The 72,089-nt window shown below is 41.8% G+C and overlaps 1 pseudogene; it reads right to left on the reverse strand.

Moving 5' to 3' along the window:
- Positions 1-39,952: 39,952 nt before the first annotated feature.
- LOC109457458 (small ribosomal subunit protein eS26 pseudogene) lies at positions 39,953-40,399 on the reverse strand (annotated as a pseudogene).
- Between the last annotated feature and the right edge of the window lie 31,690 nt (positions 40,400-72,089).

The raw sequence follows: 72,089 nt of genomic DNA on the forward strand, positions 1-72,089 counted from the left end.
GCTCTCTGGTAATCCCAATAGGTCTTTTAGTTCTTTGAGGCCATGATTTCAGCCTGGCATAGTCTCCTTGCTTTCACTCCATTCCAAGATTGCTACTTCTTATTGCTTCATCAGGGAGTTTCCCAGCCTGCCACATTGCTAGGAAGCTGAACAAAGAGAGAAAATTGCCTAGACAAGGTATGCATGCCTAATTGTCCTCCTAGCCAGGATATATTTAATTTTATTTTTCTAATTTCCCAAACATTCAGGAAGTAGCAGCTGTGGCTGCTCGTGCCTCCAGTCCACGATTCTGTGTGATGAACAAAAGCACTCTTTAATTTAGACGTAGACTTCTAAAATTACCATCAAGTGTTGATCAAAACTTCTTGCATGCCAACACATAAAACAGCTGGTAAGGATCTCCTCTTTTCTTCCCTCCTATCCATTTTAGGAGCCGTGCAGTCACTGCTTCTGTGCATTGTTATTTTTGTCTGTAATTTTGGGGAAAGGGAGGTATCAGCCATTGAAGGATGACTTGGGGAGAGACATTTTTATTGCTTAAATGATTCTTTTCAGAGAGACAACTGAAGCCAAAAAGGGATCATTGCAAACCTAAAGGAGCTTGAGAAAATTTACACTCTCTGAGGTATTTTAAGCCTTCAGAGCTATTTTGAGTGAAGATACTTACTTTAGGCTTGTGGAGAGTCCTGTTTCATAATAGAGGAGCTAGACTGCAGCCAGCTGCTATGGTGGTTGGGAGTGCTGGCTCTAGAACCACACTGTCTGGGTTCAAATCCTGCCTCTACCAGCTGGCAGGTGACTTGCTATCTTGGGCCTCAATTCCTTAGCTCACAAACTGGGGAACCATACCTGCTAATAATCCCTACCTCGTGGTGTTGTTGTGAGGATTAAATGAGGTACATTTATGTACTTCTATTGCTGAGGACTTCTTCAGTTGGAAGTGACCAAAACCTGACCTGAACCAGCATAAGCCAAAAGGCAATTTATTGCTCACCAAAATGAAAGTCCAGGTGAAAGGCTGGATGCACGGCTCCACCCGTGTTCTCAGAGCCTTGCATCTCTTCAGCAGGATGGCCACAGTAGCTGCAACCCCTGTATTCTTTCAGGGAAAAAGTCATACGTCATTGGCTCTGACTGGTCATCACGTCCATCTCTGAGCCGGTGCTGAGGCCAGGAGCAGGTCATACATGATGCTCCAACTGGGGTCAGCTCACCTGAGGAGCTGGGGTTGCCTTCAGCGGTGAGAGAACCACGTGGCCTGAAAGTGTGCGTGTCATTACCCTGAGGGGAATTGTGGTTGGTCGCCAAATTGGGTGACCAGAGCACAGCATCACCAGCAGTGCTGAGCACCCACATAGCCTCCCCTAAAGCTGCCCAGAGAACGGGAGCTGGCGCTATTGTTGTTAGTGGAAGGGGCCCCGAAGCAAGTATCTCTGTGATACTTCATTAGTGCCCACATCCCATACTGGGAATTAAGAGATTCATATCTCACCCCAACCAGCTGTTTATCACCCCTCTGCCCACATGCTTTTGCCTCGCTGTGTGTTCAATACCATGTCACCCCCTTCACTTTCTTGTTCATTATTATAATACAACCTACCCTTCTACCCGAATGATGAATCTTACCTGTTGTCTCCAGCCCTTTATAATCTCCCTCATCTCAGAAGTGCTACATTTCTCAGTCTATACATAAAGCATTCCAAGTGTGATATGTCTTTGACAATTATAAAGTGTTATAAAACACTGTATCTTCCATTCAGTATGTGACTCTAAAATATTCTTTATTATGCAATCACTCTAGGCTAGATGGTGGTTTAAAATCTGGAGTTTTGAGATCAGACCTGTCTTCTTCACTAACTTAATGTTGGAACTTGGTGCATGTCATAGAACTTTCTGAGCCTCAGTTTCTTCATCAGTAAAGGGAGGACAATACGACCCACTCCATGAAATAATGCACGTAAAATGTGGACCTAGTATGCACTGCACACACACACATCCCTCGTCTTCTTGTAAGCAGCTTGAAAGTAGGGGATATTTACCCACCCCACCATCTTTGCATCCGTAAACTTTAGCTATTTATGTTATTATTTAAGCTGTAACAAGAAGAATTACCGACTATAAATATAACATTCAAACTTTATAGCTAAATCAAAGGTTTGAGGGTTGTTTTCTTTTAATGCCAACGTTCTATGCCTTTTTTAAAGTTTCAAGGTGTCTTCTAGATCCAAGATTCTATGAAACACCAGACTGGGAAGTTTCTGCCACATTTGTTCAGTTTTTCTCCCTGGCGCTTCCCTCCCTTTCCTGCCTCTGCGAATGGTATACCCTGCACCTGGGAGGTGGGCGAGGGAAAGGTGGTGACAAATGGCTGAGCCAGTTGTCCAGCCTGTGCTGTGGAGCAAAAAGAAGAGTGATACATTACAAGAGCCTCAAATGTTCTTTGCCTGGAAATGACATAAATATTAGATTTTGCTGAAAAATGGCATATGTGCATTGGAGCCATTAAGAGTTCTCACAAAAGCAGGGAAGCAAAGAGGCCTAAGATCCTCTTAATAAAGTCTGGTTTCTGCTGACAGGACCCAAAATAAATGCACTTCGATGGACGCTCACCACTTATTGACAGGTTTCGGGAAGCAGCCAGCTGTCTGTTCAGGAGATGCGGAAGCCTTTCCTCTTCCAGGTTAAGTGAAGGCAGGGTGTGGAGGACAGGGAGCCAGGACGGCAGTCCACAGGGCACGCCACTTAACATAGTCATGTGTTAGTTAGCGATTTTAAGTTGGGGTGGACACAAACCCACCCAAACCAGCTGTTTTCAAAAGAGCAAGACAGGCTATTGAATTTCTTTTTTTGCGAGGTAAAATTCACGTGACATAAAATTCACCATTCTAACCATTTAAAAGTGTGCAATGCAGCGGCTTCCAGTATGTTCACTGAGTTGTGCAGCCATCATCACTCTCTGGTTTCAGAACTTTTTCATCATGCCCTCCGCCGACAAAAAAAATCCACCTCTGCCCATTAAGCGGTCACTTCCCATCCCTCCCTCCCTCTCCCCAGCCCCTGGCAAATACGAATCTGCTTTCCGTCTCTATGGATTTGCTTATTCTGGGCATTTTGTATAAATGGAATTATATCATATGAGGCTTTTGTGTGTGGCTTGTTTCATTTGACACAATGTTGAGGTTCACCCATGCTGTAGCAGGTATCACTACTCCATCCCTTTTCATGGCTGACTAATATTCCATCATATGAATGTATCACATTTTGTTTATCCAGCCATCAGCTGAGGAACATTTGGGTTGTTTCCATGCTTTGGCTATTATGCATAGACTACTGCTTTTGCTCTTCGTGAATGTGGGGAAACAGCTGTTTAGGTGGCTCTGCATAACCTCTCAGTCCAGGTAGCCCATGGAGGGTAAAAAACGTGTCTGATCTCAGTTCCAGGTTCGTAGGGAAGGGGCTCTGCTAGGTGTGGTCACATGGCAGCTGGCCTCCTGGGTAGAGACCCTGTGATGGGGGAGGGGCAGCTCCTCTAACAGGGAGTGGGAGGCCAGAGCAAGCATGCCGGCCATCTCTATGACCAAGTAATTTTGCTTGGCTGTCGCCTATCTAATGCCTTGTCTGTGCCTCATGAGGTAGGTAGCTTTATGCCCATTGTATAAACGCGTACCTGGATGCTTGGGTTTCTTTCTTCAATGACGAAATGTGTATCCTACTGGATCTAATCAATATTTATGAGACTTGAATAGATGGCTCATGAGAAGCTCTTGGAAGTTGTAAAGAGCATGGAACATGGATGTCCTGTGTTTACTGGATGGCTATCCCTCCCAGGAACATTAATTCTTTCTTTCTCCAGGCCCCATATTTTGTTTACATCTTGATTACCGCCCTGCAAACTCTGCCTTCTCTGTAGTTTATTTCGTTGGCTGGTGTGCAGGCTCCCGGATGTAAGGAGGGTAGGAATCATCTGAGGTCTGACAATTAAGTTTGTGAACTCATCCTAGAAAAAGTGCTCCATACCTCATTGCTTTGAAGTACTCCCCTTGGGAAGCTATGCACTGATGCCAGCACCTAGTCCACCCTTCAAAGCAATTTTGGAACTCTTTTTCTGGAATGGCCATCAGGGCTGTTGTTGTATTACCCTTGATGTCCTGAATGTCATCAAAATGTCTTCCTTTCAATATTTCATTTATTTTAGGGTAAAGAAAGAAGTCATTGGGGGCTAGATCAGGTGAGTAGGGAGGGTGTCCCAACACAGTTATTTGCTTACTGGCTAAAAACTCCCTCACAGACAGTGCCTTGTGAGCTGGTGCATTGTCGTGATGCAAGAGCCATGAATTGTTGGCGAAAAGTCCAGGTCGTCTCACTTTTCCATGCAGCCTTTTCAGCACTTCCAAATAGTAAACTTGGTTAACTGTTTGTCCAGTTGGTACAAATTCATAATGAATAATCCCTCTGATATCAAAAAAGGTTAGCAACATTGTTGCAACAAGTTTGTGAACTTAATCTTCTGTCCTCGTGTCTCTGAATGCCCAGGACCCAGCCGGAGCACCTGGCACATAGTAGTTGCTTATTGAATAGGAAGCCAGTAAATGTTTGAAGAGCTCTTGATTCCTTCCACAGTGATGGACAAATACCCCATGGACTTACAATTTCATTTCTCCGTCCAAGGAGTGATGCCACACCATCCAGGCAGAAGTGCCTGATGGTTTTTTCCCAGCCCCTGCTTTGTTTCCCTGTTTCTCCCATAGGTAGTCTTCCCTTCTATGTGCTTTGGAAACCAAATTAATGGACCGAAAAGCATTCTTCCTCAGTAGATAGCAGCGGGGTCCAGGAGATATTACAAAGAGCAGCAAGCAGGAGGCTGCCTGCTCCCGGCTTTCCAGCCCTGGCTGCTGCTGGGCAATGAGCCTGGCCTTTCCTTGTGCCTGTGCAGAAACCTGCCTTGCACCTCACAGGAGCTGTGAATAGGCCTACGTAATGGCTACCTGGGGCTTCGAGCCTACCAAATGTGGTTATAGCGTATTTATGCGTGATGTTTATCAGATTATCTAATGGGACGGCTCTGAAGTCACTGGGTAGCTGTCGCCTCTTCTAAGGGCTCTCTAGGCACCAGTCTTTTTGCAATTCCATAGTCTGCTTGTTTTGGCAAAGAAATGGATATGGAGTCAGCTGACTTCTGTCAGGGCTGTGTGTGAAGGATCAAGTGTGTGTCTCTGCAAAGCTGAATAGGACGGTGTACTCCTAAAAGCTGGTGCTCAGAGGCCAGCGTGCCTGCAGCTTTGCAAACAGCACGTTTGGGCCGTTCCCACACTGGAGCCCCTATTGTTCAGACATTGTTTTCACCCTGCTCCAGCACGTCTTGGCTGCAGGGTCCCTTTCCCATAGGTTCTTCTCCCCCACAGCCTAGCAAGGACGTGAAATCTAAAACGAGCCAAAGTGAGCAGAAACAAGTAGCCACAGACACTGGGTTTGGATTTAGAGGTTCTGGAAGCTGTGTGAAGGAGGCCACTGGAAGGTAAAACGGATCGATGGGAATTTTCTTTTGTTGTGAGATCTGAGGATGAGGGCCCAGGGTCTAAAGGGATATTGGAGGAGGTATAATTGAGGGCTATGCTGTCCGATATAACAGCCACTGGCCACACGTGGCTACTGAGAACTTGAAGGGAGGCTAGTCTCAACTGAGATGGGCTAGAAGTGTAAGATACACATCAGATTTCCCGGACTCGGTACTAGAAAAACAGTAACAAACATCAATTTGTATTGATTTAATTTTAAAGTTAACATTCACATGTGGAAATGATAATATATACATATATTTTAAATTTATTGGGGTGACAATTATTAGTAAAATTACATAGATTTCAGGTGTACAATTCTGTATGACATCATCTATAAATCCCATTGTGTGTTCACCACCCAGAGTCAATTCTCCTTCCATCACCATATATTTGATCCCCCTTACCCTCATCTCCCACCCCCCGCCCTCCTTTTTTTCTTGACATATTGGGTTACATAAAATATTATTAAAATTAATTTTTAAATGTGGCCTTCTCACTTTTGAAATGTGGCTACTAGAAAACATTAAATTACATATGTGGTTTATTTTATATTTCTATTGGACAGCTCTGGTTTAGAGGTTAAGAGTATGAGCTCTGGAGACAGACTGTGGATTTGAACCCTGACTCCACAAATCACTAACTGTGGGACCTCAGGCAAGTCACTTAACCCAGTGGCTTTCAAACCTTCTGCAGAGACCCACGGCAATCATTTTATTTTATAATACTACTCATTGTACACACACAAACACATACACATACTGAAATAAAACTGGTGAAATACCACATGGTTTGCATGCTAATCCGTTGTGCTGTTTCTTTCCCCTTTCTTCCTCTCTATTCATTTAAAACAAAGCTTGTCATGCCCGTCTAAATTAATGTCACAACCCACTAATGGGGTTGCAAACTTTAGTTTGAAAATCCAGGCTTCACCTCTCGGTGCCTCAGCTCTCTCATCTGTAAAATGGAACACATACTACTATAGTCTCTTACAGTCGTTTTGAGAATATACATAAAGTATTGTAGGTAAAGCCCTTAGCTCAGTGCCGGGAGTGTTTGATACATGGAAGAAAATATTATTATTCCAAACGGATCTTTAATTTTCTATATAAACATGTAGCAGTGTCTGGTACATAGGAAAAACTCCACGAGACGTTAGCTGCTCTTGTTATTGATACTATTTTCAATGGGCCGCTAAGTTTCATACTGAATGTTTTCCCCAAAGAAAAGTCATCTGGTGTGAGGGTATGTGGCATTTTCAGAGTGAGAAAGGTGACTTCCAGCCCACTTTCACTGCTCTCAGGCCAGCCCTCCTTAGATGTTGCTTGATTAGAGCTCTGAAGTTACTGTTCCCTGTGTGTGTTCTCTCTTCCCCAAATAGGTTGTAAATTCTTAGAGCACAGGTACCATGCCATCTGTCGTCTCTGTTCCTCCTCCATCACACCCAGGACGCAGGACACCTGCAGTACAGACTTTCAAGCCACGAAATCTGGGGTTCAGACCCTGGCTCTGCTCACGTGACTCCTTGAGCTGACTGCGTCCTCATCTGTGACATGGGAGTAAAGGTGCCCTGCTCTCAGCTCTGCCGTGAGGATTGGGTGGCATGCGGTACCTGAGGAGCCTGCCACAGGGCTGGGCATGGGTCGAGGAGAGCGTGGTTGGTGTTGAATCATTTTTGCGGCTCGTGCTTGCTAAGTGCTGAGTGGACCCCTAATTCCCCGCATCACCCCTGGCACACAATCAGGGCACCTTCGATTCAAAGCACTGCCATCCTGATGCTTGTGCACATTGGCTGGCCCTCGTAGAATGTACTCTGTTCAACTTCTGGTGTGACTGGAACACACACGAAGGCCGTGTACCCTGAACAGGGCTTCTGAGAATGGTCTTCCCGTGGCATCAGGCCCAGCTTCTCACATTTGCTCTTGCTCAAGCAGAAAGGGAAGGTGACCTGAAACTCCCCAGGGCCACTCCCTCCAGGCACTGTGCCCCTGAGCTGGGAGTGTGGTTGGTCCAGCAGGGTGGCCCACACCACACATGGCTCTGTCCCCAGGGTCCTGTTCACCCAGCAAGGCCAGCCCCATGTTCTCCATGTCCCTCTGCTCTAGGCTGGTAGTGAGCATGCAGGGCAAGTCATGTCAACTCTCATGCCTCAGTTTCTCCATTTGTCAAAAAAAAAAAAAAGCTTCAGAGGGTTGTTGTGAGGTTTTGATTTAATCCCATGTGTCTTTAATACCATGCGCTGGGCCCCTGGCAGGCTGTAGAGAGGACAGTGAGGTGGACAGCTGTCTCCTGTCATGGATCTTGTCATCTAGGGTATTTTCATGCGCTCCTCTTCTCCCTGGTGGTGAGGGAAGGATTCCTACCCTAGGGTTATGGGGGTGACTGAACACATGGTACCTGCCACTGCACAGATGAGCCCCACAGCAGCATATTAGTTCCATAGACTCACAGCGTGGGGGAGCAAGATGCTGCCCACCACGCAGGTCCAGGTGGGTGTTGCACTTATTCTGTGGGTTGGTAAGGAACTGAAACCACTGCTCAAGGATGAGCAGGAACTGAATGGTCCTCTGGACATCGGGGACCTTATTTGCGGGTGGGGAACTTGTAGTTTGAACATCCAAAGCCCTCCCTGCTTCCTATGTGAAGGCGGCACATAAAATGGGACCTTAATTTTAGGCCTTACATCTCATAGTAGGGGAGATATACATGATATGTGCCTTTGGAATGCAGTGCGATGCTGGTTCTGTAGGGGGCACATACCTTTCAGAGTGCATATAACTCAAGGTTCAGGAGGAGTTTGGGGAGAAGATTCCTAGAGCTCATGACATCCCACTTGGGATGAAATGAAATGACATAGTAAAGGGTTGAGCACAGTGTCTGGCAATTAGTAAGTGCCCAGTACATATTAGTGACTATGATTGATCTTCGAGGAGATGAAGAATGCCGTCTTCATCACCTGTTAGCTCTGAGCCCTGAGAAAGTCACAGTTTTGGTGCATCAGGTTCCTCATCCGTGAAAAGGGAATAATAACAGTATCAAATTAAAAGAATTGTTTGAAGGGATTAATGAGTGCTGGCATGAAGGAAGTTCACATAAGGTCAATGATTACTAGTATAATCCAGTCTTCCAGGAAAACTTCTTCTTGGTTCCCTACCATGTTTCACTTGGAAAGTGTGCATGGAGGCAGAAAGAAATTGGGTGCCACTAGCCCCAAACAGTGAGCTACCCCCTGCTTTGGGGAAAGACTTCCGGGCCATTCATTCTTGTCTTTCCTCTTCCCTCCTTATTTGGTGTCTCTGTGTCTCTATAGAGGTCACAATTGCTGGGTCAGTCACAATCTCGGCTTACATTTTTAGGCAATAATTTTGTTGGATCTTAATCAGGGGAGAAGAATCTTTGTAGCTCACTGCTCTCCTCCTCTCATCCCACCCTGTTTCCTCTGGGCACCCGGAGCTTACGGGAGTTCATGCATTTTAATTAGAAAAGAAATCCACTGATAAGGGGGAAACATGTGTCTACCTCAGGCAAACCAGAGGTGCTTCAGGCCCCCAGATACCTTGACTCAGTGAGGGGGAGGCCTCATCGACCCATCTGTAAGCTGTCTTTTTCTCCAGAGCAGTGATTTTAACATCGTTGTCCTGCAACTCTGGGGCTGAATATGTAGTCTACCGTTATTCAGGCCTCAGGTTTCTTTCTGCATGCTTACTTTGTCATCATCTTACTACCATTAATATTGGTTTTTGTTTGTTTGTTTATTTTTATTAGCCACTCCTTCAAGAAGGAAAGTGAAGGTGGCTCTTATTTACTGAATCCCCTACTATGTACCAAGCTGTCTGCCAGGTGCTTGACATATGCTACTTCCCTTAGTCTTTACCCAATGTAAGAGATGGGTGGTGGTGTAATGTCCATTTTGCAGGTGGAAAGATTGAGGCCCAAAGAGGGTGCAGAGAACAGGGCAGTGCTCTTGGCAAATTATGCAGAAGGCGGTATTTTTCTGATCTGTGCTTCCCTCTCTGAGCCTGATGTCTCCAGATTTCCAGTGTTCTGCCTCATATGGGTGCTCAGGTAGGCCAGTGAGACCCCCACTTCCCCAGGACAGCTCTCCCCAGCAGAGGGACATATTTCAGTTCTTTTCTAACTTTTATTTTCATTAAAACTTGCATGTTCTTGGTTCCATTCATTCAGCATCATGTCTTTTTCAAAGCTAATCTAATAAATGAATTCCAGGTAGAGTGCCGATGGCTTAATGTGAATTATCTCATACAAAATTATTTTTTTGTCCTGAATGCTCTGTGCTGTGGCTTTTAAGATCCAGAGTTGAAGTGATGGGCTTGGTGCCACTTGGCCAGCGTGTGGCAGAATGGGGACATAATCCTTGCTCTCCGGCTTAGAGTACGGTGGTTTTACTCTATACACGTGAGCACTGTCAGTCTGGCGTATTGTGGTTCACACTCCAGGAATGGGGCTTTCAGGTAGGCAGGGAGGAGAGGTGGTTGGGGGGATGGGTGTCATAACACCTGTGTGGCTAACTCTGACATATGAGCTGCTTGTCCCCGTCTGTGTGCTTTCCTTGTCTAGTATGAGAATGTGGTGATGCCTTTATGCTGCCTTGGTTTTCGATAAAATGGGTGACATGGTACTTCTCCTGCCAGGACACCCCATGGTGAGCATACAGGCAGCCCTTCCCAGTGATGCCCCACTGCCTGGACTTGTTGGAAACTAACCTTACTGGTGCAGCTCATTGTCAAATCCCTGTCTCCCACCCACGTCCCTAACATGCCACAGCCCTTTGAGTCCTGCCTTCATGTACCGCTGTCATTCGGCACAGTCGATGGTGGCTTCTTCCAAGGATAGGGGTTCCTGGCTTCCCAGTATCCCTTTGTCATGGTCGCTTCTTGCAGCTGTATTGCTAGTAAGTGCAGCTTACCTGACACCTGCCTCGTTTGCTAACCACTAATTACAGCGTAACCAGAATATTGCAGAGCTGTACTGCTCCCCGAGCTGAGGGCACAGGCTTAAATCCTCTTTCTGTTGTAATTTCAGTGGTGCGTGCCGTGGATTTTACGAAGGCATTTTGTTTAAGTATCACGTCCCAGGCCGGGCCCTAGTGCTGTTTCCACCCTCAGCATCTTCAGCATGCTGAGTCCTAGAAGGGGTCTGACAGGTGAGAATTGCTTCTGAGGGTGGAATCCTGATTCAGCTGCAGCTTGGGAGGAGCAGTGACAGGCTTAAGGTCGCACGAGAGCAAACAGCAGAGTTCCTTCCCCGTCTGTACGCGGTCGGCTCGTCGGCCCCTGGATTAATCACCACCTCCTCAGGGAGCGTCTCCATCACCGTCTGTCTGCCCACCAGTGGCTCCCTGCCTGTCATTCTCGTGCAACCCCAGTGGATTTCCTTCCTAGTACTTTGCAAATCACAATCACTTATCATTTCCTCTCCCTGCCTGCCCTGCCCCTGCATGGTTCCCCCCTCTGTTTATTCAGTCAACAAGTATGTGGGGAGCGTGTACTCTGGGCCAGGCGCCATTCTTGGAGCGGGGGATATGAAAGTGAACAAACTAGAGAAGGTCCTTCCCTTCATTGAGCTTACAGTACAGCAGGGATGGGGGAAGAAAAGAAATAAAAATAGCATGTGAGGGAATGGAGAAAAATGAAACAGGTAAGGGGACAGGGTGCAACAAGCATGCGGGCTGCCCTGTTGGATAGGGGTTCAGTCAGGGAAGCTTCTTTGGTGAGGGGACATGTGAGTACAGATCTAAATAAAGCCAGAACAAAGACCATTTGATTTTCTTTGCTCGCCGGTACCCCCCGGTCCTAGACCAGTGCCTGGCACAGAAAAGGGGCTCCATAAATATTTGTGAACTGAACAAATGAAGGAATAACAGAAAGCATGGAAGACAATGGAGTCTCAATCTGTAGCTTTTCTTCTTGTGTTGTTCTAGCATCCCCAGGGTGGGCATCAGGCCAGTTTACTCTGAGAAGGTCCTTTGGCTCAGCTGATGCCCGGGTAACATTCTGAGAAGGGAGACTCATGGGAAATGGAGCTTCGGTTTCATGGCTGAATGACCTGAGTTTTGTTTCCAGAGTGATTTACCAAACCTTTGCCTAGTGTTTTCATCAATGAAATGGAGGTACTAGTTCTACTAAATTTGTGTAGCACGGATATGGAAGAAATAACAAATGAATACATTAACATACACATGCACAGACATGGAAATAAAGACTAGCTAAAGAGTTGGGACCTTACGTTGTGTTATCATGTAGTTCTTATAACAACTTGACAATATTAGAACCATTAGAAGTTTTATTTTACAGATGAGAAAAGGGTAGCTCTGAACAGTTAAGGAACTTACTCAGGGTAACAAATGAGTCAATGGAAAGGCCAGGATTCAAACTCAGTCCTCTCTGGTTCTGGAGCTTCTAGCCTCCTCCAAGTCTCACCCCCATCCCTGGAAATGTCTCTTTGCTGCCTTACTCTCGGTAGCTCATTCTCTGTAGCTCAAATAGAAAGATTCTCTTTAAGTAGCATTCATCAGTAGTGGCAATTAATAATTTACTAATAACATTAACGAAGTGAAAGAACGCTGGCATGATTTTTCTCTTGGCATCATGCCTAAGTGCTTCTCAGCTTATTTGATTTACTAACATAAGTATTTATGGGATGGAAAAGGCTTCCCAGGACACATTCAGGAAGTACAGCGAGCAGATGCCTTATCTTTATGCTGCTTGAAGACTGCTGTTCAGAAGGACAAAGAGCATGGAACCTGTTCTCTCACCCCCGTGGCCAACCCTTCTACTCAGTCTCCGATGAAGGAACACCATCTGCCAGCCCTTCTTTTGCTTAAATGCGAAGACTTAGTGAATGCCCAGTTCCCATTTAATCATTATTCACGTGCATTCAATATTTAGGCAGTATTTTGTAACCAATTTAGGAGCCAGGTCTCAACTCACATTGTCATCCAAGAGGAAGACAGATTTAACCTCCATTTGAAGAAGAGAAAACCGAGATTGGTGGCGTCTTAGAAGAGTGTTTCTTGAAGAGTGGTCTGTGGACCTCTCATGGTTGAATTGATTGAATAGCTGATTAAAATAAAAAGCCTTGGGCATCACTGCACACCCATGGAATCAGGGTCCCCCAAGGTGCATTATAAACAAACTTCCTGGGTGATTTTAATGTTCAGTGAAGTTTAAGAATTTCATTTCATAATTTATACCAATACACACTCCCCCAGTTTTTGACAGATGACCCTGAGTGCTGATTCCAGAGCACATCTAGGAAGAAGGACCAGGGCTGGGAGAGGGGCTCATGACTCAAGTGTTTGGGCATCAATTTAAGGAATTTGTAGTGTTTACCCTGGAGATAAGAAGATGTGGCTTCTTTAAATCTTTGAAGGGCTGTCATATGGGCAGGGTTCACTCTGTGTAGCTGCAGGGAACAGAGGTAGGGCCAGTGAGTATGTCAAGCAAATTTCGCTCATCATAAGCGGGAACGTGCTAATACTCAGAGTAGCCCAAGAATAAAAAGGCTGTTTCTGGAGGTGGCGCGTTCCCCATCAGTCACTGCAGATGCGCAAGTTGGACATGACGTACTGGATTGGGTACAGAAAATATTCATGCATAGAAGAAGGTTAGCCTTTAGCAGTTTACTTTCTAAGGCTGACATTTTATTGTTTTGCAGCTCCTTTCCTCTCTCTTTAAAAGTTATAAGAGCTGTGTGTGTGTGTGTGTGTGTGTGTGTGTAAGAATATGTACATGCTTGTGGGTATACTTTAAGGGGAATTATGATTTGCTTTGGGAAAAACTAGAAGTTAATTTATTCAGTATACAATAAATCCTTTTTCGAGTGCCTCCTATATGCCAATTTCTGTGCCAGGCGTCGGTGCTTCAGAATTGCCCAAGACACATTTCTCGCTTAGAAGGAAGTTTTAGTCTAGTGGGGGAGACAGACTAATAAACAGAAAGTTATAATGATCTGTGGTAAATGCAATGAGAGCAGAGGCACGAGGCCTTTGGGGCTGCCAAGAAGGGGACCTTACTCAGCTTGTGGATGTGTGGGGTGGAGAAGAGGGGTTAGGGTAGGATTCCTGGGGGGAGGTGAGTATGATTTTGACCACTGAGGGGGTCTGGGGAGGCCAAGCAGAAGGAAGAGAATGAGCAAAGGCATTGGAGCAAGAACCATTGGGAGATGAGTGAAAATGCTGAGAACGTCTGTGCTTCTGGAGAGAAAAGCATGAGGCTGCACCGGTGTGAGATGAAGCTGAGTGTAGAGGTCCCAGATCCCCAACAACTCTGTTCCATACTAAGAAATATGCAATCTAGCCTGTAGGAGACGGGGGTTCCTCGGAAACTGTAAAGCAGTGGAAGGATAGGGACTAATTTTCTCAATGTGAGATCACTCTGGTGACATGTTTGGGGTTGTCTTATCAGTGTTACCAGATGTGGAGCAGATATTAGAATGGCATTTGTGATCTCATTGGCTGCTAATCATGAACACCATGGAGCAACATCAAAAAAGGCTTGTGACACTCGGAAGCCACAGATACTGACTACCTGCTTCACAATGTCAGCCTGACTCTCTGCCATGCTTCCCCATCACTACCACTTATGATCTAGTGTCTCCTTAAAGGAGGCCATTTAGTAAACTTGGATGCAGACCTAAACAGACAGGAAACATACATATCCTCAGTATGTTTTCCCCCCCCCAATTCCAAGCACTTTATTGGTCTCCATCAGATACACCGGTGCCCAGAATACACGTGAACCTTTTTGCTTTGGTATTCTGTACCTCCCTGCCAAGGCACAGGAAGAACATGCTTTAGAGTGTATTCAAAATATTTTCTCCTTTTTAAGTCTCTAGTATTTCACAGGGATATTGTGTGACTGAAAAATTAACCGAAGGATTTAGAAATATTGCAAATTTGCTGGACTCCATTTGTGTACATGAGTTCTATCGGTTTCCTATTTGTACAAACATCTCTGTCAACGCCAGCAGAGGAAACATAGGTGTGGTGGCAATTCTCTCTTTATTTTGTTTATCAGTACGTTACACACTTGTTGCAAAAAAATAAGTAAGTCAAAAGACCCATTCTTTCCTGCTTCTTTTTGCTTGTGGAGGTGTTTTGTCTTGTTGCTAAGTTACCACTGCTGAAGGATTCTACTTCGGGGAATGGAAGTTATTTTAAAACATCTAATGAACATCCTACCAGAGACCTTCTTCACAGTTTGGTAAAGGTTTGCAGTGGGGTGAAGAAGGTGGATGATTGAAGGAAAAACCCAAAGGGTCCCTGAGACAAATTCCACAGAAACATAAGAAGCATTCACAATAGATAGTTAAACATTGGCGTGCATCACCAAGCAAAAGAGTGAAGTTAACAAGTTGGAGTAGTTAACCAATAAATTGTCAGATGGCTTCTTGAAAATCTCCTAGGATAGACTAGAATAGAGGGAAGGAATGGTACTCCTTCTCAAAGAGCAGATGGTGATACGTGCTTGCTGGGCCCCTTGCCTCTTCTCTGCTAGACCTCTTCCTGCTGAGGTGTTCAGGATTCCTAGAGATTTATTCACTCATCTACCAAATAATTATCAAGCTGGACTAAGGCTGATACAGCAAGAACAAGACAGATGTGGCCCATACCCTCATGGGGTACACTTTCTGTTTCTGCTAGAGCTTCTCTTCTATGTATCAGGATTCGGTCTCTGCAAGTGACTGAAACCTACGTTATACTGGTGTAAGTTATAAGAGAATAAATTTGTTCTAAAAACTGGGAAGTCCAAGGATGGAAGGTGGATTCAGGCATGGCTGGATTCAGTGGCTCAGATGACGTTAGGGAGGCTGCCTTTCTCCCTTCACCTCTTGCCTTTGTTTTCCTCTGTGAGGTCATTCCATCATTCCACAGACAGGATTCTTCCAGATAGCCGCGGAAGATGGTTACTAGCAGATCCATGTTTACCTGGTCCCCATTTAGGACCCCCGCAACAAAAGAAGTCTCCTTTTAATGCCTCCGTATTAACCACATAGAAGGACTCTGATTGGCTCTGCTCAGATCATGTGTTCTTCCCTGAACCCATCAAAGCAAGCTGTGATTGGCCAGGCCTATTACTTGGGATGGGAAATAATGGGTGGCAGGAGCAGCTGGTTCTGTGCAAGATGTGGAAGCTGGAGAGAGAACTGTATTGAGCCACCAACAATAAAAGTTTTTACTCCTGGTCAGCTGAACTAGTCAACGTAGAAACCTTGTGAATTGTATTCTCGTAAGGCCCGAATGAACAGCTACCAGACACAGCCTCCCTATTTTCTCTTCCCTTGGTTGCACTCAAGTGAAAGTGACTTCCTGGCTCATCAGGGGAAGAAAATTAGGACCTTTTCATTCTCCCCACTAGATGTTCCAGCCTAGATACAATGGGTGGAAACATACAATGGGTGGCACACTGCTCTCATTATGTTTCTGTGACTTATAACAGGTCTAATACAAGCTACTAAAAGTATCGCAAGTTTAGCAAGACACAAACACAAATGGCGTCTCCTTCAAGTGATCCATACTCCTTAAACTGCAATTTGTATCGTGAGCCAGCATAGATAGCAGGGAACAGTGAGCTTACATTCCATTTAAAGAGGGAAGATTCACACACAAGTCGAACAATGAACTCTAAAACATAAGAAATGCATTTGTGAACATTCAATGACAAAAATGTACTGAATTATTATCATCATCATAGAATAGAACAGTAAAGAATATGGGGACAGTTGAGACTATTTCCAAGCGTTTCCATGGCCTTCTTTGGCTGGAGTTATTCCTATGGTCATTAAGGAAGGCTGTCTGGACAAGATGGAACTTAAAGTGGGTCTTACAAGGATGAACAAGAGCTTATGTGCAAAGGATAGAATTCCTCCCTTGTACTGGCCATGGTTTGCTTAGCTTCCTCCCATAAAAGCTTAATGATATCATGCTACTGCCTCTTACTATTAAGAAAGGCCACTGGGGAGACGTGAAAGAGCCTTGTCTCTTTTGCATGTGAGAAAGTTTACAAATATTGCCGACTAGAGGGGTATTTGAAACACTTAGCATAAATGTGTGCTCTCCAAACATAAATATTATTAAAGGAAACTGTGATCTTTTGGGGGCCATTCCTGGCCTTTCAGGTTGATATTAAGTAGATAATGATTTCCTTCCAAACTTGTAGAATCAGGGTTGCCATAGCTACTTCCTACAAGAATGACAACCAATATAAACATTGCAGTTGACCACTTATGAAACACCAGGCTGTCTCCCTATAACCGCAAACTATCCTAAGGGTAAATAGCCCAGTGGAAAAATGGGGTTTATATAGAAATTATCTGAAGGACAATAGCTATCTTTCAGGCTTATTTTTTTCCTCAAAGAGCCTACATCCTTCAAATCAGATTTTCATAATCTCTAAATTTTATCACACCCTCTGAAATGGGGTTAGGGCTATGCTGAGAAAGCCTGCTTCCTTGAGCTGTTCCAGAGTGGTGCCTGTGATTGGCGGAGCCAATGCTAGGGGTGGATGTCGGTGGCTGGGGTAAACAAGAGCTGCCAGACAGTGACCCAGCTCTTAGGTGATGCCACAGCACCCCAGGCTTGCTCCTCCAGTCTCGTGGAAGATTCTCTAGTCTCACGGGAGAACACCATTTCTGTTGGATTCTGAATCAATGCTGAACCTCTTGGAAAGAGGCTTCTTTCCTTCGGAAGGGTGTCAGAAGAGAGTCTTGAAATGAAGGCTCCCTTCCTTTGTTTCAGAAAGATGACTTGTAAATAAATCTGAGAGAAACACCAGAGACAAGGCCAGAGAAGAGACATGCTAGTCTGGACACCATCTTGAAGTAGATGTAAAACCTGGCTCTGCCAGTAATGAGCTGTGTCCTTGGGCAAATAAATGGCTTTACCTCTTTGAGTCTTGGTTTCTTCAAGTGTAAATGGGATTAATAGTATTCATTTCACCAGTTTAGATGAGGTAATTAGAATGATAATCAAAATTGTTAATATCTATTGAGTTTTCTTTGCACCATATATTGCCCTAGAGGTTTTAATCCTGTAACTCTTCTGTGCATGGAGTTATATTATTGTGGCCATTTTATACACAAGGAAACAGATTCAGAAGACTTAAGCAATTTGTTCAAAATCACATGCTGCTTTCCGGTCAGGGCAGTTTCACCCCAAGAGTAGCGCTCTTAACCACCGCCCAATACTCCAAGCACCTGGCACTCCATGAGTGACAGCAGTGAGCAGTATTTGGGATAAAGGCTGTGAAGAGAGAGACTGGTTGGTCATGGAAAAGAGAGGCATTGGGCGGGCTTTGGTACTGGGGTATGAGACCCCTGCCTGCCTTCCTACCTCAGGCAGACCCCCAGTGGCTGTGATAGGTTCACACCCACGGTCAAAGGCTGCCTTTTCTAAAGGTTTTGGATCACTCTACAGCTTTGTTTGGCTGAGATGAATGTGGGGGCTTTCTGTAGAGGAACCCGCCAGAGGAGAGTTGGTTTCTGAGGAATTAATTGTAATTCCCTTAGCATTCTCCTGGCATCAGCCTGAACAGTGTTCATCCCCAGTAGATTATCATTAATCGGGTGAGCAGGGAGACAGAAACAGGCTCTGATAGCTAATTTATGGGAGTAGGCTGAGGTGCCTGGATTTATTTTGAAGGATTTGGAGCAGAAAGGCCGGTGGAGTATGGTACCATGACCCCGATCTAAATAGATTAAACAACTGCTGGTCTCAACAAGGGTTAAGAAGAGAGTTTTCCGAGGCCTGTAATTTTTATTCACTTTTCTTCTATTCAGCTCTGGGTTTTTCTTCATCTCTTCTCACAAATCCTCTCCCATAACAAAATCTCCTAAATTTGTGTTTGTAATCTTCCAATTAGTGTGTTTTGGGGACGCTGGTTTTCCAGTAGCCAGGAGCCATTGTTTTCCAGTAGGAGATGTGACTTCTGAAACTTCATGCTCTTCTGTATTCTCTTCCATCCCTACTCTATTACCCATCCTTGTTGTTTGACATGGTCTCCAGCTTCAGGCTGCCAGGAGAGAGTTTTGATTCCTAACAGGATGATTACAAGCTTTGGAGCTGGCAGAGTTAGATGTGAATGCCAGCCCAGCTGTGTGGCCATAAACAAGTTACCTGCTCTGAGTCTTGATGTCCTCATTGGTCAATGGGGATAATCCTACCTGCTGCTCAGGGCGGCCACACAGATTCAATGTGATCTTGTGTGTCATGTCTGGAGCGTAGCAGGTACTTCATAGATGCTTCTGTCTTCTCCAGTTTTTCCCTGGAAAAGCAAAGGAGGTGCTCTCATGCCCTGCTGTGAGTGGGACTCTGCCCTGCAACCCGGTGTTAACATGGAGCTTAGGGAGTGGACACGAGCTGACACTTCCAGATGCCTCTCTGTGCAGGCACACTTCTAGGCTGGTCTAGAAGAGCCTGCTGGCTTCCACTCTGGTTAATGGGCTCCGAGTGTTAAGAAATCTTCTCACAGCAGAATCATCAAAACCCTTTGAAGCTAACATACCCGGCATGGTTTGTACAAATGTGGGCCGCTGGTCTCTCTTCCCTCAGCTTCCTTGCCCACTTTACCTCACTCCACAGACACCTCTCTCCTGGGGTCCAGGTGACTCATGGATGAATCCTCCTCGAAAACCTCTTTTCTATTCCTTTGTTCTATTCCACTTGCCCGCTGTGCGCTAAAGATAACAGGCTTGCGTTTGAGTGATGGGCTCCAAAGTTAGACTCTTGGGTTTGACATAGGATTTGATCTTACATATTTGAAAACAATATAAATGGATTCATACATTATGCTCTTGAGGCTCATTCGTGTCTTATAACTTTAATTCCTCTTTCCTACTATATAGTACTTCGCAGTGTGAATACATCACAAATGATCAACTCTATAGTTGATAGACATTTAGGTTATTTCCAGACTTTTTATTACTATAAACAATGCTGCTATAAATATATATTGAATGTGAGTGTACATTTGAAAGAGCTTCTCAAGGGCAGGTACCTGAAGTAGAAACTTGGAAATTGCTGGGTCATGGGGTTTGCCTATCCTCACGTTTATTACATAATGCCACGTAGTTTCTCAGTGGTTATAACAACATTCATTTCCACTAGCTGTGTATAAATATTCCATTGCTTCACATTCTTGTTACCACTTGATATTACCAAACATTTTTCCTCCTCCCATTCTGGAGTTTGTGTGAAATAGTATCTCAGGATTATATTTGGTTTGCGTTTCAGTCGTTTGCATTTGTCCGATTTCTAATAAGATTGATTATCTTTTTATATATCTATTAACCATTTGGATTTTTCTCTTTGTAAATTGTGTGTTCAAGCCTTTTCCCATTTTTCTGATTTGATCATTCATCTTTTTCTTATTTGTTTTCAGGTCTTTATGTATTTTGTATACTAGAAATTTTTGTTGTTAAATTTATTGCAAATAGCTTTTGTACATGCATGGCTTATCTTTTCACTCTCTTGATGAAGAGAAGTTATTAATTTTAATGCAATCTAATTGATAAGAGATTAAATTGAGGCTTAGAATATTTGTGTCTTCTGTAAGGTCTTTTTTGTAGATAGTGGCTGAGACAGATTTAAATCCAGATCTGAGTATATGAGATCAATACTCATATTGATCTCATATATGAGTCATGAGTCATATATGCAATAGAGTCAGCTATAGAGTAGGAATTCTTGAAAGTTTTGTTGGATTATTCAAGGGTACATTATTCTCCCTGCCAGAATGATTGTCCAAATAAAAGAAGGAAATATGAAAATAAAATTTAGGCACTTCCCTTTCCACCGCCTCCCAAGTCTAAAACTTTCTTTTTCCCCATGGAGGTGGGATTTTTATTAAAGCTCAGTTTATATAGCTCATTAAAAAAAATAAAATCCACCAAATTCAGTAGAATTACTTGTGTTCTCTGTCTTTGTGTAATCCTGGCTGATAACACCCCCGATAAAGAGAAATCAGGTTGTCTCTCTAAGTGAGCACAGGAAGATTTGGGCATCTGTTCCTTTTAAGCTAAGCATATTTTCAGTGTCATGAAACATTTGATACTGAGCCGGTGAATGGAAATACAAAGGAATTAGGAGTACAGTGTTTCAGTGACTATCTCCTTAATCACAGAGAGTGGGACTTCTTAATTGAAATTCCTGATTAGGCATGTTGGGTACAGACAGCACCGCTCTGATCTCATTAGCCCAAGTGATAATGTGCACTAATTACCCCTCTTCCAAAGTCAGGGGTTCATTTATTACCTACATGAACGAACCTTTCCTTCATCCTCAGCATCAGAGTGAAAAATGAGCTCGGGAAAATGATGGAGGTGCTGGAGAGGAGAAGGGACGCGGGAAGTGCAACGGTTTCCGGCTTCCGTGGAAGGAGCAGAGGCGCCAGGCCGTCTGTGCTCATGGCAAGTGAGCTGAAAGCAGACTTCTGGAGTTCACTGGTGGCCCCAAATGATGTACAACCTTTACCATGTTCTTTCTCTCTAGCAAGTTAGTATCTCCTTGGCCTACTGACATAAAAAGATGATAGCTGAATGCTAAAGTCTCTTATGCAACTTAGCGCTCGGGGTTTTATGAACACCACTCTCCTTGGGGTATCCTGGACTGCTCTGTTCCTGACCTCACCTTGTGGCCCTGCAGGCATCTGAGGTTGGAGGCCCCAGGGTTCGATGAGCCCATGTTAGCAAGGCTGTGTGTGGGGTTGGGAAGTGGGGGAAGTGGAAGTATTTTCTACCCCTTCCCAACATGGGGGACCGTGGGAGGCACCTTTGGGATTCACCTGAATTTTTCCAGAATACCAGGGATCTAGTTATGATCTCAAAGGAGCGATTTCCAAGTTGGTTTCCTAACACTTCCCACCCTCTATACATAGATTTGGGATCTTAGAGGTGTTCTGATTGTATAACAGAGAAAACCAAAGCTCCTAAGAAAAAAGTTTTTTTTGCTTGGATCACACTCCTGAAAGTGTTCATTTCATGTGTAGTACATATATATATTAGTACTTTTTCAAGGGCAGTTTGTCATAGCTATTAAGATTAGATATGTGTGCCTATTGACCCAGTAATCCCACACCAGAAATCCACACTACTGAGGATTAGCATAAGCTTCAAATGTGTGTGTGTGTGTGTGTGTATGTAGAAATATGTATGTATTCGTATCCATATCTACACCTATATCATCTACATCACCATCTACAGCTCTAGAGAGGTCTTCATTATAGAAATGTTTTTAATAGAAAAAAGTGGAACCAGCTCTAATATATATCAATAGGAGATTGGTTAAATAAATAATGGTACATTTCCACAGTGGAGTATGATGTAGATACTAAAAGGAATGAAAACGCTTTTTATATCGGCATGGGAAGGTGTCCCAAATTGGGTAAGTGAGAAAAACTGGCTGTAGGACTGTATATAGTATAGTAGCCCATCCATGGAAGTGAATATACACTTGTTAGTGTGAATGCCAGTAATTCTTTGTAGTTATCTCCAAGAGAAGGGTGGGATGGAAACTGGGGGACACACACACAGAGCAATAGGCATTTCCATTTTGTAAGTTACACATTTCAGCATCCTTTGAAATCTTGCAATGAGCTGACTTTACACTGATAAGCGGCAAAAGCACCGATAAGATACTTGCCGTACAGCGCTATTGAAGATGGGTGTCTGCTATCCTGAGGCCAAGTACTAATAGGCTTTCAGAATTGCATAGAGATTGGAAATTGTTGTCCTAAGCGCCCTGAATGGATCTGGCTCAGTGACTGTTAAAAAATAGCATTCCTCTAAGAGCAAGATTGTCCCACCTCCTAGATACCATCCTTCAAAGAGGTGTGTTCATAGCAATAGACGTATCGTCTGTACCAGGCACGGTGTAAGGGGAGTGTGATGCTGCAACTGTGTTTGCAGTTAAAGCCCATGTCTGCCTATGTCAGACTCCACAGAGCTGGTGCCACATCTCCAGGACCTGTTCACTGGGATAACTTTGCTTGCAAACATTGAATTGTATCCCTAAGATATCCCCTCTGTCCCCCTTGCCAGCTCCTTGTTCATCAAATCACTCTTTTATTCCTTGCTTCCTTCCTCTTTTCCTCCTTCCTCTCCTCCCTCCTCCTTTCAGCAAACTTTTACCTAATCTGTGCCATGCCCTGATCTGGGCATGGTGGGAAATGAAGCAATACATTTGTTAGAATTCTTGCTTCAAGGAGTGAGCTCATGGTCTACCAGGGAAGATGACCATGAAAGCCGTAGATGATAAATTCTGATGAGGAAGAAGGCTTAGAACCAGACTGAAAGAGATGGCAAGTGGCTTAACTTCTGTAAGGCCGTTTTTTCATAGGTAATTTGGAAATAAAAATATAATAACTATGCCACATCAGTATGGACAAGATATCCCCCTTGGCTCCTTTCTCAAATTTAATATGAAGAATGATAGTAAAAGGATGTATGAAGTACTGTGGGAGCAGGAAGGGGAGGAACCACGTGGAAGGGTAATGGAAGATACACAAAGAAAGACATTCAGGCAGCACCTCAGGAGGAGCAGGAGGGGTTTGCCTGGTAAAGATGGAAGAGTACCCCGGAGGGAACACAGAATACACAGAAGCAAGGTGTGGAGTCTGGAAGGTGAGGCAGGGAGGGTGCTTGGGGCTTCCTCTGTGAAATGACTGGCACCTTCCCCTGTCCCCCGTGTGCTCTCTTCTAGTCACATGGACTTTCAGGCCTGCTTCACATGGACTGCTCACATTCAGGAAATGCTTTGTTATTAGCTCTTTCCTCTTTAATGTGAATTGAAATCAGTATATTGCCTCTGTCATGGCTTTCTGCATGGAAGCCCCATCTATGAGTACAGTATAAAAGTGATCTTCCCCCTCTTTGAGGCATTCCAGGCCTCACAAAGCAGGAAACCTTGGCTTCTTCCCTCCTCTTTTCCCAGGGAAGAACCTTTCCCACCTACTGAAATCCCATCTCCTAGGCAACTGCCTATCGTGTGGTGGGGATGAGCCTGACTTTGCTTTTAAACTTCCAACATCAGGAGAAGCTGTCTTGCAGGCTCATCTCTGAAAGACGTACGTTAAGAAACCCACTAAATCATGGCCCAAATCAGCCTTTTCATTAAAATGTAGTAGGGTGAGTACTTTACAAGGAGAGGAGGCAGGTAAAAGATTAACAAGGCGGCTGCTGTCACTCAGGCACTGCTCTGCTCACATTCAATATCCCACCCATTCATCACCGCCACTGGCTACACTCCCGTCCTCCCATTGGAATGTAGGTTTATGACGGGTCAGCAACGCTTCCCCTAAGAAGTCATTGCTTGGAGACCCACCACCAAGATTTATTCTAAGAGGAGAGAAGACACACTGTTTGTTATTTCTCCAGTCAAGGACTGAAAGGCAACTTGATTGATGCCCACGATGAAATTGTGGAGAAAGTATAACGTGTGCTGAGGTGGTTCTCAGTGTGGACGCTGGTGTCAAACTGCCCAGGTTTGAATCCCGGCTCTGCCACTTTGGTAATCCCTCTGTGCCTCAATGCACTTCTGGAACATGGAAATGGTGATAGTAATCTATCTAATCAAGGGGGGCTGATATGCGGATTAAAGGAATTAATATGCAGAGTACTCAGCATGGTGCCTGGGACTTGGTTAGTGCTCACTAAGGATTTGTTTTTTTAAAAAAATATGAGTATTGATGTTTGACCAAACCTTGGGGTCTGTAGATTCCTAAGAGAGGCTTGGAAGCAACTGCTGAGACACATGACTGGCTACCCGTTATTAACAAGAAAGGCAGTGAGTGTAGTGGGTGAGCCAAGCAGTGCTGAGGTAGAATTCTCAGGATTTTCAGCTCATTCGATCAGTACACAGCTGTCCAGTGTCCACTGTGTGCTGGTCGTCACTCCTCTGGGTTCCAGAACGGTTAGTCATCAGACAAGGTCCTCTTGCCAGGTACTGATTATATGACCTTAGGGTTTTTGTTTACCCTCTCTGAGCTTTACTTACCTTATCTATAAGATGGGACTATTCATAATAGCTCCTTCGTAAAGTGATAGCTATTTTAGTAGTTACCTGTTACTTGGAAAATTGGATGGGGACAGAGCTGAAATCACTCTGGGTGAATTGAGTTACATATAGAAACGAACGCACCAGCTAGAGTAGGGTGGGGGAAGATATTTTTCCATCCTAGCTCTTATGCTTCCTTGGACCAACTTATTCTCTGACTGCAACCTACCATATCTTAGTAATTAATTACTTAGCATAATTAGTCTCCTGTCCCTCTAAGCACCAGGATCTACCTCAGTGTCCTATGGTCATCACATCACCCAAACTCCTTTGCCAGTTATGACCTTTGAAAAGTTTCTAATGCTAGAAAGGTTTTATTTTGCAAATGTTGAAGTAACTCGAGGTGTGACAACTTGGGTCCCAGGAAAACAAACAAGTCAGAACTTGGTTCTTTCCTACCTTCTTTACCTGCTGCACGTTGCTTTTTGCATCCTTACCGTAAACTTGGCTTTTCCCCCTGCCTCTCTGCTCTCCTAACAGTTTGCTTGTTATCTTTAAAATAACACTTACTCCATCTTGCCTTTGATTACGTTACCTTTATATTACCTGTTGACTTTTTTTTTTGCCTTGCCCACTCTTTTTAACATCTATAACATGTAAACTCATATTTACTGAGTTTTCACTGTGCCTGACACACTGTGCTAAATGCTGTAATGTATTATCCTCTGTGATTATCACCCTCATTTTATAAGATGAGGAAACAGAGGCTTACAAAGATTAAGTAACTTGGCTGAACCCATAAAACTAGTAGGAGGTGGAGTCAGGAAGAAATGCAAAACCCATGACCTTAGTGACTAAACTCTGCTATGCTGTGAACCCAGGAGTGGGGACCATGTTGAACCCTCTTGGTGTTCTTCATAGCTTTGGGCACTAGAAACTCAATAAAATTTGCCAAAAAGGTGACTCCCAGACCAGGTCCTATTCAAAATTTGGGGCATAGTTCTCCCTTCATAAACTTGACTATGTATCCAGAAATATTGCTTTGGGACTGACTCTCCATAAGATTTTTCATAAGCTTCTAAATGTCTCATATTGTTTTGGATTATATTTTCACAGCTTCTGGCTAGCCCAGCCTAGTTCCTTGTTCCATGAGGAAGGCCAAATGCTCAGAGTTTTAGCTTTATTGGCCAAAATATCTCAGTTCCAGCTGTTCTACACTTTGGATACAAGTGCATTTTTACAAAAGCTTGTAGTCATGCTTACAGGAATAAGAGGATACATTTTAAAAAATGAGGACTAATGAAAAGTGGAAAGAAACTCTTAGGATCATGCAGCTTATCCAATAATTCTCTCCGGTTTCAGATGTAAAAACCAAGTATCAGAGTAGAAAATGGACTTCTCTGAGGTCTGGTGGAAGAGCTGTACTTCAGACTGGATGGGCCTTAGTAATCAAGGTTCTTTCTGACACACCAGGCCGATGCTCTGTGGATTGTGATTCAGAACCATTGTTCTTCAGGTTTTTGATTCATTGCAAGCCTTTCTCTTTTGCGTATACTTGTTTTTTCTAAATGACAAATTGTGTTCATCTCTACTCAAGTACATGAAAGTCTGTGAATCTCATTTATTCAGGTAACTGGCTTCATGGCCATGAACACCATGCTAAGAGCTCTTATGCTTTTTCTTTTTCAAGTGAAGAAAACATTTCTTTGGTTCAATGAATTTGGTAGTACTCTGTTGGAGGGGCTATACGTTCAACATCAGATTGCTCCTTAAAATTTCATACATGTGTTTGGAATTTTATATATGGGAGGATTTGTTTTTGGGGGTTGGGTGGGGGTATCTTAGTTGTGCTGCTCCTGGATTCATTGGGAAACCCTCACCTAACTGCCATGCTTATACGAGTGCTGAACTGGGAGTCAGGAAACCCAGCTCTGCTACTGTCCAGTGGGCTGGCTTTCCCAGGTCACTTTATCTTCTCAGTTTCAGGGTAGGTGTAGGTCTGAGAACTCTTCTGACTCTAAATTTGTTAACGTTCACTGATAATTCTTGAAGAGAATGGTAAAAACAGGAAGAGGAACTTTATGAGTAGCCCCTAAGGCAGAGCAATCAGTTACCTGTTTGTGGGAAATTGCAGAAGTAGTGAGAATGTTCCTTATCTGAGGTAGCTCTTCTCTTTTGGCTTAAAAATCCCACTCCTGGTACTCGGGTCCTTTGAATTACTATGTCTTGACCTTTTCTTGATTCTGTAAGGGAGAGAAATTTTTTCCCTCTACGCTCTTAGGTTCAGTGTAACGTGCCCTGCAAATTAAACTGACAAAAGACAGATGTACAGGAGAAAGTGCGTACAAATTTTGTTTGATGGTAATATTTTATTACATGGCATATGGAGCTTCATAGAAAACAAGTAAAACCCCAAAGAAGTGGTTAGACCTGAGAGTTTATATACCATTTTAACAAAGGGTGATAAGTTGTGGGGAGGTGCCAAGACAAAGAGAAAGGGATTTTGGCCTTCTAGAGGCAGGAAATTCTGGGAAGGTAAGTATAAGGGGGAAACTAATGGAAGATAAAGGTTATATCAGTAAGGTTTGTTTATGGAGCTTCAAAGTAGTGCCATCTCCAGTAATGACTTGTCTCCCCTTCCTGGTATGGGAGAAGGGATGGGGACACATTTGCAAATGGAAATCTGTGCTTTGCTTTTAGACAGAAAGGGAGAGAGTAGAGCGTTTTCCCTACATCTGCTGTCTCTAAATTGCCTTCTGCTCAAAATAATCCTTATGTCAAAGTGGCATATTTTGGGGTGGCATATTCTGATCCTTTTCACTTCCTCTTTTAAGACCTGTATATTCTTGTCAACTAGTCTCTTTCTCTTCAGATGTTTTCTTGAATTTCTCTACAGTGCTTGTCTGAGGTTTTGGAGCAGGAGCTGGGTAGTTAAATTCTTGGCATTGGGTGAGTGGGGAGCTGGCTGTAAAGCCCCCTCTTTTTGCTCTATTCCCCCCTCTCATCTTCTGCTATACCTAGTTCCTCTCAGCGTTAGCCATCTCTGAGCTTTTTATGAACATCAGCTTTCTCCTATGTGCTCGTCACCCAGCACTCATCCATCTCTGTCTGTGTTCAAGAAATTTGTAAACATATCCTTCTTGTATTATTCTTTCTCTTTCTCTCAATAATGTAAGTTTTAACTTAAAAAGTTGTTCTTACTGTTTTAATGGTGTCTCAGGATGCTAAAGTAATAACTATCAATACATTGTTAATACTCAAAGGACTCCTGGGCATGGAGATAAAGATTCACTACAATTTCTATTAGATATAAAGCCTGATTCTAAAATCTTGTTGACTCAATAAGAAAAATTTCTCTAAATACTCCTCTAAAAATTTGTACACTGTTTACACAATTGATAAATCAGTGCTTACCAATTTAATAAATCAAGTTTCCCTAAATATTTAAACACTGGTTGCAAACATTTAATCAACACTTTAGGAGTTCATTACAATTACATGTTTGATATATTAGATAATCTTAAATGTTGTAAGTACCTAAGATATAGAAGATAATATACGCAAACGTTTAAAAATGATTACTAAACTGGTTATTCTACTGCGATTACAAATCCAATCTAAAGTGTGAATATTATGGATTTAAATTTGGCATTTCATTATCTCTGTTCTTTTTATGTCTTCCAAAGGTTACCTTTTTAAAGTTGCAGTAGTTTTGCTAGATATTATTTTACGTCTTCTAGGGTTGTGGTCGTATTTACCATTCTCAAAAGGAAAATAAATGCTATTTCAGATCAACAGAAGTTTTAGAATCTGGGTTGGTGTCCATTTGGGGCGCCTTGCTTGTGAAGTCCAAGGTAAATCAAACCCAAGTCACTCATCATTAGCCTAACTCCCCTTTATAACCAGAATTTCTTTGTTACATCATGAGTTATGCCTTTCATATGGATTTAACATTTTAAAAAAATCTGGTGTCTTTCCCAGAATTGGTGTACTCTTTAAGTTTTGCCTGGTCACCATGATCTAGCCCATTGTTCTGTCATCAGACGACATTGTCCTGGTAGGTTGAGATTATTGGAAATTTATGTATGCATTATCAGGGACACATTATAATTAATAGGGTCAGCTTGAGCTTTAATTTTCCAGGAGATAAGGAGTCAAGTCTGCTTAGTTGCCCCTTATTCTTTGGGACACAGCTAATTTATCATCTTGGAGCACTTTGCTGGACCTTCTTTTTAATTAGTTATTGTGTGTGATCATTGGTGCTAATGAAGAGCAGGAATCTTTCCACTTGGTTATTAGGGATGACTGTTGGCGCTGATTGCCCTTCCTGAAATAGTCTCTATCTCTTTGGGGGCCATTTTCCTTACATTTTTGGGGAATTCGCATACTTTAAAAAAATGTGTGTGTGTGCATGTGTGTACACAATTCTGCAGCCAGTTTGGATTCTGCACCTAGTTCCAATGTGAGGGGTGTGTGTGGTGGGGGTGTGGTTCCCCAACCACCAAGCAATTCTTGGACACCAGCTGAGTGTCCTACAAGTCAACTCAATTCTGACACTATCTACCTGGAGTTAGTCAGATCCCACAGGGTAAGGGCTCAGTCACACAAGACTGTCCCCCTCCACTACCCCACCCCCCACACTTCAGATACCAGTCTCAAGCCCAGGTTATCACCTGTACTTCTGTCCACTGGTTATAGATTGGATGTTCCAATGAACCCTTCCTTGGATTTGATTAAGTTGCTGGAACATTTCCCAGAACTCAGAGAAACTTACTAGTAGATTATTGGTTTATTATAAAAGGATGTAACTCAGGAACAGCCACAAGGAAGAGATGCACAGGGCAAGGTATGGGGAAAGGGCATGGAGCTTCCATGCTCTTTCCAGGTGTGCCACTCTCCCAGCGCCTCCATATGTCCACCAACTTGGAATCCCATTCTTTCAGGTTTATGTGGAGGCCTCATTACATGGTATATGATTGATGAAATCATTAGCCATTGGTGACTGAGTCTCACTCCAGGCCCTCTCCTCTGTAATCACTTGGTTGGTTCCCTGGGCAATCAGCCCCCATTCCTAGGTGGAGCCCAAAAGATGCCTCATTAACATAACAAAAAACACCTTTATTGCTGTTCATCACTTAGAAAATTCCAAGGGTTTTGGGAGCTCCATGCCAGGAACAGTGAAGGAAGACCAAATATACATTTCTTACTATAAATCACAATATTACTATATATATATAACAATATCCCTACAATCACAATATCACTATACATAAATTATATATATATATATATATATATATATATATATATATATATATATACACATTTTAAACCAAAATGGAAGAAAAAAAGAACACACTCAATATGTATTACTATACTGCTACTTATTAAAATTAATAAAAAGTAGTATGCCCTATTTATTCCTGATTTGTGTTACAACTCTCTTTCTGTACACTTCATGATCTCTTTGTGTGCCGTTATGCAGTCATGGTCTTATGGAGGCTCACAACTTCTCAATTACCTGTGCTTATTATTTCCTTCTAAGCTCAGATTGGGCAGTGGGACACCGTTTAAGATGACTCCTTTGCTTTTCACCATGCCTGCTTTCTAGTGGTAACATGGTCATCCAGCCCATCCTGATGTTTTTCCTATCCCGTGATATAAGAAACTGCCCTTTAAGGAGGAGTGTGAAGAGTTCTGCCTCCTTTCAGTGAATGAAAGCACCAAACTCTAGGCTTTGTGAGTTCACAGGAGTAACGCTGGTGAGCAAAAGCACTGTACCTTGGGCCATGTTGGTGACAGGGCTTAAACGGACGTTTGTTTATAACTTTCTAAATTCACATTGAGTTTTTGCAATTTAACACAAGTTCTTCCATTTTATTTTTATATAGTGTGAGATTTCAAAGACCACCAAAACTTCTTTACAGTGAAAATAATATCAGATATTCAGTCTGCCATCTTGAGCTAGAAAGCCCTCTGTGGTTTTGAATGTGCATTGCGATCATTATAAACAGAAAATCTTGTGTCTTTTTATGTCATTTAAACTTGAAAGATTGTAAAATTTTTATTACAATTCCACATAAACACAATTTTAATATCTACATAAAATTCAATCGTAGAGTAAATGTTTCCCTCTCATTGGACATTTTGCTGCTATTTATTTATTTATTTTTTGCCGTGATAAATACCACACTGATAAATTTTTGTGTGTGGGTAAAAGTCTTTTGTTCTAAGTATTGTTTCCTAAGGGAGGAATTACCGGGTCAAAGGGTATGACCATTTCAAGAACTCTTCATAGGAAATCGAGGATGGTAATAATAACACCTAGTTCACAGGGGAGCTGTGAGGATGAAATGCATCAATGTGTAAAGCACTTGGGATAGTTCCTGGCACAGAGTAAGCACCTAGTCAATGCTGGCTATATTTAGTGTTGCTTCCCACACTGGTCCTACCCATTTACAGTCCCGTGAGCAGTGTTGGAGGGAGCCAGGCAGGCAGCTTCTGAGCACAGAAGCTTTCCACGAAGTCTGGGATTCTACTGTGAACAAATTTCGCCCCAGCTGGCCAGTGAAGACAGCTGCTGTTGTGTGGGCTGCTCATCAAGAGGGGCGGACATCTCCTGTTGGCAACTGCTGGAGGCTGGCCTGCTCTCTGTTTCTTATAATGATGGGTGGTGATAGACGTCAGCCCAGGGGCCACAGGCAGGGCTCAGTGCCGCACACTGAGGGACTTCATTCCGTGAATTTTCTCGAGGCAGCTAAAATTGTGAGAGGCTGTGTGCTCTAGTAAACAGCTCTCCACTTCCACCTCAAAGATTCCTCCTAAACATCCTGGGAAGAGGAGGAAGAGTGTATCTTAGCTCTCCAGGCCCTCTGCTAAGTTAAGGCAGGTAGGAAGTTAAAAACAATCAACCGGACCAGTGCCTGCTCTCAATGATTTTAGGATCCTATCGATGTCATGGTACAGAGAGGATGGTCATAGGCTGTTTTGGCTCCACCCAGATCTTTTTTACCGCCCCCCAGTAGCTGTAGTAAGTGTTGTGGCTGATGGAACCTTCTCTGGAGCCTTGCTTTTGGCTGGGTCCATCCCATGAGGTTACATTCCCCATCCTGCACTCCTGCCAGGAGCAGCCAGGGACTGGCTGATACGGCCTCAGGGGTAAAACCCTCTGTGGTATGATTTATGCTTCAGAGCACCCTGCATCCCACCCCTCATACATACTCCTCCCCCCACTCAACCCACAGCGATACTTTCCTGGATACCACATTCCTGCTTAGCAACTTCCCTCCCTCACATCTCCCTCCCCCACCCCCACCCCGCATGCCCTGGATAAATGAGGTGCGCCTGGATCTCTTTGTTGTTAGAGGACCTGACCTAAGACTAGGAGACAAGATTGGTTAGTCAGGTAGACTGTCCCTCCTGGTTAAACACTATATAAGGGGGAGGAAGTGTGTGTGTTGGCAGGGGGGTGTTACTTACTGGAGGTGCTAACCTTTGAGCTGGGTGAATATGTATAGGTACACACTATATGTATGTATAACATAATGAGTATATTTATTAAGAATAAACAAGATAATTTCATAAAATGGTGAGTGTTAGGGGAAAATCATAGTGTGCTGTTTAGGGAGATGTGATGCGATGATGTAGAATAGTTATTTTCACCTTTTGCTTCTCTGCTTAGCATGACCTACACTGCACTCTGGTACTCCGGCTGGTGTCCTGGTACCAGTTCTACAGTTGCAGGCACCATTCACATAACAAATAGGTACTGAGCATTTACCGTGTGCCACGCATTGCATTGTGCATTTGGATAAAAAAAGGCATGAAGTTGGTTTACCTGTCTGTGAATTGACTCCTGGGTACGATGGAGGTAATAATATCTAGCTGTCTCAGAGAGGACTGATCATCCAACACTTCTCTTCCCCTCCTGCCCTCCCTGAAGCTCTTTCTTGCTGCACAAAGAGGAAACTGATTTAATGACTTTAAGTATTTGCTCTCCTATTCTTAGGGAGGAAAAAGCCCCTAGTGTGAGGATTTCTGTAAAGACTTAACAATTATATTATGGCATAAAAGAGTCATCATGTTTCATCAAAGTCCTCCTGCCTCTGTTCCCTACACATTAGAAGAGGGAATTGAAAACTCCACAACTTCATGCTGTTTTCCCTTCCAGCACTGGAAAGCCCACGGAAAAGCTATGAGAAATGTTTCAAAACAAGTTGCACAGTGTTTGATGGATCATAAATCCAGAGCTCCAAGATGTATAAAGCACACAATTCAATAGAATTTGTTTTTTCAAAAGCAGCTGCAAGAAACAAACAAACAGACAACAGTGGTCTGACACATAGCTGAAAATTTCCTCCATATCACAGAGGAGGAAATCAATAAACCCTTCCAGGAATTGAAGGTCTTTTCTCCCAGAGGACACAAAGGGATAGTGGTAGTGAGCTCAAGATGGCGGCTATAAGATATATTTGCTCTAAAATTATTTTAAGAAAAAAATGTAATTGGTACATTAAATCGATATGACTCATAGAGCACAATCGTAAAGCAACTTTATTCTTCCCACTCTCCTACCTCTCACCCTTTTTTGCTCCAGGGTACACAGCATATGTGCACAAACACACACACAGTCTCAGTAGATCTTCCCAGGGCCCTGGGGTGCGATCAGGCAGGCCCTGTAGCTTATCTTCATGCTCTTAGATTATAAAAAATTCACTTGACCTTTTAGTTCTCTAAGAGGTCTCAGTTCAGCAATGAATATGTTTTGTCCCATGGAATAGGAAGGCCTTGGACCACAAAGTTAACTTTTGTTCCCCACCCCATCTCTGGCCTGGGCTGGCACTTCCAGGAGGAAAGGTGAAGGTGGGCGCCTGGTCTATTTCTCCACGTTTTTAGTTATCCTCTCACTTCCTACTTGATCCTTAGCTAGGCATTCAGGAGGAGGTGGGGGGAGGGTAGTAAAGGGCAAGAAAGTATTCAGGAGACTGGCATTGATTTCTTCTTCTTCTGCCCTTGACACATGTTTGAAGCTGACTTTCACTTGGGCTTAGTGAATAATCACAGCTGGTTCTGTTTTTGGGGAGCCAACAGTGGGTTTTTTGGAGGTCCCCTATACTGGGATAGATACGTTGTCTGCGTGTCCTGCAAAGCAGGTGGTACTTTTTCATCTGCTGGCCTTTTTGTATCTCCTCCATATTCCCAGGGAATACGTGGTTGACCCTGTGCCCTAATATCTTCTTACCCCTTCTGATAGTACGCAGGGCTCAACTTGACCTTGGTTATCTGGAGACCAGGTACCTAGATTGATAGCAGGGGGCTGTTCGAGTGGAGGCATATAGGATTCCGGTAATAAATAAAGTCCTGGCCAGGGTCGACTTTACAGTGTGTCCATTTGGCCAATAAACCCACCTGCTGGTCAGTTCTTCTCTCTTGGAAGGCACAATTTGGATTAACATACTTAGTAATTGTCACAATGCCTCCATTGGTTCCTTAACCTGTGGGATAAGGGCTATCACTGTGGGAAAGGCCAAGTGGAAGCCCCGAAACTGCATCCCCACTCCCACCCCCAACCGAAAACAGAGTGAATCAAAGGTAATATTGCGTTCTAGGATAGTAGGGGGGATGGAGGACGTTAGTGACATTTTTAAGCTTCTAAATGATGCTAGAGTGCGGGCCCTCATAAAATCTCGTTAGTTCACCAGTCTAACTCTTGAAGAGACCCGGTATGCCCTGGAGGTTTAAAAGATTTTCACGAAATCAACCACTTAGAAGCCCTGATTGTGGCTGCTGTTCCAGATGTAGTATCTCTCCTAGAGTGGGTTAACATGACCTCAGAATGTGGTCACTGATGTGGCAAATACATTCTTTTCCTATTCCAATTTGAAAAGCGAATCAGAAACAGTGTATGTTCATAGACAGTGGTCAGCAAAATATAGTTAACTGTTTCGCCTGAGAGCTATGTAAAAACTGTCCTGCCTTCTGAAAGGATTTGGACCATCTGGACATCAGGCAGAACGTCACATTAATTTACTGCATTGTTTTTCTTATGCTAATCAAGCCCAAGAAGCAAGAACTGACTAGCGTGCTAGCGGCTTTGGCAAGATCCATTGTCTCCACTGAATGGGTGATAAACCCTATAAAGTTTCAGGGACCTGCACATCAGTTAAATATTTATGGGTCCCGTGGTAAGGGCCACCCAGGCCATCGTCTCCAAAGTAAAAGACAAATTATTGTATTTTGCACTTTCCACTACTACAAAGAAAACCGAATGTCTGGTAGGCCTCTTTGGATTCTGGAAGCTTCCTACCCTGAAGCTGGGAATATTGCTCCAGCCCATTACCAAATGATGCAAAAGGTTGGCTGCTCTGAGTGGGCCGCAGAGCAGGAAAGGGCTCTCTAGTAGGGCCAGGCTAGAGTGCAAGCCACCTGCTATTTGGATTGTACCACATGGAAGACGTTGGGTGTTCGAGGTATCAGTGGTGGGAGAAGACGCCATGTCGAACTTCTGTCAAGCCTCAGTGGGAGAAGTACAGCACAGGCTCCTTGGGGTTTTGGCACAAGAATGATCCACCCTTACACACCTTTTGAAAAGCAACGCATGCCACATTACTAGGCCCTGGTAGAGATGGAGCACCAGGATATCCTTTGTCTGCCCATCATTAGCTGTCATACTCGCCAAGTGATAAGGTTGAGAGTGCCCAGCAATGCACCATAAGGTGGAAGGGTGTATCTGGGATTGAGCACAAGTAGGACTAGAGGGTACAGGAAGGTTCGGAGCAGGTAGCCCCAGAATCTGTGTCACCCACCACTGTTGTACTCGGTTCCCTCCCTGCTTATAACTCTGGCTGCATGAGGCACCCTTTTTGACTAAGTGATAGAGGAGGGAAAAATCCACACTCGGTTTATGGGTGGGTTGACATGGTATGTTGAGGGCAAGCTGAAAATGATGACGGCTGCACAGTCTCGAGACTGAGATTGAAGGACAATGACAGAATAACCTTCTCAATGGGCGGAGCACTGGGCAATGATCCTGATCGCTCCTTTGGTGTGGAAGTAGAAGTGGAAGGAGGTGAAAGTTTGTATGGACTTATGGGCGGGAACACGCGGCCTGATCCCCAACAGAAGAGCGTATATTTTTCTTGCTGTCTGTCTTTATCCCTCCCTTATCTCTTTCTTGCTCCTTTAGACTTTTCTTCAGTGTAGTACTTGGAGCATGTAAGTACTCATTATCCATTCAATCATCTATTCATCCTTACTTTGTTCCTCCATCGTTTTAGGTGCTGCGAGGCATTCTAACGTGAGACATAAACCCTTGTGTTCCTCTTCGTGTCTCCTCCTCACTCCCTCACCTTTACCTCGTGCTTCCTGTGTACCTGGCACTGTACCAAGCGCTTCACATGAGCACGAGCTCCTTGAATCCTCAGAAAATCCCCACGAAGAATTGGCGGTGCTATGAGATGAAAGTGACACAGATGCTTAAGTCACTTGTCTAAGGGCTTACAGCCAGTGAGCAAGCGGATGCATCGCTTTGACAGAAGAGTTAATGCCGTTATCCCATGAGGTTTAACACCTGAAATGAGATCCGCTATTAACACCATGAACACAAACAAGTTTTATTTTATGACTTGCATTCTTTTTATTTATTTGAATGAAGATGTGAGTCGATTGCTTTAAATTGCCTTCAAATTCTCTGTTGTGCTGAAAGCTTATCATGCAATGGTATCCTCCATTGATCATGCCTTATATCCACCCTGCAAGATGGGTCCAGATGAGTCCTCTCTGAGTACTACAACCTCACACTTTCTAGTTTGTTTTAAGAAAGTCTTTTTTCGGTTTTTCCTTTTTCTTGTAAATCCTCCTTCCAGTGAGTTCCTGGAAAGGTAGCAACGTAGCAGCTGCATAGCTGTGTGATTGACACATGGAGAGGTTGAATTGCTTGCCCAAAGTGATTCTGCAGGCTAGTGATGATGCCAGCGTAGGACCTGTAATTCTGGCCCTGTGCCCTTAGCTGTAACCACGGGATCAAAGAGTCACCTTTGACTCAGAGGGCGCCTGTCAGCAGCTTCCATGTGGCAAGTGCGTTGCGTATTGGTGGAATTTAAGACATTATATGATCTGCAGATTCTCTGTTTCCGTGGCCTTTGGTAACTGCCTCTTCATGGTGGTAACTTGGCATTGTTTGCTTAGTTTCATATTCTTACTTGTATTCTGTTTATTTCAATGTTGTCATCATCGGTAATCATACAGTATTGGACACCTTCAAAAGAATAACACTGATAGGAATATAGGAACAAAAGTTCTATTTTATTTGGTAAAAGTGCCTTAAATAAATCCCATGGTGGCCTCTCTGTGGCACAAATCTCAGAGTGGATATTGATCGTCGAAGCTGCCAGCAGTTATGAGAATTTACTTAAAATAAAATGACTTTGCATAAGTAGTTGACCACAAACATTATCTAATAAATTGGCACATGTGAAGGGATGACTTTATAAGCTGGGAAATGTGTCTAGTCTCAGCAGTTTAGATGATGAATTAACAAGTGCATGCCTATTCAGAAGTAGACTGACAACCATAGAAAAGCGTACTAGTTCTCTGAAGATGTACGTCACAGAGCCTAGGTCATTTGCTTTCTTCCTTTTTAAAATTCTCGGTTCCTTATAGGGGCAGGATTAGAGTGAGGTGAGTGAAGTATTTGCCTCAGAAACAAAATGTAAGGAGATGCCCAAACTGTAGGAATCAAGATAAAGAATTGAATGAAACATTTAGAAAAAGAGAATCAAAATTAGGGCCCCAAATCATTGATGAACCAAATATCTACATTTTAAATAAAGTCAGGATTTGAGCCTGACCTGCACGAGTCATCTCAGTTGCCTCCCCCGATCCCGGCCTGCCTCCTTATCTGAATACTTAGCTGTATTCCCCCTAGACTATAAGGTCCATGTGGAAGAAACCATCCTTGTCCCCTTCACCATGGTGTCTGCATGGCGTGGCAAGCTGGATATGCTCAGTATGTCTTTCTTCTATGAATGAATGACAAAGTGTTGTTTACTGGAAGGAGAACTGGGCTGTGAGGCCAGACACAGGTAGGCCATGCCACGTATTCACTGTGTGGCCTGGATGAAGCCAGTTCTCTGGAGGCCTCATCTTTGAAAAGGAGGGTTTGAACAATATGTGGCTTGTGCTTCTTTCCAGCCTCCAGATTCTGAGATGCTTCACTGGTATCCGGGTAGGCTATCATCAGGAGGATTCCTCTATACAATCATCTAGCAAAATTTATCACATACCATCCAAGTGCCTAACAGGGGGCCAAATGCTGGAGGAAGGAAGATCAGAAGCAAGGGTCCCTGCCCTCGGTGAGGTCACAGAGCTGTGGGAAGACAGACATGCGGCAGGCATGGGCACATGGAGAGACGTGCCCTAGTAGAGTGCAGAAAGGACCTTATGGACGAGTGCCTAAGTCTCCCTGGGGCGGCCCATGTTTGCACGGAAAACGTGAGACGAGAAGAAAGATGAGGAGGAGTTTACCAGCTAGGGAAGAAGGGGTGGAGACTTTTCATCTTAGGGAAAAGCATGTGTGTGCCTGGCTGTGTTTTTTTTTTTTTTTTCCTTTTCCCAGAGACTAGCATATGGAAGGCAATGCCTGCTAAGAATAGAAAGGGAAAGGGCCTTTTAAAATTAAACTCAGGAGTGAAGGAGGAGACTGTGATTCTTTGGTAAGGAGAGCAGTTATATTACCAGGTGTCAATCTTTGTGGTGCAAAGTTTTGATTGTCTTCAAAATAATGCATCCTGAGGGCAGATTCCGTCTCACCTTGAAGGTCTCTGTGCCCTCTCTTTGTTTGCCCTCACCATCTAAAACTTCTTCCCATCCCAGTAGAGAGAGTGATGGCCCATCTTGGCTGGCGGCGGGACATAAGCAGAAGCAGGGCTTGGATAAGGTAGAGACGCAAAGTGTCACGAGAGTGTAGCGTGCATGATTAGAGATGTATATGCTAGAATAAAGGAACTTACTCAGAATGAACAGGAATATTACCATTGTTGGGGGGTGGGGAGAAACAGGTTATGAGAAGTGATCCGATTGGCTCAAAGAGCCAGAAAGTATAGGCTGGGCTAATCATATAAATGCTTAGGTTGGATGGAGGAGAATTATAAACAGATTTCGTTGTATTGGAAGAGTTCCCTTGGTGGTAGTTAAATTTATGATATATAAGTCGCTTTATTTACTGTTCTAATACTACATCAGCAGATGACCCTTGTAGTAGCACACTAGGGTGAGATGCCAAAAGTATAAATATGAGGCCGAGGGGGACTTGAATGCTGTCAGAGTGGCTTGTTAATGACTAGATCCAGGTTGGCCCCTGTGTAGTGATTAACTAGTTTACAAATCCACATCTTGGTCAAGAAAACTGAGGCCCAGACCAAAAAGAAACCCCCTTCCATGTCTCCTGAATTGACACCTCCATTTCTGGGCAGCTTCTCTCCGCAGAGAGCTGAGACTGAGGTGAAAAAATAAGGTCTTCATGCATGTAGGGTCTTCACTGTCTGGCAGTTATTTGGGAACACCCTCCTTTCCTTTCTGAGAGCATTTGAGGTTGATGAGCTCTGGGGACTGTGACCTGACCCTGCACAGGCCAAAGAGGAAGACGACAGAAGCATATGTTCACTCCGTCTTCCCTTTTTGGTTTCACAAAGGAAATAGCCTTTGCTAAAGGTCAGGTGTGTTTGGGGATGGCCTGACAGTATTCTTCTTCCCGCCGGGAGACCAGGCTCTAGCTGGGCAACTCAGGGACCATTGTTTAGAAATTCCCCTGAACTCCAGGTATTATCTCTTTCCTTTTGTCCTGCCTTGAGGAAGGAGAATTTTTCAGCAATGATGATGCAGCTGGCTCTGTGCTGGGTAAATACATCCTATCAAAGAATAGCATTTGTATCCAGCTGCAAGTTGTATTGGCTCATATACAAAGCCACATTAAATGCTATACACCTCTTCCTGATGTTCTGACCTGAAAATTATAATATACTAAATCCAGGAGGGTAAAGAGGCTTTATTTTATGGGCTAACTGTAATCAATTGCTGTTTGGAGTGCTGTATTGAGAAGTGTACCAAGGTTGCTTCCATGCTTAGTGGGAAGGAGTTCTGTGATCAATTAGGCATGTCTGATGGGAGTGGGAAAGGGGAATATAGGCGTCTGTGCCAGGAAATTGTATCCCCTTTTTCTTGTTTTCTAAACTTTATCTCCCATTGGTAACCACAGAAGCTCTTTTCACGTCCTTTAAACCTGGCCTCCAAATGTTATGTGTTGCCTGCCTATACGATGAGGTATACTCTTGGGTCACAGAGATTGTCTTCCTCTATTGGGAATTCTATAATCTATACCACTTATTAATGGTTTTTTTTTTTAAAAGTATAATTTCCATTTTATTTTTTCCCCGAGAATGTTTCTTCAGTCCTTAAGGACTTAGCTCCTTACATGGGCTTTGGTGGAGGTCGTGGGGCAGCACCTACAGATCTAAATCAAGGTGGGGCTGTTCGGCCCTTCCGGGCTTCATGGGAACGATTCCTGACTACCTTGCTGTGAATGGCACAGCTCACACAGTAATGTAGTTTCACATACAGCTTGGGAAGCACATAGGCGTCGAAGACACTCGCTTCAGAAATGTCCCTAATGGCTGCGGCCTCTACTATGTTTCGAATGACGAACTTCTTAATGGCCTTGTCCTTGGGCATGCATTGGGCGCAGTTGGTGCAACGAATAGGCTGAACATGGCCGCGGCCCTTTTTGGCACGACCATTGTTCCTTCTTTTCTTGGTCATCTTGGAAGCGAGGACCCGAGAGAGGCTATTAATGTTTTTCATGCTTAGTTCTTATGGCAGCAATAAAACAATTAGTCATCTTAAAACCATACCATTTTTACTTAGCAATTTGGAAAACATTTTGAAAATTATATTAGTCTGTATTTGTGATGAAAAAGGATAAAATGAGCACTGCAATATACCACTGGTGGGAATTCAGCTTGGTAAATCCTTTTGGAGGGCAACTTGAAAATACTAGGCTGCCAAAAAAATGTATACAAGTGGACACTTTGGTCAGCGTTGCTCAAGCAGTAGTTCGCCGTAATCAGAAGTGTCTGGTGTCTAGATGCTGATGGTAACAACTTTGAGCACCTCTTGTAATTGCAGAAGTCAAACATGACTTGTATTCATCTTTTGTTTTTGGTATATATTGAGTATAACCATTTTAATACAGTTTTCCTTTCTTAAAATGTGTATATTTTTTTGACACTCTCTGTATTTATGAGTCTTTAGAATGTGAAAATATCCTTAGACCTTGGAATGATTTTTTTCTTGACATTTAACCTCAGGCAGTAATTATAAATTAACAAAGATTTACGCTCATGTATACATGTTACAGTGTTATCTATAATAGAAGTAGTAAATAAATGTAGTCAGCAATAGGTTAAAGAATTATGGCATAATAACAAAAACAGTAACTTCTTTTTATTGATCATCTATGTGTCAGATACTTTACATATTTTTATCTTATTCTCATGTCAGATGAGGAAACTGAGGCTGGGAAATGCTAAAGGATTTCCAATCGTAGTAATATGTGTGCAGTAGTTAATCTGAAAACCTTTTGTTACAAAATACCTAGAATTGATGGAGAAAATGTAACCATGCTTAAGCAATATATTTAAATGCATAGTTGCAGTTGTCAAGAATGTAAGGGAAATATCCCTAGGGCTAGAAATGGAGAGGCTAGTGACACAGACAATGGCAGAATGGCAGAGAATGCCATTGACTGCCCTGGGGCGGGGATGGAGGTGGAGATTTCTGATGTCTGTAGCAATTGGTCTTAGATTTGAATATCTATGTGTGGTAGAAGAAGAGTTATACCCTAGGTGGAGAGTAGGAACTCACACTTTGAAAAAAGCTGGATTCTACCGAATGGGTAGACAGGAGAAATATCCATATATTGTCAAAGGGAGTCAACACATAGTTTGTCTCACCCTAAGTGTTACCTGAAAAATAAGTTTGTAATGAGATACCATAATCATGGGTCTGCTCAATTTGTAATGGGAATTTGAAGTAAACTACCTGAATGATCTAGCAATTCATAAGCCTTAACGTCTTCCTGAGCTGGTAATACTTTGGAGACACCTGGCAGAAAAAAATTGCAAGACTTCCTTGAAGAGGCATAACTAAAATCTAGGTTATACACTATTTCCATAGAAACACTCACAAAATATTATGTAAAATTATGTGTATATTTAAATATACTACAAACTAAAAAAAATATATATGAGGAGAAAGAAAATCCATCATGAATAAGAAAGAGCAGAAACATAGTGGGAGATTCAGATCTTGAAGTACTTTAAATAATAGGTTTATGAAATGGAGACTACAAAGTAAGCATGGCAACACTAAAAACACAATCCATCCTGTGGGTTGCTTCAACATGTTTTAAAATTCCATTTTGGTTTTTTATATGATTTTTTGGTATTTTCTCTTTGTATAAGTTTTTTTGGTGGTTTCTCTAGGTATGACATTACATGTACATAACATCACAGCCTACTGGCAGTTTTAAGTGATATATAGAAACCATCACCTGTTTATAATATAATTGTCTTAACTATTTCCTGTACGTACATTTAGAACCACATCAGGTAGTGTTACAACTTTTGCTTCAATTGGCAAACATAATGTAGAAAACCCAAGAGAAAATTGTATTTATCCATATTTTTGCTTACTGTATTCTTTCTTTCTTCTTGATGTCCCAAGTGTCTTTCTTTTGTTTCCTATCTGTTTAGAGAACTTCCTTTAGATTTTTTTTTTCTTTTTTTTGGTAGGGTAGATCTCACTGGCAGCAAATTCTCTTAGCTCTTCTTCATCTGAGAATGTCTTGATTTCCCTTTCATTCCTGAAGAATATTTTCACTGGATATAGGATTCTGGATTGACAGTTCTTTTCTTTCAGCATTTAAAAACATGTTACTCCCTTCTGGCCTCTGTGGTTTTTGATAGCTGCTGTTATTTGAATTTTTTTCTCTTAGTAAAGTGTTATCTCTCTGTCAGTGCTTTGAAGACTTTTTCATCTTGAGTTTTCAGAAGTTTGACGGTGATGTGTCTTGGTGTGATTTTCTGGAGTTTATTTCACTTGGGATTTGTTTAGATTATTGAATTTGTAAGTCTGTGTCTTTTTTTTTTTTTTTGCCAAATTTGGAGATTTCAGTCATATTTCTTGGAATACTTTTTCAGCCCTATTTTCTTTCTCCTCTCCTTCTTTGATTCCTATTCCAGTGATTCCTTCCCCTATTCCCCTCTATTGTGCTGTTGAGAGTCCATATACTGAGATTTTTCAGTTTCAGTTGTTGTACTTTCAGTTCTAAAATTTCCATGTGATTCTTCTTTATATCTTCTATTTATTTGCTGAGACTTTATGTCTTTGTTGAAAATTTCTATTTCTTTTTGTTTGTTTCAAGCTTGTAATGGCTCCTGAAGCATTTTTATGATGTCTACTTTAAAATCTTTGTCAGATAATTCTGACATCTCTGTCATCTTGGTGTTGGCATATAATTATTGTCTTTAAAAAAAAATCCATTTTGAGCTCTTTCTGGTTCTTGCTATAATATGCGGTTTTTGATAGAAACTTGGACATTTTGGGCATTAAGTTATGAGATTCTGAATCCTATTTAAACCTTCTGTTTTAGCTGTCTTTTTCCCGATACTGCTCTGGCAGAGGAATTTATATCTTAATAATGCACTGCCTTGTCAGGTGGAGGGAGGAGTTTAGGTTCCCCACTTGACATTTATAAGGTGGGGTGTTTCTCATTGTTGCTGGGCGGGGGCGTGATTTCTGGCTTCCTATTAGATCTCTACTGATCCCTCCTTGCTGGGGGGAGAGGTAGGAGTACCTTGTTACTGCCCCTTACGTGGCCTCTGCTGACACCATAAGAGACTATCTTGTTACCACAGTAGTGGGGTAAAGGCCCTGACTCTCCGTCAGGACCGTACCCTAGCAGGAGTGGGGGAATCGTGTTATTACTGCATGCGGGTGGGAGTCTAGGCTCCTCAGTGACACAATGAGGCAGTTGTTATTATCCATCGGGGGTCAGAGTTCCACCTTCCTCCTCAGTCTCCTCTGACACCACCCCACTGAGGGAGTTCGACTGGGGATCCTCAATGCATCCTGGCAAGGGTAGAGTCTAGGCTACTTGCTCACATGGGTAGAGGTGGGGCCATAGTTCTTTCTGTGGTATTTTGCTGCAGTAGAGTGGTTATTGTCTAAAAGTTTTCTGTCTTGCTAGGCTGAACCTTTCCAGGTATTTGGCTAGAAACAGCAGGCTTTTAAATCTGTGCCTACGGGCGTTTTCCAGTTGCTTCTTTGAGTCTGGGTTATATGAGGCAAACAAACAATCTGGAGAACTCACCACCATGTCATTCCTTGGGTCCTGAGATTCCTAGCTGGTCTGGCTTCTCTCCACCTTTTAGAATCTTTACATGGTTTTCCATATAAAGTCCTGGGTTTTCAGTTGTACTTAATGAAAGGAATAGAGATATATTTGCTTACTCCATTCTCTTAGGAGCCTGTTCAGAGTTCAGCATGGAATGAAAACAAGAAGGAAACCCCTCAATATAGAGTAAGACCTCACCTTGGTTAAAAAATTTTATGCAAATGCGCATGCACATCTAGTAGCATGAACACAGCCATAGAAAGGGAAGCACATCAAAATGTTCCTTCTTTTTCTTTGGATAGTGGGTTAGCTTATGAATTCCTCAAAGTAGCCAATTATTATTTTCTTATAATTGGAGATTAATATATAAAAATAGCTTCCCATTTATTTAAAAAATTGTTTACATAACTTCTAAATCTGGGCATTCTATTACCTATTCTGTCCACCTTGCAGATTTGTATTTATGTAAATATGTTCTACATATTATACACTTTAAAAGTATAAATCTCTAGAAAAATACCAAGGGTTGTTTTTGTACAAAATGAATAAACACCAGAGGTATAGGGTTATTATTAAGGGCTTCTTTTGCCCATTATGCTTCCAGGATTTCCCTTCAAGCCACTTGTAAATACAGAAGGACGATAGTGTACTTTTCTAAGTTATCAAATTGACTGCAAAATGGTTCTTCCTACCAACTTTAAGCTCTGTAAACACATACCTTCCCTTTTTGACCCAGGAGCCTATTAGTGCGATAAATCTGTTTTTAACCGTTCTGCTAGTTAGAGAGTTTTAAGTGGGGACCGTACCTCTTGGTTTCTATGTTTGGCTCTATAACTCAAGCTGAATAAGATCTTGACCTTGACACACTTCAGTTTCCCCTCCTGGAAGCTATGGGTTATGACAGTCCATGTATGGAGAATGACTGAGTGGCCAACAACTAAACTTTATGTTAAAGATAACCCCTGGGAGACCACAACATGAAGAATTTCTGCCATCCCCTTCAATGTATGTATAAACATTTTTTTAAAAAATTGAATTCAGGAATTCATGCATTCCAAACAACATAATGCACATTAAACAAAAATAGAAAATGTTTTTTTTTCTTTTCCTCTGGCAATCAGAATGCAGGACTTATTAAGTCCTTCTTTGGAATACTGATCCTGTACAGCTAACAAGCTAGAGTGGACAGTTTACCTTCTTGGATGAAAAATCAAATATTCAAGACCCATTTTTTTAGAACTAGTGCTTCAAATATTACAAGGCAGTTTGAGAGGTCAGCTTGCCTACCTTCCCCTTCCTCTGTGGAAATCACCTTCATCATCATCTAATAACAAAGATAATTTACTCATTGACAGAAAAATAAATGCAAAGTGAAACAATTTCCTAACTGCCAGGTGTGAATTGGGAAGATGCTTCTGTTTTGTTTTGGTAATTTAATTTCCCGAATATGCACAGTTCTTCTTCAGCATTTGGGCATTGAATAAACGTCCATTTTCCCAGCTGAGTTAACATGCCGTAGGAAGTCTGTTTCTTACTCTGAGCAGTGACAGAGAGGGTCCCTCTGGATTGTCCTGTTTGCAAATGTTAACCAAGTCAATTGCAGATCTTGGCTACCTGTCGTGCAGATCTTGGCTACCTGTCGCTTGTGTGCAGACCTGGCATATGCTCCGCTGTTTTCTTGTGAGAAAAAGATGGAGCTACAAACTGCAAACTGTACTCCTTGATGCTGTGGTATCTGAGGCGCCACATGTAAAGAGAGACAGAGCCTGGGGAAATCTGAACAGGAATTTCTTAGGTTATCCTTAATCAGCATGGAAGATGACTCACTTGCATACACCCTAAACTAGTAAAGAAACAGAATTCTAAACACCAGGAGCTCTGTTCCCCACATCATAGTCCCTGCTGAAAGATGTCGCGTGCACATAGGGATCCATCATTCAGCAAGCATCGTGTAAAGGGCACAGGTGGGATTTGGGCCATGTTAAGATGGCCTAATGTCTAAGGGACCCCAAAATGCAAGAATCTTGTTTTGTCAATCACCACATTCACTGTGGGGTTACTAGAGGGACCTCTTATACCACAGGCAAAGAAAATGGATATGAAAACTACTCCCACTTAAGCTACTGCATGGTACCCCCCATGGGAAGCTGTGCTGTACAGCTGCGTGGGAGTGGCCAGCTCAGGCTCAAGGCCTGGCCTAGGAAAGCCTTCCATCCCCTAATTTCCAGTCTTACCATCGGTTGGCTGCTGGACACAGAAATAACGGCATATCAGGTCAGGAAGAGACGAGAAGATGGGAGCAAGATGGTTGGGATTGTTCTTAGCACCATAATGTCCATAGAGTAGCAATATCAGTGTCACCTGAAAGTTTCTTAGGAAGGAAGAATCTGGGGTCCCACCCAAGACCTACTGAATTAGAATCTGCATTTTAAATGAGATTTCCATGCGATTTGTTTGCCTGTTCATACATGAGACGCCCTGTCCTAGGAGACAGGCCTTGGGTCTGCTCATTCACTCGTGGGTATATCTGTGCCTTTAGTACACAGTGGCCCTGCCTGTACTGATCAAGATCTTTACCCAGATCTGAGCAATCAGATTAGGACTTTCCACCATTGGGGAGAGCTGAGGAGAAAATTTAGGACAAAAGCGGCTGAGATCTTCTCCCAACTGCACGTGGAAAATACTGGTTCTAATAAAGTTAAATTGATTTTTCTTTTTGCTGCAGGATTTTCTCAGCGTGTTTGTTTCAGTATGCTCAGGCTGCCATAACAAGATACCATAGACTGGGTGGCTTAAACAACAGACATTTATTTTTTCACGATGCTGGAGGCTGGAAGTTCAAGATCAGGGTGCCAGCATGGCTGGTTTCTGGTGAGAGCCCTCTTCCTGGCTTAGAGATGACCACTTCCTTGCTGTATCCTCACATGGAGGAAAGACAGGGTGAGGGAGAGGGACAGGGAGAGGGAGAGAGATATCAAGCTTCCTGGTGTCTCTTCTTGTAAGGGCACTAATCCCATCATGTAAGGGCCTCACCCTCATGACCTTATCTCACCTTAATTGCCTTCTAAAGGCCCCATCTCCAAATGCTATCATGTTTGAGGGTAGGGCTTCGACATGTTTTTGTTGTTGTAGACACAATTTAGTCCAGAGCAATGCTAATGTGCATTGTGACTTTGAAGAAGAGACTATATAATATGCAACCTTGCCCAAACTTTTAATACTGCAGAGCCTGTTTTGCAGGAACACCTATTAACAATGACTGTTTCACAGAACACAGCACAGTATGGGAAATATCAATCTGATGGGGACTCATTGTTCCTGTTGAAACAAGTAAAATAGAATCCTGCATCCCCGTCCTCATATGAGATTGAGTTTAACTGCCTGCACTTTGAAGTTGTAGATTTTCCAAGGTTAAGGCACCTACAGTGAAGCTAGATTGTACATGAAGGTTAGGAACCAGAGTCAGTGCATAAAGCAAAAAAATGCATTTTAGTCAAAAATTTTTTTGAAAACACTTTGAGATATTACCAGATATTACAGACTAACTTGCCATCCCTTAAGAAGTCCAATATAGCTTGTGTTATCTCCAGTGCTGGCACTTGTCACTGTTTCTGTAGGTGAGTACCAGATCAGGTATCTGGACACCATCTAGTTTGAGGAGCATGTATCTTTAAACACTGGCATCAAGCTCAGCAGGATGAGATACTCACATTTTAAGATAAGGATGTGAATGAAGACTGTCTGAGGGAACCCGGCATTTATTTCTCCCATCCTGAGCTGTGGAGGGTAAGTGCGTTCAGTGGAATGGCCTGTGGAATTATTCATACTATGTAAATAGTTCTGTGTCTCTTTCTCTCAGCACATATTATTGAATTTACATATGTTAAATTTGCATACGCTGCAATGCCTCTGTTATGCACACAATTTCAGAGAGGGTGTTTGCCTGGGGGAAGACCAGATGCCTGAATTCAAAAGGGTCACCTGGTGGCCTTTGGTAAATTTGATGCAATCCAGAGTCTGGTCCTCGAAGTCCTAATGATTTCAGAATTTCAACAACAGCAATTGTTTCCTTAGCTAATAGAGACCGATGAGCCTATGAACCAGAATACCAATTTACATTGAGAAATACAGCTGTTGCAGAAACTGGAATGCTGGTGTCAGCAGATCACCATAATTTTCCTGTGGGAAGCCTACGTAAGAAGTCAAATTATATTTACAAAAGCAATTCTGAAACGCTCAATGTGAAATGAAAATGGTCCAAGCTCATTTGCTAAAAGATTCCGGTGGACCGAGGGGTTAACTCATTTCCCAAGCAAGTGAATCATTCTGTTGGCTTGTGTTTTGGGAAGGGTCTGAGAGTTCAGCAGTTGGGGAATCGCAAGGACCCATGGCGGATACATCACTTTCATGTCCAGCTGAATTCACCTTTCTCCCACACATACATAAGGAACTGAATTTAGGTGAGTTTTCAAGGAGAATGTAATAGGGTTCAATGCCCAGCATGATTACTGTTTTTCCTGGAACAAAGAGAGGGGGGACTTTGCTGTCCCAATTAACTCACTTTATTGGCCAACTCTTTGGCCTAAGTAGGAAAAAATTACAGCCTGAGAGCCACTCCCTGATGGCCACCATGAAGACTTTTGGATGGTATTTTCTTCTAGAGGGTCTCCTTTGACTGGTTCAAGCAGTTAATAGATTTATGGCTCTCCTCCGTACTTTTCCCTTTTCTGAGGGACACACCCCACCCCTGGAGACAAAATGATCCTCAGCTATTGAGCTGAAGCATGCCATTTTCTTCCTTCCCTTCCTCTTACCACATAAGCCTCTCTCCAGAAGGAAGTACAGAACATTGATGATATAAATATTTCTTCATAGTCTTGTTTCCATCAATTGAATTAAGTGGGGTCTATGGTAGGGGTTCACAAGCTTTTTCTGTAAAGGGCCAGGTAGTAAATATTTTTGGCGTTGGCTCCGCAACCATAGAAAATACATAAATGGATGACTGTGGCTGGGTGCCAGTAAACCTTATGGTTTGAAAATTTGAGTTTCATGTAATTTTTATGTGTGACAAAATATTCTTCTTTGTATTTTTGAAAACCGTTTAAAGATATAAAACCATTTTTAGCTCATGACCTGTCCAAAAACTAATGGCAGGCTGCAGTGTGTTCATTTTTGGCCTAAAGAATTGGCCAGTTTTCCCACCTATGCCACTGTTTTCTCCTGCTTCTGATTTGGTGACAGGGACCGTAGGACATACTACTTGCTTCATGTTTTGTCCTTGATATGGGAAGGTGGGATCATTTAGTGCAAGCATAGGCTTCATACTGAGACACAACTAGTTTCAAATCCCAGTTTTACTTCCCCATAGGCCAAATTGCATAACTTCTCTGAGCACCAGTTTCTTTATCTATAAAATTAATATTCCTATATCTCACAGGATTAACTGATACGACATATATGAAACATTTCACATAGTGTATACCACATGGTATTAATACAGTATATGTAGCTATTATTATTATTGTGTTATTATCAGGGGCCCTGTATTTTTGACTTCTGGTTCTTCTATCTGTGGCATGTCAGTCTTCTCTCTAGCCTCGATTTTTAAATGAGGGGGCTTTCAAAAGTATTGTCAACCCCAGATCTAAAAGGGTCTGTGATTCTTTCTGCTTGTAACGTAACTTCTTGCATCGTAAATGTATCAAGGATGACCATTATTTAAAAATATGTGTGTTCTAAGAGTAGATTTGGGTGTGGGAAGACCGCTCTGGGCTTGTGAGAAATGGGACTGGAGAGACACAGGAGTTTTTATTCTTGTGATTTGTGTTTAACAGAAGCATTGACCCCTTGCTTCTTTTCTTCTTGGGCCAGTTGACGGTTAACATGAAACAAAATTCTTTTGGCTTTCCAGGCCCAGGTGCCATTATCTGAAAAATAATCTCATGCTCCCCAAGCTCCTTGGTACCTCAACTATGATACTGTTAGGTTTATGGAACTCAATTTAAAGAGCCCAGGTGAAAAAAGACCCACAAAATGAAAAAAAAAAAGCCTGCAAATGCAGATAGCGTATCTTCCCCAGCTAAGCGAACTGTGTCATCCAATTATTTCCAATTACAATTACGTTTCTTTCTTTAATGTTTTCTATGCTGATATCCAAGTTGCTAATGAAGCAGGCCCCCGCTTTATGATCCCCATTGTTGCGACTTGCTGGGCTTAATTGCTTTGTCTCCATAACAGACAGACATTCTGAACAATTAGACAATAATAAGGAAGCAAAATGGGGAAATGGCTTAGAGTCTTTCATTTTAATTATGCTGATAGTGCACCCCACGGTTCTGAATCAATGCTGAAGTGCTATTTTTGATAGCATTCAATAACATCCAACTAGAAGCTCATACATTTATATTTCTAGTGTAAAAGAACCCCCCTCCTCCATCTCAACCGATTGTGGCTTCTTGTAGAAAAGTAATACTTTCCATGCACACAGCATGTTTCACCTTCAGTTTCCTTCACTACAGTCCTGTTCCTCTGCATTGCTCCTGTATTATATATAGAGAAAATGGAGTATTTAAGCTGGTTCAATGTCTCATAGCATCTTGGGCATCAGGTGGCCCAAATATTTCCAAGAATGCCTCTTGAAATTCACGTTTGCTAAAATGTCTTTTGAAGAAGCCAAAAATATAAATACGAGGCGCAGATTTCAGTCTATTTTGAGTGTTGAGAAACCCAGGGAGTTGCATGGTCTGGTCCCTCCCTACCTCATCTCCAACTTCTTGTGTTCTTCTCTATTTGCCTACTGTCTCTCGCTCACTGCTGTTTCTATCCCACAAACAGCACAAGCTCAGTCTCGCCCGATGGTCTTCTCCTATCTTTGTGTGGCTGGTGCATTTTTCTCCTTCAGACTCAGCTCTAATGCCACTTCCCCAGAAAAGCCTACCCTGATCCTTTCATCTATTTTGCTACTGCTCTCACACCTCTCCCTTTCCATTATTGTCTTTCTTTGAATTGATCTTGTTTCTTCCAGAGTATGAGTTGTATCATATATTTTCCTGTCTATTTGTTAATTGCCCAATTGCCATCAGGGCAGGGATCACATCTGTTTTGTTGACCATTATATAACCAGGAAATTAAACAGGATGTGAAACTAGTAGGTGTTCAATAAATATTAAATGAATGAGTGAATAAGTGAATGGATGCATTCTTGTTCTTTCCTATTATGCAATCTCAGGGTGGCTGTAGTCTAGTGATAGCCTATCCAACTTTCCAGTTGAAACCTCGTGTTCTGGCCTCCCTTCTAAGACTGTGGATTCCTTGAGGGCAGTAATTTTGGTATGTAGATCTTTGTTTCCCAATGTTTAACCTTGTATGTCTATATACTAATAGTAGTGAATTAGGGAAAGGATGTAAAGAAAAAAAAGTTCTAAAATAGCATGGACTTTGCAGTTTGTGTGTTCTGTGTGATGACAGTGGTTTGTGAAGAAATTGATATACTTAAATATAATATTATTTATTTCTATGGGTGGTAAATGAGAATGTGTTCTCACTTATTTCTTTAAAATAATCAAATCCAGACTAATTTTCTTTTTCTTATTTGAGAATGATGATATTAAATGTTTATGTGTATGCTCATCTTATTTTGCTTTCATAACAAATGCAATATTATTGTAGAAGATGTAAAAACTCAGAAAGGATTTAAAAAGAAACAAAAACCACCCAGAATTTTACTACTTGGGAATAACACTGTTAACCTTGTACTGTGTTTCTTACAGACTTACACACACACACACATGCACACACACACACACACACAAATATTAACTTCATTACAAATAACAAAAACGAAATTGAATGCCTTTGTGTCCTATTTATTATTCATTTCATATTATATCAAGACCATTTCATATGTCATTGCAATTGTTTGAAAATATAATTTTTAGTGATAGTAAAATATACCATTGAAAAGATGAAAAATACTTCCCTAATATTAAAATACCAAGTTTTGTGTTCCTGCTATTTTTGGCTCTAATAATTAATTGTGCTGTGGACACGTTTCCAAGTATGTGTTTATATCTCTGAATATTCTCTTAAGAGAGAGTCTTATGTATGGATTTACTAGGTCAAAGAGTAGGAATAATTTAAAGAAGCATGTCCAGATATCCACCCAAATTGCTTTCCAGGAAGTTGTGCCAAATCGTATTTCCACCAGAAGGGTTTGACAATATTTGGTTCATCCTTCCCTCACTAGCATTGAATATTTTGCCTTCTTCCCCTCCTATGAACTTTCTGTTTATTTATTTTGCCCCCTTTTGTGTGGAATCTTAGTGTTTTTCTTATGGGCTTATACAATCTTTTATATACTGAAAACATTTTATTTTTGTCATATTTATGGAAAAAATCTCCTCTTTCCTGACACCAGTTTGTTGGTGTTTAAAACATTTTTAAAAAGTTAGCTTTATTGAAGTACAATTTCCCTAAAATAATATTCATTAATTTTAAGTGTGCAATTTAATGGGTTTTGACAAATATAACCACTGTTGCAATCAAGATATAGGACATTAACTGACTCTGGGTGGTGAACACACAATTTGATATATAGATGATGTATTACAGAATTGTACACCTGAAACCTATATAACTTTACTAACATTTGTCACTCCAGTAAACTTTAATTAAAAAAAAAGATATAGGACATTATCATCATCTCAAAAATTTTCTTGTGTCCTTTTGTTGTCAATTCAGTCCTTCCACCCCTGGTGCCTGACAATCACTGCTCTGCTTTCTGTCACTTTAATTTTGCCTTTTATAGAACTTTACAATGAAATTCTATATTAAGTAGTTTTTGTAACTACTTTTTTTTTAGTTAGCATAATGCATTCATTCATATTTTTATATATATCAAAGATTTGTTCTTGTCATTGCTGAGTACTATTTCATTACATGTCCATACCACAATTTCTTTATCCATTCACCAGATGGTAGGTATTGGGGTTGTTGCCAGCTTTTGGCTATAAGAATAAAGTTCCTCTGGAGCATGCTAAGGACTTCCACATCTGGCCAACATGGAGGTCCAGTGACTGGATTTATCTTCCCACCCAAAACAATAAAAAAACTAGACAAATATACGCTGGATTTTCCAGATATCGCACATGAGCTAATGAAAGAGTGATTTCTGAGTAATGGAAGAAGAGAACAAAGAACAGATGACACAAATTGAAATCTATCATCTAACAATATCACCCCAGATGTAAATGGTCTCAGTATTCCAATTAAAAGTCTAAGATAGATTGGATAAAGAAAAAAGCAATATTTAGTTATATACGTTTACAAGAAACTTTGTTTAAATATTAAGTCACGAATAGGTTAAAATGGAAAAAGATTCACTATTCTACACTCATCAAAAGAAAGCTAGAGTGGATACATTAATGTCAAAGAAGAGTTCAGAGCAAAGAATATTATCAGGGATAAAGAGGGTAATTTCATAATAATAAGGGGGTCAGTTCATTAAGAGGACATAATTCTGCATGTTTATATGCCTAATAACAGAGCTTAAAAATAAATGAAACAAAAACTATTAGGACTGCAAGAAGCAACACACTACTATACAATTATAATTTGAGAATTAAATATTTCTCTCAATACTTGGCAGAACAAGTAGAAATACCTAAGAACAGAGAAATAATAAACAATACTTGCATCCATCTTGACCTGATTGATATATATAGAATGTTCCACCTAACAACAACAAAATACATATCTCTTTTCTTAGAACACACAGAACATTTACCAAGTTAGACCATATACTGGGATACTAAACACGTTTTAATACATTTAAAAGGATTAAAATTGTGCAAAGTATGTTCTTTAACCACATAGAATTAAATTAGAAACCAATATCAGAAAGACCTCTGGAAAATTGCTCACTATTTGGAAACAATAAACAGACTTCTAAATAACCCCTTGGGTCAAAAGAGAAATCTAAAGGAAAATGACAAAGTATTTTGTACTGAAAAAAATAATGAAAGCACTATGTATCACAATAAGTAGTATGCTCCTAAAGAAGTGCTTAGAGGGTATTTATAGCATGACATGACTTTATTAGAAAAGAAGAGAGGTCTGAAATCAATTATTTGGCTTCCACTTAAGGAAACTAGAAAAAGGAAGAGACCAAATGAAATCCCAAGTAAATAGAAAGAAGGAAATAATAAAGAGCAGATAAGAAGTCGGAGAAATAGAAAATAGTTTCATTGGTTTTCCTTATCATCTAGTTCTTTGAGAGACCTTGTTGTTGAGAATGTTGGGAGAATCCCTAGTTTCATAAGTGCCTTTAAAAAAAATTTAATATGAATGGATGGTGAATTTTGTCTTTTTTGTTTCATATCATTTTTCTATTTTAGATTGTTAATATGGTGAATTGTATTGATTGAGATTCTAACATCAAAAAATCTTATATTTCGTATAGTGCAGGTTTACTGGTTATGAATTTTCTCACCATTTGTTTGAATAAGTCTTTATTTACTCTTCATTATAAAAAGATGTTAGCTCAATCTATTGTCCTAATCATTGTACAATATATGCAAATCAAACCATTATGCTGTCTGTCTTAAACTTATTCAGTGATGTTTGTCAATTATTTCTCAAAAAAAAAAAAAAAAAGATATCTTCATTTGGTAAAGAATTTGAAGTTGGCAATTCTTTCCCCAGGACCTTAATAATGTCTATCTATGTGGCATTTTAGATAGCTTTTATGGCTATATCTTCAAGTTCAACTGATCTTCTATTGTGTCTAATCTGCTGTTAATACCGTTTGGTTCACTTTTTTGTTTCATTTATGATACTACATATTTCATCTCTAGAAATTTATTTTGAATTTTTTTACATCTTCCATTTCTCTCTTTATTATGCTCAAGTGTTCATCTTCCTTCTTGAGCATAAAGACAATATTTATTACAGCTCTTTTATTATCTTTGCTCATTTTATTATCTCCAACATTTCTGGGTCTCTTTCTTTGTATTGATTTTTCTCCTGGTTATGGGTTATACGCTTCTTTGCATATAACAGTAATTTTTAATTGGATTTCAGACATTATGAATTTTATGTTATTGAATGCTAGATTTTTAAATCTGATCTCCATCTCCTCAACTGAATGAGACCACCATGCTCTTTGGTTTCTCCTTCCCTGTACTATAGCTTAGAAATTGCCTTTAAGCAATAAGCTTATGATTATAGGGCTCACATTGTTTGTTATCTCAGAAACCACAGTCCTCCACTGTCTGTTGTTAAGTATCTAAAACTGGTTTTATATATTTGGTCCAATTTTCTAGTTGTTTATGGGAGGAGGGAAAAATCTGGTCCCTGTTACCTCATCTTGGCAAGAGGTGGAATTTTCAGCCTTTTAATTTGTGTGTGTGTGTGTGTGTGTGTGTGTGTGTGTGTGTTTAATATAGAAATTTAAATATTATGGTTGTTAAACCAATTCATATTTTCTTTTGTGGTTCCATAAATTGAATTTATGTTTAGGTATTATTTTCCACTCATGTATTTGATAAATACCTATATTTTTTTCTGGATTAGAAATAATTGATTTTATTTTGATATATCTGAAAGTTATGTTGGCATCTGTCCTGAGATGATATGCTAATGGATTTCAAAGCTATTGACCATTTATGATTGAGCCATCTCTTTTTTCAGTGTTTTATGGTATTTTCTTCATCACTTATTTTTAGTATGCCCTGTTTTTTCTCATTATGACTACTCATAAGTAGTTTGTAGTTTATAGTTTATCACTCTTATGAATGGAATATTTTAAATAACTCTATCTTCAATTTTGTTATTACTAGTATATAGAAAATCTATTAATTTTAAATATTTAGTATCTATTCACTTTGCTAAACTTTATTCTTAAATCCGATAGTTGGTTCTTCCGGGTGTCATCGGTGGACAATTATGTCATTAGCAAATTATTACTTTCCATCTCTTTATCATGCTTTTGGTGTTCATAGTACTTTTCACTCTCTTAGATAATGTTTGGTGAAGCTTTATTGTTTATTTGACACTTTCCAGTGCATGCTTCTTTGCTTATGCTTTTGGCCAGAACAATATTGAACAGAAGACTTTTTTCCTCTTCTTCTGTGCTTCTTATGGGAATGACTCTTAGTGATAAATATGACTCATCCATTTTCCCTGTTGTGGTCAAGGGCTTGTCCAGAGTTATTCTTAACAACCCCACCTCTTAGTCAGCTATTATTTCACCCTGTGGGCTACTGAATTTTAGACCAAGAGAACTGAAAGTTATTTAGAGACAATTTAATTCAACCCCTTTAATTTGTAGGTGAAGAAGCTGAGATTTGGCATGATGGTGATGGTGCTGGCTTGAGAAGTGACTTACCCCAGTCACAGAGCTAAATAATCAAAGAGCTATGATAAGAATTTTGGTCTTCTAATTTCCCATTTGGTGTGGTATCAATGAATTAATCAGAATTATGTGTTGTGAACACACTATTGATTTGATTGGTGGTACTACATAAACATGAAATAATGAACTGTGCAAAGAGCCTTTAGCAAAATGTTTATGAGAATAATCATGTTGAAGCTTCACATAGTGATTAAGTAAACCAAGTCCACGAAACTTGTTCCAATAGCTTAAAAAAAGCAATTTGTATGGGATTACCAAGATTTTCCTGCCTATAAAAATTCTGGGAAAATAAACATTAAGAAGAGGTAAACATTAAGGTGAAGATCTCAGTGAGGTAAGAGTATGGGTTATTTTTCTTTGGAGTTTTTTTTATAAAATATCCACGATAGTATGACACATTTAATATAAGAAAAAAGTAATTAGTTTTAAAAGTTATGCTGATGGCATTAAAAAGCCTAGATACTAGAGGACACAACAAGAGGACACTAATGTATGGCCTAATTGTATCAAAGAAGTGCATAATATCCACCTTAAATACTCCATGAGAGACATATGTGATTCCTTGTGTTATCTCTTAGAAATGAAAACTGATGTTTCTCATGATCTTGTTTGAGGTTAAAATGTGCCTATTGATTAATGTTTTAAAAGGCATGGTCTGAACAAAGCTCTTCTTGAAGGTGAAGGCTTCTTTATGCCACAGATACTCAGTTTAGATTTGGGAGCCTGTCAGAAGTAATCATTTTAAAACAAAATCATAACATATTATGGTAATTCTATGCAAATTTTGAAGGTGGTAGAAGCAGTGATGTTGGCTTGTTTATTTTTCATATCACCAAGAGGAATGTCAGCTCAGCGTGTTCTTGAAACTATGGGTTGGGAAGAACATATAAGCACCCAGGAATGTATTTGTGATATTAGGGCATGATGCTGGTGATTGTTCTCTGGGATCAAGGGTTGAATGCCCTGTAGTCCTATTTTGATGAAGGATGAAGAGAGTTACAGGTGTATTATATTATTATTCATACACAGTGTTCCTATTGCATCTGAAAGTAGGGTAATTGAGAAGAGTGTTTGGGTCAGGGATTGAGCTCTGGATGAAAGGAAAAGCTTCATTTTCACTAGCATTTTGGATACGAACCCTACTTATCTCTCCCAGTGGTAGGGTTGCAACCAGCATAAATAAAACAATTGGTGTGAAACTTCCCTTGAAAATTTCCCCAAGGGCTGCCATTGCTGCATGAAAGACGATACTGGAAGGAGAAATATGAGTGAATCAACAACGCAGAGTTAACTAACACAGGGCAGACTATGGTCCTAGGGAATATACAGTGTGAAAAATGGTGAGGTCAATTTGACCAATGGGATCTGGGAAGACTATTAGAGTGGATAGAGGCTGGGATAGGCTTTGGTGGATAGATAGGACTTTCACAGGTTGAAAATATGGAGTGGATCATCCAGGGTTGAGGAAATGAGTGTAGTTATCACAGTCCACCTTCTGGTTTCTGGCCTATACTAACTTGTCGTTGAAGCCGTCTCCCTCGCCAAGAGAAGACATAGTTCCATGATTTCTGACGGCCCTGTGTTCTTCAAAATGTGTTTTGAGTGTCCAGTTCTTCGTTTTGTACCCTGTTGGAGCAATGCTGTTTGGCTTTGAATTCTGCTCCCACATTCCAGGGTAACATTATTTGACTTACTTATCTTTTCTGATATTCTGGGCTGCCATCCAATGTCTTTTCCATGACTGCCCTCTAGAGACTTTCCTCTTTACCTCTGTAACTTTATTCTCCTTTTGTCTCACTCCCAGTTATCCTGTTACCATTACCTTCTTTTAGTTTTTTCCATGTACAGGATTATCTCCTTAACTGTGAACTTAACCATCTAGAATGGTAATTGTTATTTTTCTGAGCGTTCTGTACACCTCTCTCTTCCTGATGCATGTATATACGGCTCGGCTTTGCAGAATGTTCTTCGTGACCCCACAGTTCTCTATGCATTTATGTAACTCTCACAGGTTTTATTTGTTTCTCTTTAAACATGTGATTCTCCACAGAAGGAGGAGGAAGAAATATTGCTTTTTTTCTTTTTAACAAGGTAAAACTGATTCATCACTGTTCTTCTGAGCTTAACAACACATAATCAGTCATGTGGTTGATGGTTTCAAGAATATTAATTTCAGACCATGGATTATTTCTTAAAATTGTGGAAGGTTACCGTGTTTCCCCGAAAATAAGGCCTAACTGGACAATCAGCTCTAATGCGTCTTCTGGAGCAAAAATTAATATAAGATCTGGTCTTATATAAGACCCGGTATATCATCATATCATATCATGTCATGTCATGTCACGTCATAAAGATCTGGTCTTATATTATAGTAAAATAAGACCGGATCTTATATTAATTTTTGCTCCGAAAGATGCATTAGAGCTGATTGTCTGGCTAGGTCTTATTTTCCGGGAAACACGATAAGATTTGTTTAAACCTTTGTTTGCTTTGGCTTTGTCTTTTAATTTTGGAAAGATTAGCAATTTCTTCTTTAATAATTAAAACTTGTAGCATTGATGCTGTTAAAATTGGGCTTAGGCCAGTCATTGGAGGCAATTTGTGTAACCCAAGATTTCAGTTTAAAGATTCCAACGGTAGGATAGTTGCCCCCTAAATGAAGACTGTAAGAGAAAAGTACTGAGCACCACGTCACTTTGTTAAGAGGCAGAATCAAATCCTAAAGAACCCCAGACACCAGCCTTGGAATGTGGCTTTCCAAACAATGGTAATAAAAGGAAGAATTATTAAGCATAATAATACAAAGAAGACACACAGCCTTGGACCAGTCTGAAAGTGTATGAAATATCGTCTCTCCAAGTTTGGAGGAACACTGTGCTCTTTCAAAAAAAATAATGTAAGAGCATGTAAGTGGCTTTACTTAACCTTTTAAATGAAAAGGAGAACTTTTTTAGCAACTGCTAAGAACAAGATGTTCTATTTTTCTTTTCTTTCTTTTTTTTTTTTTTAAGAAAGGAAAAGACATTTCGAATTAATTCAAGAGCAGCAGGAGTTCACATTATTTTCTTTCTCTGCAACTTTGCCTTTTATCAGCATAAGTTTGTTGTGGTCTCTTCCACATACTCCAAAGGGTAGTCACCCGGACTGGAACTAACAATTTTCTCCAGTAGGAGGTCCAGGATAGAATGTGTATAGGATAGAATGTCATCGTGCCTCCTGGGCTGTTGACCACCTGAGGTTCTGGTTACAGAAAGAGTATCTTGAAATCTCAAGCTGTGTTAGCATTCTGGAAATGCTAGAGAGGAGCACTACGGCTTGTTTTGAAATTCATGGCAGTGTAACCGACTGGGATCTGAACAGACACCCACTTTCTTCTTCCCTGGCTGGGTTGGCTCAGGTCATTTCTTGAGTCTCAGGTGATGTCAGAGGCAGAAGTTGAAGTAAGCAAAACATGCCAACAGCAGTCCAGAGTTCTGAGTTGAAGTCTTGCCACTGTCATTACTGACATGATGTGGATGGCTAAGTGACATAACCCAGCTGGGCCTCAGCTTTGCCAGCTGTGAATTGGGTTTTTTAAAAAATGATCCTCACCCTCAAAGAATAGTTAGGAAGATCAAATTTATAATCTGTAATGTGATACGACATAATGGCCACAAGCAAAGATCTTGTAGTCAAATCCTTATTTATTTAGTTAACAAGTATTTACTGACAACCAGTGTATGTTAGCCTGGTAGTTGGTAGTTAAAAGAGCCCCTTGTAGAGTTTACAACATAGGGGAGGAGACAGAAAATAAATACTCCAACAAGCAAGTAGATGTATCATTCCAAAATGTGCGACAACTATATAGAAAAGAACAAGGTTTGCTGAGAGAATATCGGGGAGAGGAACCTACTTTAGACTGGATTGTCAGGGACTGGTAGAGAGGTAGGCTCGTTTTGCCTCTTTCTACTAAGTGTGTGAACCTTAGGCTAGTAAAAACTAATTTAAAAAATTGGAGAATGGCTGTGAAGTTCAGCAGAAAATGTATCGGAAGTGAGGCATATATCTCAGTACCGACTCATGAGTACAAGAGACATAACAGTCTCTTGTTTTCTGTGTGTAAACTTACTTTGTATTTTGTATCTGAGGGTGAAGCTTAATCTCAGTGAATTTGGGGAGTCTCCTCTTTCCGTAGGGTTAATACTAAGCCAGGGGCATTCACGGAGCACTGGGTCACTCATAAGGCATTGGGATGCATTGTCATTGAGCCACTGCTGACATGCCTTGTGCACCTTCTCATCTTGAGTTCCTCCCTTGTTCCTGCCACAAAGCCTCTTCAGGGTCACAGACTCACTGGCCCATGTTCCTGTGGCTTTTGGATGCTTGATGAGATGGAGAGGGCACTGCTACATCACTGCAGACCATGGAACACTCTGCTTCCGTGTTTCTGAACCCTTCATCTTCTCCAGTGTCCTATAGTCCTTCCTGCTGAATTCTGACTGGGCTGAGGTAGACGCAGGAGGAAGCAGAGGTAAAGTGGGGAGTCTGGGAGACCTGGTATCTAAGCTCCCTTGGCTTCCCTTTGTTATTCCCCTCTTCACTCGACTCAGGTACAGGTCATCATTATCTAGTCCCAGGACGTACGGAAGCTTTTGCTCTTATTCATCTCACATTCTTCTAAATATTTTGTATATGATCAGCCTAGGTTTTTAGCTTAAGAACCAAACGATGAGAGTGTTTTTCTGTTCTGTCACCCCTCCTATATAGCAGTAAATGCCCTGCTGTTTTAGGGGTATTACCTACCCAACAGCAATTTTCTATTCTCCTTTGCTGGCAGAGCCTCATTTTGTTCCCTGGGTGGGGCATCTACCTATGCCCCGCAGTGACTCAGAGCCTAAGCCACGTCCGTGTAGTCATGGTCCCAGTCTCCTGCCAGTGACTGGTTTAAGTGGAGACAGGTGAAGCAATCCCAGCCAATGGGACACAAAAGGACATTTACTGGAGGGTTCTAGAAAAAGGTTTCCTTACAATGGAAAGAATTTGTGTCCTTAACAATGCTGATGAGCCACTGATTAATCCACCTTAGAGCATCCTAACTCCAGACTTCTTATAATATTACTTAATATGAGCAATCCCTTGTTGTTTAATTTGGGATACGTGGGGTTTTCTGTTATTTGGAGTCAAAACATCCTAATGATAAAGTGGGAAGGGCAAAGTTTACAAGGAAACACAGGGGAAAGAAATCTGCTTGTATCACTTACAGGCAGTGAGGGAGGAAAGGATCTGGGAAGGAAGGTTCTGGGTGCAGTAACTGGACAGAAATATCGAGGGCTTACCAAGAAAATCTGTTCCTGAGTAGTAATTTTTCTCTTTGCAATGACTGATGACCTATATGTGGTTTCCATGAACTTTTCTCTCTCTTATTCATTCATTAAAATGTTTATTAAGAATTGACTACATGGCAGCCAGTGGATATGTATACAGTCTTATATTACTCACACTTAGACCTCTGTACTGCACTCCTATTGTGTTGAAAACAGTTGTTCTCAAAGCTTGTTGTTGCAGTGACCTTGCTCTGAGAGCGAGTGTAAAAGCCAAGGGAAGGTTTACATCATGGGATTGTGGATATATACCATGTGGAGGGTAGCAGAATATGTCACCCCAAAACATGCTACTTTGGCATAATGATTATTTTGATCTGAAGTCAATTGAGAAGAAGCAGATACAAGAAAAGCTTTCTGACCTCCCGTATTTGCCTAAACGCAGGACATAAATTTGTGAAGGTGCCCCATCTCCCCTCTCTACCAAGAAGGACAGAAGTTTATCACTGGAGACAACTCTAGACCCAGAGCTATCGGCCCAGAGACAGCACCAGAGTGTACATAATAACATTGCTAAAACTAGCCCTTTTCGACCCTTAGATTCCCCATATTGGCCTTCCCACAATTTGCTGCCCCTTGAAGCTCAAAGTTCTTTTCTTCTGTTGTGTCACTTCCCTAAAAATGTTTTTGTTATAAGATGTTATACAAGCCCAAGTTCTACCTACCCTTTTGAGTTGATTGTCACTGGGTGCTCACATGGATACGGAGGATGCGAGTGTTAATAAACTTTTTTTTTCCTCATTAATCTGCCTTTTGTCAGTCTAATTTATAGGCCCCAGCCAGAGAACCTAAGATGGGTAGAGGAGAAAGGTTATTTTCCCTTTCCTATAGATGCATACCTTCGTCCCTGTACCCAACACCAAGCCTGTGGAAGGAGGCACTAATCCATCACAGCAGTCATTCCTGTTGAAACTGGATGTTTCAGAGTGTACTCAAGGAAAGTGCTGCCCACTGATTGGAATTTTCGAGAAAGGAAATAGAATTGGCTTCCCTGACCTAATCATCTAGGACAACAGTGAGAAATGAGGCCCAGGTCCAAGGTAGTAGCAGTGGAATTGGACCCTCTTGTTGACAAAGCTCTCAGTCTTCCAGAGATGAGCTCCCAAGACACTGCGATGTTTGGTAAAAATTCACTGTATTCTCATCTTGAGGGTTTTGTTTGTTTGTTTGTATTTTCATTTAGAAATGAAAGAATAAAGAGAAAGCCTCAGTCATTACTAGGCACAGATTTGCTGCAGTGGCCAGAAGAGAAGCCCTGGGAAATGATTACATTTTTTAATTCCTCTCCCCCCACATGTTTGGATATAGGAACATCGTGCTTTGGGAACTCGTGCAGGGACACAGCATGGCAATCACTCTTGGCTGGATCTGGAGGGAACATTTTATAAGTGGCAGGCTCCTGATGTGGTAAAGCCCCAGCAGAAGCTGGGGTTCTGACTTTTCGAAAACCTTTTGCCCATTTGGCCAGAGCACCCTGGAAAGCTCAGTACATTCTGGAGTCACTCTTGTCTGCCAAGGGCCTGGGCACAGGAACAAGGGGCATTCCATGGGCGAGGATTCACAGTCTGGCTGGAGGGTGTCCTGTAGCCATTTATTTCCCCGTTCCTAAGCTGCTTAAATGTTGGAAAGCCAACGTGGAATCAGAGGTAATGCCCTGGGGCTCAAAGCCAGCCCCATTTCTGTCCCTCTACAATTTCACATCTGTTTTGAAGTAGCCTCAATTTCACCTTGAGAAACACCATCCAGACCTGTGATAGTACAAGTTTTGGGGGTGCTTGTAGCCCCTCTGCCTTTATTTTGACCATACTTCTCCAGTTTCAGTTTGCAGTTGTGGCCTCATGTCCCAATTCAGACAGTTCAATGAATTGTCCTGAAAGCCTGTTTTGCAGGGAGTTGCTATTTGGATCTTGGAGGTGGGAGGGTGAGGGGGGAATGCTGTTTGGAACAGATGCAAATTGTACGTGGCTGTCACATGTTCTTTGTAAGGAGCCTCTGGAGACATTTTGTGCCCCCACAGACTCCTATGGGACACAATTTGTCTGAAAGACAGTTTTTCAGCAGGTAGGGCATTTGAAGTTTGCATCCTGATGAGTAGCTATTTTAACTCTTTAGGCAGAGCTGGCTTCTGGCCTAGGAGGAGAAGGTGCTGGCTAAGTAAGTCACCCTTCCTTTCTTTATCCAGAAATATACCTGCCATAGGTCTGTCAACCTGTGTAGAAGTCCCCACCTTGGAACCTCATTGCTTTGGGTAAACATAGCTTTCTTTGAAAACTAGAACTGCAGTGGTGATGGAGAGGAAGCACTGTGGTCAGATGATCCTGACTTCTCCGCTTAGGTGCTGTGAGATCTTGGGCAAGTCATTTCCTACAGCTGGGCTTCCCATTCCCCACGTGCAGAAACTGGGAATGGATTTCTAAGGTTTCTTCCAGCTTGGCATTCAGTTACCATATGATCCCATCCAAGCTCAAGGCTTGCTCCTTCTTGAAGCCCTTCCTAATCATTTTACCTCTCACTAATCTTTTATCCTTTTGAGTCTGTATCATGTCATCCAGTCCTTGATCCTTTGGATGATCTTATACTGATTTCTACATTTTTAGCATATGTAAGTAGTGGTGCTTACACAAATGATAAGCTTCTTAAAACACCACTGCATAATTTTGGGCTGATAAAGGTACTTGGCTGGAATTGTTAATTTAAATAGTCCACATTATTATTTTGTAAGTAGACTGTAATAATCTAATAATTCTGAATCCCCTGAGATAAACATAGTCAAGTCTCAGTTTTCCAAGTTAATAACAATGGTGATATCTAAGAGGCAGTAGTTCTTGATAGTTCCCAGAGTTTTAATATTCATTATCTCATTTTAACCTCTGAAAAACTCTGTGAAGTAGGTAGATAGGTACCAATATGGTTATCTCCATTTTATACAAAATGCAATGTAATACATATGGGTCTGGCATCCAGGTATGATGACTCCAAGTTCAATGCTCTTTCCTTCATTCTATACTTCCATTGCTTTGGTATTTTGTTTCTGCTGTTCTGATTGGTTCATTTCCACTTGTCTGTCTTCCACTTCACGGATCCATTCTTCTGTTAGTCTGATTGATTCCTTCTAGTGTGTTTTCATTTCAGTTCTTATATTCTTCAGGTCTGCTTGATTCTTTCTTACTTTCTCTTTGTTGAAGTTCTCCCTAAGTTCCTCTATTCCTAACACTCAAGTTTGTTGAGCATCCTTATGACCGTTTCTTTGAATTCTTTATTAGGCAAATTACTCATGTCTAGTTCCTTAGGCTCCCCCCGCCCCCCCCCTCCACCCCCAGAGGGGAATTGCTCGTTTCTTCATTTGAGAGAGAGTCTTCTGTGTTTTCATTTTATTTTTGTTTATATTAATTAGACAAAATATAATAGCTGTCTCTTCCAGCCTTGGAGAAGTGGCCTTATGTAGAAGCGGGCTCTATGAAAACTGTGTGCAGGGAGGTTTTGGTGGGCCGGTAGGATCTCGAACAGGTGCTTAAGGTGTCTGGGCACCGGTCCACTGAGCTGTAGCAGCTCCGAGTGGGGAGGCCAGGTGCATGTGGTAGTAGTGCCCGGTGGATCCTGCTTACTCCTTTTCTTCGGCTGAAATGGGCTTGGCTGTGTGCCCTGGAACACAACTGCTGCGAACTTGCCGGCAGGCCAGAGCACTGGATAGAGCCCCCGGCCACCCTATGGAGGTGAATGGGGATGCAAACCATGGCGCTCACTGGCCCCTCGGATCCAGGAGAATTGCTGCAGTGCCCACAGAGCTCCCGCAGCTCTCTAGTCTTCTCTAGACAGTCTCTCTCAGGTTTGCTGCACTGGAAGCAGTGCCGTGTGGAGGCCACCTCCGTGCAGGCCGTACGCGTGGTCTCTTGGGGAGGCCGCCCGGAACTGAGCATGCGCTCACGCGCCCGGGGCACTAGGCTGCTGGGAGCGGCAGCGCGGGGTGGGCCAGGCTCGGATGGCGTGTGCGGCCTGCTTGCTCCCTTCGTTTGGAGGCAGAAGGCTCCAGGCAGCGTAACTGTGACAGGCTGAGGTGACCTTTCAGGTAGGTCAAAGCACCCAAACAGTGGAGGGGGCCGTGAACAATGACGTCTACCAGCGCCTCCACGTCGAGTGTTCCCACAGCTTCCGGAGGGCGCCGTCGGCCTCTCAGTCTTCTCTGTTTGGTCTCTTTCTCTTGTTTGTTGTCCGAAGTTGTTTATGTAGTGCTTCTTTTTCTCTCAGTCATAATTGCTCCATGTATATTTGATTTTGCTCGTGAGAGGGGGAGAGTTGGGCGTCCTCTTCCGCCAGCCGCCATCTTGGACGTCTGCTCTTGTTTCTGTTTGGATGATAAAAGCCAATTATACGGCTTGCAGTTAAAGGGACTAAAGTAAGGAATGTGGATGGGAAAGGGGAAGTATGGGTTTAGGGTTAAGGACTCAGGTTCTACATACCTATTAGAGAATTGGGGTTAAATCTCTAGATGTCGTCAATCCTTAGCTGTGACCTTGGGCAATTTGATTATCTGGTCTGGAGCTGCCCATCATTAAAATGAAGATTATAATAATACCTACTCCAAAGAATTCTGAGGATTAAATAATGCACGTGAGGAACTTAAATGGCCTGGCGCATAGTGGTGCTTCATAGCTATGAACTCTCGTGACATGACCGCCTGACATTAGATCATCAGGCAGAGCAGCTTTGGATAATTACATTTGTGAGAGCGACTGCTTCTTCTTTTGCTGTCAGTATTCTTGATTCTTTGAATTATCCTGAGTTGACTAAATCAGGTTTTTATAGAGCTGCTCTTGTTGACTAGCGTGACTGACTATGGAACACAGATTCCTGTAAGAGGTTGGGAGGAGAACTAACGGAAGACATTCCTGGTGAATTCATTTCTAGACTTGCCTTATTCCAGTGCTTTCTAAACTACTTCTAGTAACCACTTTAAAAAATCCAATTATTATAAATTGATACTTTTGTAAAATACAGTATAAATATCCCAGCAATATTAATTGCTGTACATATTTGTAAGAGCTTACTCTCAGTTACTGTTTTGATGTCACCGTAGACGGGTCCGTGGACCACACCTGGAGAGGTACTGGCCTATCCAGAGCCCTTCCAAGCCAGCCTCTCCATGGCCACGGTGTGAGCTGGTCTGATATCAAAATGCTTCCCACACCCAGAAACCAAGATGATTTTGCAGTGTAGTTTTCAGTGGAAAATGTTTTGCTTTTCCATTTAGCTCAAAAAAAGTTCTCCTGCGACTCTGCTTTCCTGATAAAGCATGTGTGCTCAGGCTTGGAAGTTTAATTACCTGAGAGTATAATAAAAGATCTCGATTCATTAATGTAGTACAATTTATCCAGTAAATTCCCTAATAAGTTGGGAATGGAGGGTGAAGATCAGGACTGAGTTGGATTACACTGTGGTAATTTTGTGAGGGATGAGCTGCCCCAGAAAGCATCAAGCTTGATTACTTAGACTCTAATTTGGAAAGTGGAGGTGATAAGAAGTTAGTGAAATAATGGGAGCGCCATTAATGAGAAGCCAGATGAGACCAACTGTACTGAGAAGGATGAGAGAATGTGAGCATCAGTTTCATGTAGGATTCAGGAGGATGGTGGGTAGGTGGTCTTTTTCCTTTTCTTATCCTGTGGCATCAATTTTTATTTGTTGATTCATTTATCTATTCAACAAATAATACTTCAGTACTTTCTTAACTTTTTAAAATAATGCATTAAAATATAACAATAAACAAAGCACCCAATTTATAGCCTCTTGGGGAAAGCAGGCAATTAAACATGTATTTGCAGTTAAGAGTGATCTTGACTTACGGGAGCACATATGAAGGAAATCTAATCTGGTCTCTGAGGTCAGAGAAAGGTTTTCTTCAGAAGAGTTATCCAGGTTATAAGCAAGAAGTTTCTAGGCAGAGGAAACAGCATATGCAAAGACTCAGATGTGAGAAAGCTTGGTGCGTATAGGAATCTCAAAAAAGCCCAGGATGGCTGGAGAAATGGGGGGAGAGTAGGGGGAAGGGGACTTTGAGAAGATACAGAAAGGATACATGAAGAGCCTTCTGAACCATGGGCTTGGTCCATTATCCTGAACAGAATGAGAGCCCAGCAAAGGGCTTTGGACAGGAGTAAAGAGTGGTAGATGAGATTTGTGTAGAAATATTACTTTGGCCTCTGTGTGGAGAATTAATTGGGGTCCCGTTGCTCACCTGGGAGCCCCACAGGTGAGCAGTGACTAGATCTACGCTAAGATGGTATTGGTGGAAGTGGAGAGAAAGGAATTGAGGATAAATAGGTAGGACTTTGCATTTGTGAAACAGGGCAAGAGGGAAGAGGAAGAAGTAAAACGTAGCTTCCAGGTTTCTGGGTTGGGCTACTGGATGAATGGTGATGCTGTTCACAAAAGGAGACCCAGATGTATGAGTGTGTGTGTGTGTGTGTGTGTGTGTGTGTGTGTGTGTGTTGTGGGGGGGAGGCGGAGATATGGTTTGAAGTTGAATTCCACTTTGAATCTCCATGTTGACCGAGATTCTTGTGGGAAATTTAAGGGGAGATGTTTACAAAACACTTAGATGGATGATCTCTGGATCTCAAGAAATACCTGCTGATCCAGTATATCTGAGATGTAATTTTGAACCACTCCCCCCACACTCTGATGCCAGCTCTGTAGGGGTGGGCAACCTTCCCACCACCTCTTTTGGTTATGCTGCTTTCTTTTGCCCTAAGGGCTCACCGCCTTCATGGTGACACTAGGACAGCCTTCATCTGCCCTTGCCTTTTTGACAGCATCACGTTATAATCTTTCCATCGAAACTTACGTGTCCTGTACGTGGTAGGTGATCAATGGGTTCAGTTAAATTAAGTCAGTGGCATACGCTCTATTGGCCCACATACCCCCTGCTTATTAAAGATAATATGCTCCAATATGTTACTTCTTCTGCCCCCTACATGTCTACTCTGGGTGTATTTGTACTGTAGCGTGGTACTTCTGTAAGAGACCTGGTCCTCTAATAATCCGCTTTATAACTTCCTTTAAATTAGCATGTTTCACTTCTTCTTACTATAAAGATGGTCATATGCTGCAATTTAGAATACAGGTTTTTTTTTGTGTGCATACATTTGTCTTTCCTAATAGATCGTAAGCATCCTGAGAATAGAGGTCATATTAGGTCATATTTGTTCCTCTTTCCCCCCCGCCCCTTGCACAGTGCCTAGTACAGTGCTGGCTGAATTGATGTGTTGAACTAAAACGACATGATCCTTCACCTTCGCACACCCAGTATCTCTAAACTAGTAAGCAGGCATTTCTGCAGGCCAGAAAGGTATTCTGAACTAGGGGGTGGGTAGGCCCTAGAGATGATGTGGCAGTGGAGTGGCATATAGGTGGTGCTCTGCTTACTGTGACGGGCGAGCCTGTCATGCACGTGCATGTGTGGACGCAGAGGCATGCTTGCCATCCCTTAACATTATCACTCCGTCAGATTGACTGCTGCCAGTTGAACCATCAGTCTGTGGCTCTCTTTCAGTGGGTGACTTTCTCCTACTAGGTGACACTGGCCCATTCCCAGTGAATTTCATTGACCTTGATTTTGAACAGATTATGTCCACCTCCTTGTAGTCAGAACTTGACCTGGAGCCCTGGCTCAGAAAATGGTCAAAAGGCCAAAGATGAGAGACACATTTGTGCAGGTGTTTGTTTGACCTGTCCCCTCTCCTGACAGCTGACCTCATAGTAGCCTCCTTGTTCTGACCCAGGACTGGCAGAGCAGTTTGTGACTACAAAGACATCCAAACACTGCTGCTGAGAAATCAGTTCTTTGCTAAGAAATTTCACTCATTATTTGCATTTAAAATATGAAAGAACAAAGAGGAGGCACACAGACACACAGAGACATACCCAGAGACAAGCCACTCACAGGCAGACCAACACATGAACGGGCAGACCTATTAGAAGGGCTGAGGATCTTATGTAGGGTTGAAGAACCTGAGCCAAGATGGCCAAACTAATGCATTTTATGTTGTTTCATTTTATTACTTCATTGCTGTCCTCTTTCTTTCCTGGAGGTTTATTATCCTGGATTATTTCATGTATTTCGTCTCTCCCCTAATCTCCAAAATGAACTTTGTTCCTCTTCTTTGTCAGAACCTGCCCGCCCTGTGTTGTATGCCTTTGGTGTCGTGCCAGTGTTGTGCAGCTGATCTCATAAACCATTTCAAGATTGAGTGATTTAACTGGCGATCTCTTGAAGATAAGTTTTCTCATTCTAAAGGAATCTTCAAATGTTAAGGAGTGATAATGGGTGTCTCCCAGGCTTCACCTCAGCAGAGGAAATGGTATCGATCGGCAGGAGTATCTTTCTGTCAGGGAAAGTTGATCAAAAGAGCTTTCCCCTAAAAGAAAAGAAAGGAAAAGGTATTTATTTCTATTATCAACAAAAACAATAATACATTCCTTTTATAGAAAACATATACAAGTTGAAAAAAGCTACCAAATTTTCTATATATTGAAAAAAATCTGATATGAATTGTTTTTGTATTTTTTTTTTTTAATTTTTTGGGTATTTTTTGTATTTATTTGTCTGTTTTTATTTCCCAATATAATTTTGTACTTTTACTTGTATTTTGTAAACCACTTTATTGTGGTATGACTGACAAAAAGCTGTACATATTTTAAGTGTACAACCTGATGAGTTTGGAGAGATAGTAAGTATATGTCCGTGAAACTATCACCACAATCAATGCCATAGACAAGCATATTCACCACTTATTAAAAGTGTATGTTTTCGAGGTTCAAATAATGTGATTGTGCTCACAGTATGACTGTGATTTTGTTTCCCTATTTTTTCCTTAGTATTTAAAGTAAGATTGCCCATGTTATCATAGGCCATTGAAGAATAAAATATTTAATATAATTGTAGTGTTATGTAGATAGCCCTATTGGACTTAATCTAGCTTTTTTTTTTTTTAAGTTCCTCAGCTGTTGGACAATTATTTGTTATGGTTATTTCCAGTTTCCCTTGATAAATAGTACTGCAATAGAAATCTTTAAAGAATAGATGTTACCTTTAATTTTTGCTAATAGCTTTTTACTCATAAGAAAAGTGTTATGTGAGCCCTGTTCTGAGATTTTCTGAGTCCCTACAGACTCCTCTATCACAGAAATCCTTTTTCCTTTCTTTTCCTGGGGAAACGCTCCTCCTTCTTCGTGGTGCAGCTCAAATGCCATCGTTTGTGAAGCTTTACTGGGTCACATAACACTGATAATTCCATTCTCTGGGCTCGCACTTGCCTTTGTTTGGACATGAATCACAATGAGGTAACTTAGCCCAAAACTGACTTCCTGGGAGAGCCCCGGGGTCTCCCTGCTTAAGTCTCGATCAGTCTGTTTGTTTGTTAAATGTGCTGGCAGCTCTAAATGTTGTTCTTCACAGCACATATTATAACAGTTCCACCGCTAGCGGGGTGATCGTTTCTTCATGCTTGCTCCTTCACTGGGATGTCCGTGGACTCTTTCACTCCTGTTCATTCTCTGCCCTGAGAGCTTCACACCTAGTCAGCGCTCAGGAAACTTTTATGTGCTAAGTGAATGCGTGGATGGATGAGTGATCTTCGAAAACTATTTTAACTATAAAAGTCTCCAGAGAAGAGTACAGTATGAAGAAAGAGTTATCTTCACTCCGAGCAATATTTGCATTCATTCATAATGTAGGCCAGCTTTGCAGCCAGCGTCTGTTGAGGGCTTAGGATAAGCCCAGCTCTCTGCTTACAGTTTTCCATGCTTTGTCTCATTTAAAGCTTACATTGGTCTTACGAGGTGGGTACTGCTAAGTCTTTCTCTGTATTAGATGAAGAAATGGAGGCTTACAGAGGTTCTTATATAACTTGTTCAAGGTCACACAAATAGTAAGAGGTGGGACTGGAGTTTGTCTGACTTGAATTTAAATTCTTAGCCACGCTGTGATATCTTCTGGAATGTTCCGTGTTACACTGGACTGGAATCTCTGTCCTCATAACCTCTTGCTCAGTGGAATCAGGTCTCTGTGTTGAGCCACGGTGAATAAGGCTGTTGTTTCTTCTCCATCATTCCTCTCCTCAGCACACAAAGATTTATCCTCCGCCCGAATATCCCCCCTCCCGGCTTAACCATTCCTAGTTCCTTCAGCGCTTCCCCTTGGGACTACACCATAAGTTTTCTTAGCCGTGTTTGGTGCTTTTGTTTTCACTTGGACACTTTAATTTTCCCATGGAGAATTAGTCAATTCCTATACCTAGAAGAGGGA

The sequence above is a fragment of the Rhinolophus sinicus genome, chromosome 5 (assembly GCF_057876585.1).
Source record: "Rhinolophus sinicus isolate RSI-liver-muscle chromosome 5, RSI-T2T, whole genome shotgun sequence".
Lineage (NCBI taxonomy): Eukaryota > Metazoa > Chordata > Mammalia > Chiroptera > Rhinolophidae > Rhinolophus > Rhinolophus sinicus.